Source organism: Ochotona curzoniae, unplaced genomic scaffold (assembly GCF_017591425.1).
Source record: "Ochotona curzoniae isolate NIBS_2020 unplaced genomic scaffold, NIBS_Ocur_1.0 contig_4516, whole genome shotgun sequence".
In the NCBI taxonomy this organism is placed as follows: domain Eukaryota; kingdom Metazoa; phylum Chordata; class Mammalia; order Lagomorpha; family Ochotonidae; genus Ochotona; species Ochotona curzoniae.
Window position 1 is genome coordinate 852,667 of NW_024466313.1, and position 60,948 is coordinate 913,614.

General features: G+C 53.0%; 3 protein-coding genes across 5 annotated transcripts in view; 1 reads left to right on the forward strand and 2 right to left on the reverse strand.

Annotated features, from left to right (window-relative positions):
- Positions 1-1,698, reverse strand: part of HMGN1 (high mobility group nucleosome binding domain 1) — a 4,680-nt gene extending 2,982 nt beyond the window's left edge. Inside the window, exons 1-4 of one of the 2 annotated variants that reach the window (XM_040986634.1) lie at positions 1,518-1,698; positions 1,190-1,222; positions 1,069-1,098; positions 890-940 (exon numbers count right to left, since the gene is read on the reverse strand). In XM_040986634.1, coding sequence (XP_040842568.1) covers positions 890-940; positions 1,069-1,098; positions 1,190-1,222; positions 1,518-1,532 — 129 coding nt within the window. In that variant the 5' untranslated portion in view covers positions 1,533-1,698. The remainder of the gene's footprint in view (positions 1-889; positions 941-1,068; positions 1,099-1,189; positions 1,223-1,517) is intronic. The other variant, XM_040986633.1, reaches the window with a different exon arrangement.
- Positions 1,699-15,650: 13,952 nt separating this feature from the next.
- GET1 (guided entry of tail-anchored proteins factor 1) lies at positions 15,651-31,729 on the forward strand. Of its 2 annotated transcripts, XM_040986639.1 has the most exons (5): positions 15,651-15,786; positions 23,033-23,198; positions 25,033-25,100; positions 26,262-26,376; positions 31,606-31,729. In XM_040986639.1, exons 1-5 carry the CDS (start codon positions 15,685-15,687, stop codon positions 31,677-31,679), a joined length of 525 nt encoding a protein of 174 aa, XP_040842573.1. In that variant the 5' UTR covers positions 15,651-15,684; the 3' UTR covers positions 31,680-31,729. The 2 variants fall into 2 exon arrangements, with proteins under 2 accessions (XP_040842573.1, XP_040842572.1); XM_040986638.1 differs by lacking the exon at positions 31,606-31,729 and having other exon boundaries at positions 26,262-27,104.
- A 10,906-nt stretch (positions 31,730-42,635) lies between these two features.
- LCA5L (lebercilin LCA5 like) lies at positions 42,636-59,660 on the reverse strand. The gene is made up of 7 exons (XM_040986636.1): positions 59,369-59,660; positions 55,100-55,614; positions 53,338-53,475; positions 48,453-48,537; positions 47,085-47,191; positions 46,227-46,344; positions 42,636-43,294 (listed from the first exon to the last, which is right to left on the reverse strand). Exons 2-7 carry the CDS (start codon positions 55,544-55,546, stop codon positions 42,636-42,638), a joined length of 1,554 nt encoding a protein of 517 aa, XP_040842570.1. The 5' UTR covers positions 55,547-55,614; positions 59,369-59,660.
- Between the last annotated feature and the right edge of the window lie 1,288 nt (positions 59,661-60,948).

Here is a 60,948-nt window from a genome sequence, read left to right on the forward strand (position 1 = left end):
TACCCCAGACGCTGCTACCACCACCACTCGGGGAACTCCCAGGAGAACAGCATCCAGCCCCACTGAGGGCTCCTCTGCACCACAGGCGGGAGGCGCCGGGACTCCCTGCAGCATCCACAAAAACTGCCCCAACAGCTGCGGCCTGCCAAGGCTCTCCCCCACCCAGCAAGGCCACGCAGCTGACCGCAGGCCGCGTGCTGTACGGCCAGCTTCCCTATGCTGCTGGCTAACCTCCGGACAGCAGGAGCAGCCACACGGACTGGCGAACTGATCGTTGTCGTGGAGGCCTGACAATCACATGTCAACTTCAACACTTCTGGGTATTAGCATCGCAGTCATTTAACATTGGCTGCCAACGAAAAATGCAGCCATGGCCAACTGCTCCATCACGAGACCCCAAGAGACGTGGAGCAACACCCAGAGGTGCAGGCGGGCCCGGCAGCCTCTGCGCGGGGTCCACGCAAAGACTAGGGGAACTGGTGCTGCGTGGAAACGAAAACATTCCGTGACAGCTGAAGTGACACGCTGGTCCAAACTCCTGCTGCTCTTCACGACAAAAAAAAAAAAAGACCACTGGGGATAAAGTCAGATTGTTCCCGATTGAATAACATATCCTATCAAAAGCAGAAATGATGCTTGTATCTGCTTCAGTATTTTTTTCAAAAAGGACCAGAACAGGAAAGTTTGTGTCGAAAAGGCCCAGAGTTTTAACACGTGCATGAGAAAGGATCTAGTTTGCACCTCCATTCCAGTCAGCTCTTCCTATCGCCGTGCCCACGTGGAGCCCGGCCACGCAGCACTCGCCCCCACGCCCACTACACTGGCAGCCCACCCGCCTCCCGGCCCGGGGCATCCCTTCCCGAAGCCCCACGCCTGCCTGGCACCCTACCTTGCCAGCTGCCTTCTTGGGCTTCGCGTCCACCTTTGCAGGAGTCGGTTTCTAAAACGCAAAAGCAAACACAAAACACCCCAAAAACAAGCAGCCCGCCCCGCAGCCGCAGCTGGCCGCCGCAGGCCTGGCCCCCCACCCCACGCGGGACGAGAGGATTAGGCGCTCGCTCTACTTACAGCCGACAACCTGGCCGATCTCCTCTTGGGCTTGGGGAGAGAGAGAGGGCGCGCAGAGTGACCGAGGCGGCCCGCCACGCGCCCGCCGCCCGCCGCCCGCACGCCCGCGCCCACCACTCACCTCCTCCTTGGCCGCCCCTTCGGCAGAGCTGACCTGCGGGGACAAGCAGAGGCGCCCAGTGGCCGCAGCCCGCCCGCCCGCCAGAACAATGCCCGGCCGCGTGACGTCAGCCCCGCCGCCCCGCTCCGGCGGCCCCCTCGGGGTCCCCGAACGTTCCAGAAGGCCGGCTCCCCGCGCCGCCCCGAGCGCGCGCCGAGCCCCCCGCGGGCCGTGTGCGGGGCCCCGCGCGGCCGCCGTGGGCGCGGCCTGGCCCTCACGCGGGAGCGGCGGGCGCGGGCGGCGGCGCCCGGGCGGGAGGGCGTGTGCGCGCGTGCGGGCCGCCCCTCACCTTCCTCTTGGGCATCGTGGCGGCGGGAAGCGCGCGTGGCGGGGTGCCTGCGGGCCGCGGCGCGCGCCGAGAGCCTTCACGGAGCCGGGCTGGCCTGGCCGCTGCCGCTCCTCCCGCCGCCCGAGCTGCTGGGACCCGCGGCGGGGGCGGTGGGAGAACCGGATGGAACCGGATTGGGAGCCCGCCCCCTCCTCCTCCTCCCTCCCCGGCCGCGGGCTCCCCGCCGCCCGGGCCGCCCCCCGCCCCCCATTGGCTGCGGGGCCCACCCCGCCGCGCGCGCGTGCCGCGGCCCGCGCCCGGAATAGGCGAGGCCGGCCGTCACTCGACCCCGCCGGCCCGCCCCCCGCGCCGGGGCGCCCCCACCCCCTCCCGCCATCTCCCGGGGCCCGCGACCCCGCGCAGGGGTGGCTGGGGAGGCGGGGCGCCCCGAGGCCGCGGGGCCTCACGCTCGTTGGTTTGAAGCGGGGCCGCAAAGTGCGGTCTGCGCGCCCATTGGCGGGGGCGCGTCACGTGGCGCGCCGCGGCGCCGCCCACTAGCCTCCGGTTACCTGGGCGCTCGGCCGGCCCGGCTCAGGTGGCGCCCAGGCCCGGCCGGTCCGGTCGGGAGGCCTCGGCGCGGAGCGGGACCCGAGGCCGGGCTGCGGGGCAGGGACTCGGGCCGGCGGGCGCCCAGGAGGCCGTCTTGAGGCGCATCGCCGCCTCGGCTGCGCAGGCCTGTGGAGACGGGACTCTGCGCAGGCGCCAGAGCAGAGGCCGTGGAAGGCGCGCGGGAGCTCGACCACGCGTGTGCGGGCCCTTTAAAACCAGGCGCTCGCTTCAGCGTCTTTCTTTAAAGTTGACCAAGGCTTCGGGCCTAGAAAGAGAAATCAAAAGGCAGGACCACTTGGGAAAAGTTCTGATTTTCTAGACATGTGTCTTTGAAGAAACAGGGCTCCCCGCCCCGCTCATTCGCACCCAGAAGTCCACAGCCCGTATTTGTCAGTCCAGGTTCAAATTCAATGATTGGCGCTGTGACCACTGCCTCCTCTCGGGAGTGACTGAGCAGGAAGGCGGAACGGGAACCGGGACTCGAGGCTGCTGGTACTGGCCCGGGGCCTGTCTGGTCCAGGGCGTCTTCTTGGCTAGGATGAAGCAGCCATAGCTTCCACAGGCCGTGCTTGCGTCACAGATGGCGGCTTAGCCGGCCGGGCCGTGATGCTGGTGGGAAACTGCAACTCCCTGTTCCTTATCTGCCTCCCCCCACCCCGCCCTGTAGCAGCATCTGCTGTGTCACCTCCGGGAGACCACACACAGATGCAGTACCAGGGGTTACCCCGGGACCAACAACTGGGCAGGGCGGGGATAACGGCTACTGCTCTTATTTAACGTGTGCCCCTCTGCCCCTGCATGCATGCATTTAACATCAGATCTAGCAGCCCTGTTTCCTGTGCCGGGCACCCTGACGGCGTTTGTCAGGAGTGAGAAAGGTCCAGGAGCAGGTGTTAGATTTTAAAAGCACTTGAAGGTCTTACATTCTTATGCACAGCTAATTCCCACAGCCCAATCCTCTTTTCACGTTTAGATTACCACGAGCTGAAATATTAGGAGGTCCTTTATTCCAGCAGGGTAGGAACGGAAGCGGGGGTGGACGGGGAGACCCTGAAGGGACACGAATCCTGGCATGGTGGCAGAATGGGGACTGCCAGGGCAGGGGAAGGGAGCAGGATGGAGGAGGACCGGGAGAGCCAGGTGAGAAGCGAAGGGGCAGAGAAGCGAGAAGGGGAGCACCCATGGAGGCTCCTTTGTACAACCCAGGTGAGCCTGCAAGGTGTGGGGTGCGTGGGAAATCGGGAGGGGCTGCAGGCGTGCCCCAAGGGGCTGGGGAGTGAGGCTGTCCCAGGTGATTGGTAAGTGGGCAGGGACTGGGAAAGGGGCAGCAAGGCATCGGTGGGTGGGGTTCTCAGGTAAGATGCCAGGAGGTTACATTTCATTGGCGGATAACTGGAATGGCGGGAATCTCGCAAGCAGTGGGAAGGGGATGCAGGAATGTGCTCTGGTCCAAGATGGGATGTTTCTCCTCAGAGTTAGGCTGATAGGAAAGAGGAAGTCGTAGCCTGGAGGTAGAGGCAGCCCTCTCCCCGGCCTGCAGACATCGCGGAGGGAGATGCAGACGAAGAGTGGGGTGTAGAGGCAGAAGGAAGGTGTGGACAGGGAGGCCTTTGATCCTTATCCTCTGGATACGACCTTAAGGACTGGCGCACTAAGATTTTAGCTTCCTTCATAAAGCACTCCCATGAGACGTGAAGATGCATTACACAGCAGTTGACCCACAGATGTTTCCTTTGTTCTGTTTCGTGAAGATACAATGCAGTGTGCATCTCTACTTCCAGACCAAAGATGGACTCCCAATGAAACTGCTAAATACAGCTTGACAATGGGATGCTGGATCTGCCACTGTCCATACCTACAACGTCCGGATACGCTTAAAGAGCAGAATGATGGAGTTATGACGGTTTTCTGAAGGACTGTACTATTGTAACATAGGGGTCATCAGTAAAAGAGGGGCTTGGAGAGGGGAAAAGAGAAATTCCAAAGCCTTTGGAACTGTATCATAAAATAATAAGTAAATAGATAAGGTGACTCATGGCCTTGGAACCCTGCATCTGCATTGGACACCCAGAAGAAGCTTCTGGCATTCAATCGGCTCATCTGTGGTGGTTGTACCACTTGTGCAGTGAACCAGCAGGTGGAAGATTTTTGTCTCTCCTTCTCTAAATCTGACTTTCCAATAAAAGAAATCTTTAAGAAAAAAAAAAAAAGGTTGTAACATCAAATATTACAAAGCATGACAGCAAGAAACAAAGGAAAAAGGGAATTATAAAACAGAATAATAAAATTGTTTTAGTTATTATGTATCAAACACTACTCCAAATGTAAATGAGATAAATTGTCCATGAAGAGGACTCTGCACTTGTGGGCATCCAGGCAGCGAACCAGCATCTGGAAGACTTCTTTGAGTGCCTTTCAAGTCAATACGTACAAATTTTAACTGTCCGAAAGACAGAGTGATGACGAATATCTATCTTACACTGTCTATACAAGATCACGTTCAATTTAAGGCACTTGTGGGCCTGGCGCGGTGGCCTAGCGGCTAAAGTCCTCACCTTGCATGCCTGGGATCCCATATGGGTGCTGATTCTAATCCCGGCAGCCCCGCTTCCCATCCAGCTCCCTGCTTGTGGCCTGGGAAAGCAGTCGAGGTCAGTCCAAAGCTTTGGGACCCTGCACCCGTGTGAGAGACCCGGAAGAGGCTCCTGGCTTCAGATAGGCAAAGCATCGGCTGATGCGCTCACTTGGGGAGTGAATCATCGGACGGAAGATCTTCTCTGTCTCTCCTCTCTGTATATCCACATTTCCAATAAAAATAAAAATAAGTCTTTAAAAAAATTTTTAAGGCACTTGTAGGCCAAAACACATCTGTGCAAAGGTAACCAAAGAAGTTAAGAGTGGCTATGATTCTATCAGACAACTCAGACTTAAGCCAACAATTCTTAGAAAACAAACAAGATTGTCATGTGAATAAGGTGTCAGCTCATCAAGAGGATACACAAGAAAGCAGCAACACCAGATTAACTACGGAGGCGGTGCCTCTGAACACATTGAAGCATACTCTAGTCCTGGTGTACTCAACAGGCACACACAAAATTCTATGCAAGAGCGGCACAACACACGCAGAGACTTCAAAATGTTTGTGGGAAGATAGAATAATTTTTTTCAAGTGGATGGAGGACGTGCTGTGATGGCTCAATAGGCAAATCCTCTCCGTGTAGGTACCAGGATCCCATATGAGCACAGATTGCTGTCCCAGCTGCTCTACTTCCCGTCCAGCTCCCTGCTTGTGGCCTGGGAAAGCAGTCGAGGATGGCCCAAAGCCCTGGGACCGTGTACCCGTGTAGGAGACACAGAGGAAGCTCCTGGCACCTGACTTTGAATTGGCTCAACACCAGCCATCATGGTCACTTTTGGAGTGAACCAGCAAATGGAAGAGCTTTCTTTTTGTCTCTCCTTCTTTCTGTATAAGTAGCTTTCTGTCGGAGTCCAGCTGCAGCCGAGTTCGGAGCTCGGGAAGGGTGCATGGAGTCAGTGATAAAGAAAGACACAGACACTGACATTTGGTGCATTCTCACAACAGCCCAGGAAAAAGCTGTCCTTTTTATTTACTCAAAATCCCTCTCAAGCTTCTACACAAGCAACTAATTGTTCTATTTTTTACTTCAAGACTAGGGGGGCATGTATAGACATTTGGTCACCCCGTCTGCACATCAAGACTAAGCAGGTGCCCCTAAAGATAATTCTGCAAAATACTGTATTCATATTCTTCAAAGCAAGCCATTGTTCATTCTTCACAGTAGCCATGGAGCGACAGCCGGGACTCCAAGGCCAAGGCACATGCGATTACCTGCTAATCAGTAGTACTTTCCTATCACATTTCTATTTCTACAATTCACCCATCATTTAATGGGAAAATAGGTTACAAGGGAAAAAATGTAAAATCTAAAACAGAAACTTCAAATGTTAAATCCCCCTACAACTATAGACTCCTACAACCCCATAAACGATAAAGCAATAATCAAAAGCATTTTTCTTTAATAAAAGCATCCTAATTCTTCTAGCTAAAAATTATAAAAGCAGCCAAAACAGTTACATTTTCTATGCTCCAAAAATTTGTAAAGACAAGCTAGCCTTTGAGATAACAATAACTATATTTATTGCCATAGCAGTTTCAGCTCTCACTCCCATAACTTGCATTAATATTTAGGATATTTTCAAGCCCCTCCCAGAAGGTGTGCTATATGTCTGGGCCCAATTTCAGGGCAATGGGTAGGTACATAATAAGGTGTCCAGAAATGGCCTTGGCTTAATTGTGCTCCTGTGTGTAAATTGTCAAAGGCCCACTCACCAAGACATTATCAGTGACATTAACTCTCAAGCTCACATCAGTGGCAAACAACGCCTCAATAGATTACAGAATTCTTAGTGGGGTGCTTGAGTTTCCATGCAAAAAGGTGGTGAGACTGCGTCAAGGTGGTCAAAGAGAAATCCGCCGGGCCCTACCAAATAGCTGGAAACTCCCCCGGGCCTCCCACACAGGGGAGCTGTTCTCTTCACACCTTCGTGCCATCCACACCTACTGCATGGACCCCAGCAGCTTTCCGATCAAAATAAATAAATTCTGAAAAAAAAAAAAAAAGCTCATGCAAAGATGAAATTCAGTGATAAGAACTATATAAACTGGGCCCAGTGGCATGGCCTAGTGGCTAAAGTCCTTGCCTTGAATGTCCCAGGATCCCATATGGGTGCCGGTTCTGATCCCGGCAGCTCAGCTTCCCATCCAGCTCCCTGCTTGTGGCCTGGGAAAGCAGTTGAGGATGGCCCAAAGCTTTGGGACCCTGCGCCAGCGTGGGAGACCCGGAAGAAGTTCCTGGCTCCTGGCTTCATATTGGCATAGCACTGGCCATTGCCATCACTTGGAGTGAATCATCAGACGGAAGATCTTCCTCTCTGTCTCTCCTCTCTGTCTCTCCTCTCTATAAATCTGACTTTCCAATAAAAATAAATCTTAAAAAAAAAGGCACATACAATTATTTCTCATGCATACCCCTTTTTGTTTTATATGGATTTTTAATTTTCTTTTAAAGATTTATTTATTTTATCTCAAAGGCAGAGTTAGAGAGAGAAGGAGAGGTGAAGAAAGATCTTCCATCTACTGGTTCACTTCCCAAATGGCTGCAGTGGCCGTAGCTGAGCTGATTCAAAGCCAGGAGCCAGGAGCTTCTTCCACATCGCCCACATGGGTTCAGGGCCAAGCACTTAGGCCCTCCTCCACTGCTTCCATAGGCAATTAGGAGAGAGCTAGATCAGAAGTGGAGCAGCTGGGATGTGAACCAGCACTCATATGCATGCTGGCATTGCAGAGGAAAGCTTAGCTTACCTTATTGTGTCAGCCCCCATATTTTATTTATTTACTTATTATAATTTATAGATTTTTTTTATTGGAAAGGCAGATATGCAGACAGAATAAGAGAGAGAGAAAGATCTTCCATCTGCTGATTCACTCCCCAAGTGGCCACAATGGCCGGATCTGAAGCCATGAGCTTCTACTGGGTCTCCCATGTGGGTGCAGGGTCCCAAAGCTTTGGACCATCCTCTACTGCTTTCCAAAGCCACAAGCAGGGAGCTGGAAGGGAGGTGAAGCAGCCAAAACATGAACCTGCATGTATATGGGATCCCAGTGCATGCAAGGCAAGGACTTTAGCCACTAGACTACCGCGTTGCAGTCCCTCTATTAAAGAAAAAATTTTTTTATTATTTGAAAGAGTTATAGAGATGTTTGTACACACAAACATACACACACCAAGGGGGGGTGCCAAGCACAACAGCTCACTGGCTAAATCTGCTCCCTGAATGTCATGATCCCACATGGGTGCCACAATCCCATATGGGTGCCAGTTCTTGCCCTGGCTGTTCCACTTCCCATCCGGTTCCCTTCTTGTGGCCTGGGAAAGCATTGGAGATGGTCCAAGTTCTTGGGACCCTGCACCTTTGTGGGAGACCCGGAGGAGGCTCCTGGCTCCTGGCTCCTGGCTTCGGATTGACTCAGCTCCCGTCCTTGTGGTCGCTTGGGGAGTAAACCAGTGGGTAGGAGATCTTTATGCCTTTCCTCTCTGCAAAATCTGCCTTTCAAATAAAAATGAATAAACAAATAAATACATAAAAAGGAGAGAGAAAGAGAGAGAGAGAACTTCCCTTCCCGGATTCACTCCCCAAATGGCGACAATGGCTAGAGCTGGATGAGACAGAAGCCCAGAGCCAGACTTTCTGTCCAGGGTGCTCACATGGGTTCAGCGGTTCAGTGACTTGGGCCATATTCTGCTGCCCTCCAAGCACATTAGCAGGATGCAGGATTGGAAGTGGAGCAGCTGGACTGATATCAGCCCCCACATTGCTGGCTCCTGTTTTATGTTATTTACTTACATCGTAATAAGCACCAATGAATCTATCCTTCAGTTTGGACTCCAAACACAGTCACCTAGATAAACCTAAAACCTATGAGCCATTTTAAAACACTTGGGTTAATGTCACTCGTATTTCGTTAAGCCCAAGGAAAACAAGGAGACATTTGGTTAACCATCGTTCTCGACCGGGCAATTAGCAAAGTATCTGGCACTGAGAAGGCTGTAAGTCTTCTTTTTTCTAAGTTAAGGACCGTGTCTGGCCTAGGGGTTACAATGGCAGGTGGTACAATGTTGTGGGCTAAGGAGTTGATTAGCATTTGTTAAGCTTGGCTCCTGCAGGAAATGGGCTTGGAGGCTAGTGCACCTTGTCTGTCAGACTCATTAGCATCCGATTGTTCTGCTAGAGGCTTGGAGGGAAAAGTATATGTGGCTGAATAAAGGGAGGCAGAGAGAGACCTCTTCCACCACTACTGGTCTCCTGTCGGTGTCTGATTCCCTGTTCATGCTACCGGCTCTGCTGGTTGGGACAGTACAACTATATTCTGTGTCAGACTGCGGGGTTCAAGTTCTGGCTCCGCTCCTGTTTCCTGCGAATGCCGCCCTGGGAGCTGACGATCAGGCTCTTGGGTCTGTGCCAGCCAGACTGGCAATCTGGGCTGAATTCTCAGCTTCTAACTTGGGCTTAGCCCTGTGCTGGCCGCTGGGTGGGGCAGGGGGTCAGCATTTTGAGAATGATGAATCAGTGAATGGGAAACCTCTGTCTCTTCAACAAATAAATTTAAAAATTAGTAAACACGTGAGTAATACTAGTAAAAACAACACGTAAAATGTAACATCATCACTCTTATCAAGTGTACATTTTCAGTGGTATTATGTATGTTAATATTGTTGTACAACACATTTCCAGAACTCTTTTGGCAAAGTTGAAGCTCCATATCAAACACACACACTCCTCCTACCCTGCCCCCAGTCCCTGGGCGTCACCCTCTTATTTTCTCTTTCCTTGAGTTTAATTCTTCTAGATAGTTCATATAAACGGAACTGTTCAGTGTTTGAATGAATGAATGTAATGTGTGTGGAGGGAGGGGGAGGGTGGGGAAGAGGGAAGAATAGGATCTTCCATTGCTGATTCACTCTCTGAATGGCTGCAACAACCAGGGCCAGCAAAGCCAGGAGCCAGGAGTTCCTGCAGGGCCTCCCATTTGGGCAGCAAGTGCCCAACCGCTAAGGCCATTTTCCGTTGCGTTCCAGGTGGTGGAAGGGGAGGGGACTGGAACATGGGGCAGCCGGCACTTCCGCTGGTCCTTGCCCTACAGTATGTGTCTTTTTGTGCCTGGTTTATTTTACTCATCTCCGGGTTCATTCACGTCATAGCATGCATTTGAATTTCCTTCCTTTTAGAGCCTGAATGAGTGCCTAGACAGATGGATCACAGTTTGTTCATCCATTCCCCGCTCACTGGGCACCTGCGTTTGCTTCTCCCACTTCTTGGTGAGGGGGAGTGATGTGGTTATGCATACAGCTGCCCCTCCTTGGAGTTCTTACTTTCAAGGCTTTCTTTTTGAACTCTGTACAGTGTATACCCAGAAGTGGGGTTGTTGGATTGTAGGGTGATTCTGTATTGAGTTGGTTGAGGAATGGCTATACTATTTTCCCTAGCTTTCTGCACAGTTGTTGGCACTAGAGTCCTAACAGATTAAGGCAGGAGGGGCTAGGAGACTCTGTAATGCAATTTTTGAAAAGACTGGGGTAACGGGCCAGCCTCCACTAGCACTGGGTGACACCACTCACTGATACTCCCACTTTGGGTCATCCTAAAGTCACTTTAGTTCACGTGCACAAAGTTACATGCTGAACAAATGATGTGTCCCCCAAAATCCCCACAACCTGTGGAGATGTTCTCTTTCGTAGCAAAATAACTTTGCAGATGTGTCTAAGTTAAAAATTTATTGTTATTATTTAAATATTTATTTATTTTTATTTTATTAGAAGCAGATTTACAGAGAGGAGACAGAGAGAGAGAAAGAGAGAGAGAGAAAGAAGAGAAATCTTTGATCTGCTGGTTTATTCACCCAAATGGTTGCAATGACTTAAGCTGAACCTCCAGAGCCAGAAGCCAGGAGCTTCCTCCAGCTCTCCGATATGGGTGTAGGGGCCCAAGGACCATCCGCTGCTGCTTTCTCAGGCCACAAGCAGGCACCTGGATGGGAAGTGGAGCAGCTGGGATTCAAACCAGCCCTGATATGGATGCTGACACTGGCAGTGGGAGGACTAGCCCATTAAGCCACTATGCCACCCCTAAATTAACTCTTTTCAAGAGAGGAGATTATGCTGGCTTATCTAAGGGGATAAACATAATCATAAAGTTCTTTTTTTCCCCCCTTCTTAAAAAGGATTTGTTCATTTTTATTTGAAAGGCAGATTTATAGAGAGGAGAAGACAAGAGGGAGAGAGAGAAAGAGAGAGAGATCTTTCATCTACTGGTTCACTCCCCAAATGGTTGCAATGGCCTGAGCTGAGCTAATTCAAAAGCAGGAGTCAGGAGTTCTTCTAGGTCTCCAAGTGGGTGCAGGAGGACTAACTTGCTATGCCACATGGACAGCTCCTTATCATGTAGTTCTTAAAGGGCTGTGAGCTCAGGAATACTGGCCATCTCTGGACGTTATGGAGGACAGGGAGTGGATGGCCCTTTGCCACCTCCAGGAGCAAGGCAGCCCTGGCAGCACTTTCACTTTGAGCCCCCTGAGTTGCACTTCGGATTTCTGACCGCTAGACCTATACAATACTGGATCTATGTGACTTGAAGCGAGGCATTTGTGGCTACTGATTATAGCAACATTAGGAAATGAGCTGTGTTTGCTATCTTAGGCTGCACTTGCCCTGGGCTGGTTCACACTCACATGCTCGGCTCTCATGTTTTCTTTCTACATGTTAGTACACTAATTCAGCCTCCAAGTGTTGATGTTGGTTCTAGGATGCCATAGGAGAGCTGAGTTGTTCAAACTGGACAGCTTGTGAACACCAAGTACCCACGGGCCTCTCCCAGCCCCACGAAGAAGCCTAGGACACTCTCCAGCGTCAAATTGTTGTAGGGTTTTTGACCCCGAATACAGCAGCAACCTCAATTCTTGTCTCGCAGGAAAGAAGAATTTTCATGCGCCAGGCCCCACAGTTTAGTTTTAAAGCAAGATTTATTAGAAAAGTTGAGAAGAGAGGCTCCCGTCCTAGTGACGGGAGGGGGCTCTGAGATAGGAAGGACCCTTACCCCCTGCCATAGTGGCGGGAGGAAAAGTGAAAAAGAATGCCCTAGTGCTCTGCCACAGTGACAAGAACACGTATCAATGGTGGGGAAAGCATTTTTTAAAGGTTTACCTAAGATGTTTCTCCATAAACAAAGAAAATTCCTGGTTTCCATGGCACCTGGCCCTGGGACAAAAGGCCAGAAAGGTATCACTGGCCAACTTCCTTGGTCCCTTTGTAATGATGAAGAGGCCAGTGTGAAGCCCTGTGCCCCCCTTGGCACTGGCGGGAGACAGAATGGGGCTGAGGCTCCAGGAGGGGAATTTGTATGTTAATGTTGTCCTTGTCTCTTGGGGAAGCATTCCTGATAAGATATGCACTTGTCTCAGGAGAGATGTGCTCTGGTGAATCCAAGACGTGGTGGGGGAAATACCCCTTTATATTTGAGGAAAAATGACTTGGGGACTCAGAATGCCCTAACTGCCTACTGCCCAGTCCAACTCCTCTCACAAAACTCTTATAGGGACCGGTGTTGTGGCAGTGCGGGCTTGTTAAAATGTGGGTAAATATTAGAATGCTAGAATGCTAGAATGTTAGAATGCTAGAATGGAATGTTTTGGTTGGGCAGTGTGTTGAGAAAACTGCTACTTTTCTGGGCCAGGAGGCGCCTGGACTCTGGGAGGATTCTGCTATAGTGATAAACCTGTTCTTTGCTGCCCTGCAACCTTGTGATCTATCAACTAAGCCAGGTGCAGGAGGGCAGGTCCCTTGAACAGGAGGAAGATCAGGGTGTGAGGATGGGATAAGCCATAAAGATAATGGGTGTGGGAATGGAACAGGCTCCCTGTGCCTGAAGGCCATAAAAAATTAACATGTCTAAAGTTGTTACTTTTGATGTATGTCCGACCTCCAACCTCTGCTTGGCTGGCCTGTGTTCCCCAAGTGTAGTCTGACCCCAGCATGCTGGTGCAAAGAACTCTGTTTGCATTATCAATGGGACTCTGTCATTCTCCCAGGGTTGACTAGCTCGCACCCTGAAGTCCAGGGGCGCTAGCCTGGACCCTCACAGGTCAAGCCTGCAACCCAAATGAGCTCTAGTGTGAGTCCCAGCAGCTCCCCTTCTAATCCGTCTCCCTGCTAATGAGCCTGGGAATGCTAGCCATGTGGAAAACCTGGTGGAATTCCAGGTTCCTGTCTGGGGCCTACCTTAGCCCTGACCTAGTCCTGCCACTGTGTCTCTCCGAGATGTGAACCGAGATGTGAACCAGCAGATTCAAGATCTATCTCCGACTCCTTGTCTTTCTGAAACTTTGTCTTCCAAATAAATAATAATAAGAGCCCTTAAACCTGCTTGCCCCACCAGAAGTCACCTGGTCTGGCCTGGGATCAGCTGGGAGGGGTCTGGCGGGCCCTTTATTTTGGGGCTGAACTGTAGAGCCTGTGGTGCACGAGGGGGTTCAGGATGAATCGCCTCAAGTGTTTCCGGGCAGTTGTAACCCCACCTGCATCTCCAGTGGCTAGTGGAGCCCCGCCTGGCCGTGACCAATGGCTGGTCCAGCCACAGGCACCAGTCCTGGGCTGCATTCTGGCCTGTGCTACAGCCAGCTCCCTGCCATGATGCCCTTTCAGGGGTAAGAGTCATCCCACTGCCATTAAATACCATCACGTGGCATGTTTCCTAGAAACAGAAGTCTGTCGAGCCACACCTCGCATCATTTTAAGCAGGAGTCAGTTTCTGCAATCAGCCGTGTTATTTAAAAAGGGTTAGAGTTCTAGTTCTAGTTCATACGATATTACGATATTTTACGCGCAGCTAATTCCCACAACCTGGTTCTTTACCGTGAGCTGAAAACACCAGAAGCATCGAGGTATCTTAGAGGTTTATTCCAGCGGGGCAGGAAAAGGGGAAGGGGAAGGAGGGAAGGGAGGCCAGAAGGAGGAGAGAGGAGAAGAGCAGAGAGAAAGCCACACCTGGGGGCCTTTTTGTCTGCCAGGTGTGGGGGGTGGGGACTGGGAGGGATTGAGGGCAGGCCCCAGGGGATTGGCAACTGCAGGTGAATGCCTGGGGATGATTGGTGAGGGGCAGGGTTGGGGAAGGGGCTGGGAAGATTGGGGGTGGGATTCTCAGGTGCAATGCCAGGTTATATCTGATGGTTAGACTGGCGTGAATTCCGTGAGCTGTGAGGAAGAAGCAATGGCGCCAGGTCCAGGGTGGGATATTAGAACAACTCCTTACAAGCCATGGCAGAAAAAAACAGAGCAAGCCAGCTTTACTTTACCCACTGCACACAAATGAGTGTTGGGATTCTTTTAAGAAACGTTTTAAATCTGAAAAGCAGTTACAGAAAGAGATCTTGCAGCTGCTGCTGGTTCACTCCCCCAAATGGTCACAATGATGGGATCTGGGCCTGCCAAAGCCAGGAGCCAGGAGCTTCTTCCTGTCCCCCACGTGGGTGCAGGGTCATCTTCCGGTGCTTTCTGGACACGAGCAGGGAGCGGCATCCAAGTGTGTTGGAGTATAGGTAAATGCTATGACAGTATATCAGAATGCTGGGACAGAATGTTTTTGTTGGGCAGTGAGATTCCCTTGTGCTGAAAAAAACCTGCTACTTTGCTGGGCCAGGAAGCGCCTGGACTCTGGGAGGATTCCACTTTAGCGATAAATCTGTTCTTCGCTGCCTTGCAACTTTGTGAATCCAGGTGGGGGGGTTGGGCAAGGGCACAATTCTTCTCCGGTCCCATGAACAGGAAGAAGATAAGGGTGTGAGGATGGGATAAGCCATAAAGATAATGGGTGTGGGAATGGAACAGGCCCCTGTGCCTGAAGGCCATAAAAAAATTAACATGTCTAAGGTTGCTACTTTTGATGTATTTCCCAGCCCCAAAGGGCCTATATGAGCTTCTGTCTTGGGCTGCTTTGGGGTCTGACCTCCAACCTCCGTTTGGCTCTCCTGTGTGCCCCAAGTGAGGCCTGGCCCCAGCATGCTGGCGCAATGCACTCTGTTTGCTGTTTGCATTACCAGTGAGACTCTTTGTCGTTCTCTGGGGGCTGACCAGCTCGCACCCTGAAGTCCACGGGCTTTAGCCCGGACTCTAACAAGTGGAGCAGCTGGGACATGAACCAGCACCCACAAGCGACGCCAGTGAGGCAGGCAGCGGCTTTACTTGCTACACCAAAGTTCTGGGATTCTTAAACTGCTAAAATCTCCAAAATGATCACAGGCAGATTATAACCAGTGCCTGCTGATTAATTAATGCCTATATTTCAGATGTTGGCAGATTTATTTTTTAAGAAACTTTACATAGTTTCTTAGAAAGCCCTTTTGGCTCAAAACGAAAATTTGAGTGGCATGGAGAGGAAGGAATGCCAGAACCCATGTGACAGTCCAGCCCTCAAACTGTCCCCCATGGCTGGGTCTTGGTCAGGTTGGCACCAAGGGGATGCTCCAACCAGAGCCCCCGTGTGGGTGGCAGGGATGTCGGCGCGTGTGAGCAGGCAGCTGGACTGGACAGCGGAACCCAGTGCTCCGGTGTGGCTGCGAGTCCAACACCCGCCTCAGGAAACGTTATTTTTTTTCAGCTATCAGCTGCTATGAGGTCTCCTAGTTCTGGAAAGCTCTAAAACAAAAGCAAGTCAGCCTAAAAAAAATTAATTAAATGATATAACTGGTTCGCAGACAACGAGCAGCTCTACCAAATTACTTTTCAGAAAACCGCGCCGGGGTGGACCACTGCCAGACAGCAGGCCGCTACGGAAGCCCAGAAGGCCAAGAACAGCGAAGCCGCCGCGCCCAAGATGGCTCCGGCCCCGCGCCGGCGCGGGCAGTGCGCAGGCGCGCGCCGCGAGTCCCGGCGCGCAGGCGCGGCCGCCGGCGTGGTCCCCTGGGCGGCGGAGTCTGCAGCGGCGCGGGGCGTCCCCGGGACCGGGCGGGATGAGCGCGGCAGAGGCCGACCGCTGGGCGTGGCTGCTGGTGCTCAGCTTCGTGTTCGGCTGCAATGTCCTTCGGATCCTCCTGCCGTCCTTGTCGTCCTTTGTAAGTGGCTGCCTGGCCTTCCCGAGGCCAGCTTGGGCAGGGGTCTCCCCTGGGCCGCCCCAGGGCCAGCTTCGGACGGCCAGAGGCAGCGGGTTGCAGACGGCAGTCAGCGTCCAGAAGTTGCAGAGTTTTGTCCTCAGTTGCGGCTTGGGGCGGCGGTGCCGGGGTGGGGCAGCGGGCGCACCTGCGCCTTGGCCGCGTGTCCGCTTGCGCGTGGCTTCCCGGTTTCCGTTAGTCCCCGGGGCTCCCAGGCTTTGCGGCGGGTCTGGGTGGGGTGGGTGGGGCGCGATGCCGTCTGGGCTCGGGGAACACCCGCTCTCCTGCACTGCCACGTGTTGAGCTGTCAGCGTTGCTGCACCCGCAGAATGGTGCTGCAAGAGTGTGGCTGCAAAGGGTGGCTCGGGCCCGGCGGGGCTTGGGGTGGCGGGACGCGGGCCATCCGGGGCTGCCTCAGCCAGGGGCGTCCTCTGGGTGCCCACAGTGCCGGTGAGGGGCTGCCTGCGTTGGCACGTTATCCTGTGTCCTCCCGGTGGTGGTGCTGAGCCATCTGTGTGTTGTATTCTTGCACAGCTGTGTTCTAGGGTCCTGGGCTATGGCTAATTTTCTCTCTTTTTTTAAAGTAGGAGCTGGAAACTTGGGGTCCTGTGTGGGTGGTGGGAGCCAGGGGATCCCATGTGGGTGTTGGAAACTCAGGGGATCCTGTGTGAGTGGTGGGAACCCCAGGGGGGTTCCCTGTGGGTGGTGGGAACGGGTCCATGTGAATGGTGGGAACTTGGGGTGTCCCATGTGAGTGGCGGGAACCCCGTGGGTTTCATGTGGGTTGTGGGAACTCAGGGGGGTCCCATGTGAGTGGTGGGAGCCGCGGGGGGGGGGTCCTGTGTGGATGTGGGAACTTGGGGTGTCCCATGTGGGTGGTGGGAACTTGGGTGTCCCGTGTGGTGGTGGGAACCCAGGGACTTGCACCATCATTTGCTGCCTCCCGGGTGTGTGAGCAGGAAGCTGAATCTGAAGCCTTGAGTAGGCAAGGCTCCAGCTTGGCACTCCAGTTTGCTCCCAAGCGGTGCCTTAACTGGCTGTGCCACAGTGCCTGCCCATGCCTGTTAGCTTTAAGGTGATGACCTGGTCCTTAGTACTGCTTTAGGGAACTATAGAGCTGGACTCAGCCTGTCTCTCCTCCCTGTCTTTGTTAATTTTACAGGATCCAGGACAGTTTCTCATGTCCCTTGGGAGTGTGCATGGCGTGTCACACTGTTGTGCCTTTGTCGCCATTCAGAGCATGTTCGTCTGACACTTGGTGCCCTTGGCACGTCCATGCCCCACATGCCCCACTCACCTGAGGGGAGTCGGACCGCCTGCCCTCTCCCTCTGCCCTCTCCCTCTACCCTCTCCCTCTCCCTCTCCCTCTGCCCTCTCCCTCTGTCCTCTGTTTTGCCTCCTGCCTTTTGTTTAGCTGTCTCATGTGGATGGGCACTTGAGTTCTTTTTGCTTTTTAGCTGTTACCAATCATGCTTCTGTAACATTGGACCACAGGCATACACTGCTAAGAATCTGGTTCCAGTGCTTTAGGTATTTACCCAGAGATGGAATTGCTGGATTGTGCACGCTTAATTCTTTTTAAAGATTTATTTATTTGAGACAGGGAATTATCTTCCATCTGCTTGTTCACCGCTTGAATGGCCACAACCGCCAGGGCCAGAGCGAAGCCAGGAGCCAGGAGTTCCATCTGGTCTCCTGCAGCAAGGACCCCAGCGTGTGGGCCTTCCCACGTGAAGCAGTGCTGCGACTCAGCCCCATGGCCAAGAAGCAGCTGGGAGCCGTTGGGACAGCCCGGTCCCCTGCTTAGTCTGTCCTGTGCTGTGGCTGTGGCCTCTTAGCTTCCCGTCGGCACTGCCCAGGGTCGCAGCTGCTCCTCATCCTTAGGGCCATTTTCTGGGCTTGTGGTTTTTGTTTGGTGGCTCTGAGGCACAGTGCGTTAAGCTGCTGCTCCAGGCTACTGAGGTGCCGGTTGGCGTCCTGGCTGCTGTGCCCAGGCGGGAGGGATCAGAAGTGGGCTGAGGGGAAGAGGCCGTGCTGGTGCTTGCGGTCAGGGGGCAAAGCCTGGGAGCCTGGACGTGATTGTGTGAGCACACGGGAGAGATGGGTTCATTTGATCTGTGTGCACTTTGGACAAGTGTCTGGTCAAGTCCCTAGCCACCCTCAACCCCCTTTTAAGCCAGGTGCCTGTTTTGGTGTTGAGTTAGGAGGTCTTTATTCTGGATATTAATCTTTTTTAAGATTATTTGAAAGATAAGGCATGAGAGAAAGAGAGAGAGAATGAGTGGGCCTTCCATCTCTGGGTCATTCCCTGACTCTGGGGTGGACCGGGCCAGGCTGAACCAGGAGCGTGGGACTCCATTCGGGTGTCCCAGCTGGATTACAGGGCCCAGTCACGTGGCTGTTGGCTGCTTTTTCAGGCATACAGCAGGGAGCTGGATTGGAAGTAGAGCAGCTGGGACTCGACGTGGCGCTTGTGTGGGATGCTGGAACTGCAGGCAGTGTCACGGTGTTGGTCCGTGCAGCCTGACTTCTTACAGGCATAAAGCTTTAATACTTTACCATGCTGTAAGCTGTCTTTCTTGGTGCACTGCCCCCATGCTTCTTGCGCCCCTGCAGCCAGCTCACCTCTGAGCTTGTGCCCCTGCAGCCGGCTCACCTCTGAGTTTGCCCCTCTGCAGCTGGTTCACCTCTCAGCTTGCTCCCTTACAGCTGGTTCATCTCTGAGCTTGCGCCCCTGCAGCCGGTTCACCTCTGAGCTTGCGCCCCTCCAGCTGGCTCATCTCTGAGCTTGCGCCCCTGCAGCTGGCTCACCTCTGAGCTGCTCAGAGCCGCTACGTGCTGCTGGCTTGCTTGGAGTCTAATTGCTCAGCTGATAGCGAGGATGGTGTGCTCCGCGTGGCAGTGCTGTAAATAAGGCCTGTCACCTAGGCTTCTTGGCCACGCCTGCTACAAGCGTGTGCTCCGGGCAAGTCCCCTCAGACGTGGGCGGGGCTGGTGCCCCGTGAGGCTGCCCGTTCTCGGCTGGGTGTGGGAGGGCGCACTGGGCTCCGCCTAGGACCGGTGTCTGCACGGTGCGCCTCTAACCTCAGACCACTGAGCGCTGTGAAGCCCATCCCTGATTGTTATGCCGCGCAGAGGTTTAACCTGAGGTCATCCCAGCAGGGCTCACCCCTGTAATTGTTCAAACACCGGGAAGTAATAAAGCGGTGTGGTTTGCCTTGTAGCTGGGTCTGAGAATGCTGCTGGGAACCCGGCTGGCCTTGGCGGGACGAGATGCTGTCCGCATGGTCAGCGACGAAGGTGGACTCGGGGCCGTGCCCATCCGCTGCTGACCGCCTGCTCCAGCTTGCGAGGTCCTATGGGGACCTCAGCCACCTGCTGGGCTGGGCTGGGGGCGTACCAGGGCGCCCGCTCCCTGGCGTTACGGGTTGAAGATCTTCTTTTGTCTAAACTGGCCACAGGGCGCTACATTTTGTGGCAACCCAGGACATTCTCAGGCGGTGGGAGGGGCAGCTGGACAAAGGTCCATTCGGTGGAATCTGAGTTTGTTGGTGCAGGGGAGGTGCACTGCGCAGGCGCCAACCCGGGTCGGCCGGGAGCTGCACCCACTGCGCAGGCGCCAACCTGGTCTGCCGGGAGCTGCACCCACTGCGCAGGCGCCAGGCGCTCCTCCCTCCCAAAGCCAGGGCAGCCCGGTGTGTGCTGGGCCTGGGGTTTGGGGTGACCGCTGGTGTTGGATTTCCCTCACCCTGTACGGGATTGAGGCGAGAGGTGGACAGTGCGGGACCTGCCGCAGGGAGTCCTCCCTGGAGCGCCCATGCCAGCGTGCTTGCCCTGTCTGCGGCCGCCCGGGGCGGGCAGGGCGCCCAGGCATGGCCGGTTGCCCGCTCCCCAGCCCGGCGCTGACCCGATGAGGGCGGTTCCTGGCCTAGAGCTGCCAAGGGACCTGCCTCATTCCCGAGGGTGCGGTCAGCCGCTGCCGAGCCCTGCCCTGGGGGGACCAGGAGTGTGGGCCAGGGCGGGAAGCCGCGGGGATGCCCCGGGCAGGCCACTTCACCAGACCCCAAGGGACCCGCGGGCGGCAGGCCAGGCCTGTACACACGGAGGGAGGACTCTGGCTTCCTCTTGACAGGAGTCTGTTAACTCCTTTCCTGCTGCAAAGTCCTTGGTAGGCCTGACCCGCCTGTGAGCGCGCGTGCCTTCCAGTTCTGAGTGCTCCGTGACCTGTCAGGTAGTTTGGGGGTGTTCCTGCTAAAAAACAGGTGTTTGCATTGCCCTACTTGAATTCAGATGTGGCCCATAAACTCGGGGGCGTTTGGATGGCCACGCGTGGCTCTCCAGTGCTGCTGTTCGCCAAGTCATGAGTGACTGCCCTTTCCGGTTAGGAACTGTATTTTCATAAGGCCGTGTGACGTTTCTGTGCCACTGATCTTGGCAGGTAGCTGTAAGGGGAAGGTGTCTCGGGCCCAGCGCGGTAGCCTAGTCGCTAAGGTGCTCGCCTTGACTGTGCTGGGATCTCATATGGGTGCCAGTTCTAATCCCAGCAGCTCCACTTCCCATCCAGCTCCCTGCTTGTGACCTGGGAAAGCAGTTGAGGACAGTCCAAAGTCTTGGGACCCCACACCCATGTGGGAGACCTGTAAGAGCTCCTGGCTCCTAGCTTCAGATTGGTTCAGCTCTGGCCATTGCCGCGGACTGAGTCAACAGATAGAAAAATCTTCCTCTCTGTCTCTCCTCCTCTCTGTATATCAGACCTGGCAATAAAAATAAAATAAAATAAAATTTTTTTAAGAGGAAGGTTCCTGGAGTTGAGCTTGCGTACGGTGAAGGTGTGACCCGCATACGCCCCTGCGCCTGCTCGGCCCGAGCGCAGCTCGCTCTGGGGGCCCTTGCCAAGGTGAGCCTGACTCTGCAGGTGAGTCAGGGTGGAGAATGCAGCAGGATGTGGCGTGGCGGCCATGCCAGGGCAGAGTGTGCCCCAGAGAGAGCTGCACTTGGGCACCCCGAGTCCTGGGGCCAGCACCTGTTACGGCAGCGTCCACTTTGGAATGCTGGCTTGAGCCCTTCTGACCTGGCTTCCAGCCAGTGCAGTTGCAGGGCAGCTCAAGAGAGACCCGGCTGGAACTCCTGGCTCCTGGCTTCGTCCTGATCCAGCCCCGGCTGTTGTAGCCATCTGGGGAGTGAACCAGTGCATGGGAAGTTTCTCGAATTCTGCCTTTCAAAGAAATGAGAGTGAACAGTGTGTGTGTGTGCACGCACGCGCGTGCGACCTGCTTCTGGTTCAAAGTCTGTGAAAAGCTGTGCCCTCACCAAGACACTGTGCAGGCACCTCAGGGTGGCCGCACCTCAGGGTCCATGTAGAGGGCGTCCCTGCACAGCTGCTTGTGCAAGCTCAGTGTGACCCAGTGCCTGGGGGACAGAGGGGCCCGGCGCTGACCCGGTGCCCTGGGGGATGGAGGGGCCCGGAGCTGACCCGGTGCCCTGGGGGATGGAGGGGCCCGGAGCTGACCCCGTGCCCTGGGGGATGGAGGGGCCCAGCGCTGACCCGGTGCCCTGGGGGATGGAGGGGCCCGGAGCTGCTGACCCGGTGCCCTGGGGACGGAGGGCCCGGCGCTGACCCGTTGCCCTAGCAGACAGGGGGCCCAGCTTGCTGAGCCTGAGTTGGAATTGCCTCACCGTTGGTTGGCAGAGGAGACCTGTGGGCTGTGGGAGAAAAAGTCATTCACTGTGCTTCTGCATTATACCATAGACTTTAGGTACACGCCCCTGGTTTGTTCAGATATTTAAAGAAATTCTTTTTATAATTTTTATTAAGATATTTTTAAAATTTTGAAAAATTTACAGGTGTGCAAAAAAGTGAATTTGTACAGAGAACCAGTTTTGATTCCTGGCCCACCTGAGAGTGAGCCAGCAGCCCAAGTCCTCCCAGGCGTGGTGCTCACAGTGTGCGGGGTCTCCCAGGGCCCCTGGGGTTTTGGTCCCTCGCACTCCCTGGCACAGGGTGCCCTCTGGCGGCCATGCCAGGTATGGACACGTGACGCAGTGCAACAGCGAGGTGACTGGCTTCCTTCCTCCTCAAGGTGTTGCCCTGGTGACGGATCAGGCCTCTGTGCCCACTCTGTCACCCGTGTGCCATCTCACCCCATGTGGCCTCTGCCGTGCTTTGACTGAGTTCCTTTTATTTTTTAAATTTCCTTATTTTCATCTACCTGAAAGACCAAGTAACAACAGCAGCAAAAGACCTTTGCTCCACTGTTTCATTCCTAAAAATGCCCGTTTCCACAGCCAAAGAAACTGGGGCTCCCCTGGGTCCCCCATGTGGGCAGCCGAGATCACATGCTTGGGTCACCATCTGCCTCCCCCAGGGAGCATGAGCAGGAGGTTGGGTCTGGAAGTAGCATCACTGACTGCCGCACGCTGCCCATGGCCGGGTTCCCTGTGCCATTGTCTGCATCCTGCTCTCTCGCCCTGCTCAGCTTCTGGGCTGTGTTGACCCGCGCTTGCTTGGGAGCCCTGTACCCCCTGGCTGGGCCCTGGCACCTGCCTGCCAGGCTGCCTCTCTGCTAGGAGGCCCTGGCGCTTCGCCTAAGCTGTGACACTGCGCTGGCCACCGCTTCCTGACTGGCCTCCTGCTCTCCCACCTTAGTCCGCCCCGTCTAACCTGGGACCGGTTCTTGAGGAAGGGGAAGAGAACTTTTTCCTGTCACCTGACCGACGGGTCATGGACTTGGTTTTTGTTTTATACCTGCAGTGTTACTGCTGTAGTGAAAGACACGTTCCCAAGGAACGCCCCACACTGGAGTGTTGTGGGCTGGACGCCCAGCCAGGAAGTGCTTGGCCACCGGCTGCTGAGTCCAGTGCACTCCCTAAGGGACTTGGAGCCTGCTGTGGGCTAAGGGCTAAGGGATGCCTTATCCAGGCACGTGTGGAGTTTATGTGAGTGGTGAAGGGCTTGCACTCTGAAGCGCGCCTGGATTCTGTGCTGTGAGAAGTCGTGCTAATCGTGGTGTTTTTTTTTTAGCAGGAACCTAGATGGCTTTGTCAGTGTCCATGGGCGTTTATGGCTCCAGCCTGCAGGGAAAGCGTGCAGCTGGGCACAGAGTGGCCAAGATTCTGTGTTGCTGGCTCAGGACCCAAACACAAAGCCAGGAATGTGGGGTCCCTCTGTACCCCACGTGGGGCTTGCTGATCCCACTGTCCGTCCTGCCAGATGTCCAGGGCCCTGCAGAAGGATGCGGAGCAGGAGTCGCAGATGCGAGCCGAGATCCAGGACATGAAGCAGGAGCTGTCCACAGTCAACATGATGGACGAGTTTGCCCGGTACGCCCGGCTGGAGAGGAAGATCAACAAGATGACGGATAAACTCAAAACTCACGGTACGCTGTCAGGCGTGGGGGGCCGACAGGCGTGGGGGTGCCATCAGGCGTGGGGGACCGTCAGGCGTGGGGGTGGCCGTCAGGCGTGGGGTGCCGTCAGGCGTGGGTGGCCGTCAGGCGTGGGTGGCCGTCAGGCGTGGGGGTGCCGTCAGGCGTGGGGGGCCGACAGGCGTGGGGGTGCCGTCAGGCGTGGGGGGCCGACAGGCGTGGGGGTGCCGTCAGGCGTGGGGGACCGTCAGGCGTGGGTGGCCGTCAGGCGTGGGGTGCCGTCAGGCGTGGGTGGCCGTCAGGCGTGGGGGTGCCGTCAGGCGTGGGGGGCCGACAGGCGTGGGGGTGCCGTCAGGCGTGGGGTGCCGTCAGGCGTGGGGTGCCGACAGGCGTGGGTGGCCGTCAGGCGTGGGGTGCCGTCAGGCGTGGGGGGCCGACAGGCGTGGGTGGCCGTCAGGCGTGGGGTGCCGTCAGGCGTGGGGTGCCGTCAGGCGTGGGTGGCCGTCAGGCGTGGGTGCCGTCAGGCGTGGGTGGCCGACAGGCGTGGGTGGCCGTCAGGCGTGGGGTGCCGTCAGGCGTGGGGGGCCGACAGGCGTGGGTGGCCGTCAGGCGTGGGTGGCCGTCAGGCGTGGGGGGCCGACAGGCGTGGGGGTGCCGTCAGGCGTGGGGGTGCCGTCAGGCGTGGGGGGCCGACAGGCGTGGGTGGCCGTCAGGCGTGGGGTGCCGTCAGGCGTGGGGGGCCGACAGGCGTGGGGGGCCGACAGGCGTGGGTGGCCGTCAGGCGTGGGGTGCCGTCAGGCGTGGGGGGCCGACAGGCGTGGGTGGCCGTCAGGCGTGGGGGGCCGTCAGGCGTGGGGGTGCCGTCAGGCGTGGGGCGCTCGGGGCTGGGAGCCCTTAGGAGGGGACACACACTTGCGTCAGTAGCAGTGACCGTCTTTCCTTGGGTTCTGGGAGACTTTGGTTTCCAGGCACGGACGTGTGGGTAGTCCTGTTAGGTTCCTTCAGAGCCAGCTTGGAGTCGGGCTCACGTTCAGCTCCTGTCTGAGAAAAGCCCAGAACAGCCTCTCGCTGAAGGCTTCCGGGGGCTTGGCCAGCCTGGGAAGTGCCGGGCAGTGTCCTCACGGAGCCAGCTGTCAGAGAGCAGGCGTGTTTGCGGGCAGCTGTGCTGTGTAGGCAGGAAGTGAGTCAAAGTGATTGAGGGCCTGAGCTGGACGCCTGTGTAGACGGGAATTCGGTCCTGCTGGCGAGGAGTAACTGCGGTGTAAAAGAGTCTCCAGTGTGTTTTTAAAATTAAAGGATCGCACAATTTGAACTGGATTCTATTTTGAATAATGTAATGAGATGATGGGTGTTTTTAAAAATTCTGTTGTCCATTTTATTTTTAAAAGCTTATTTTATTTAGAAGAAGAAGAAGAAAAGAGAGACAGACAGAGAGAGAGACAGAGACAAAAGCCGGAAACACCCGTCTCCCATCCGTAGTTGTGCCTGCCGCAGCTGGGGCTGGGCCCGCTGAAGCCAGGAGCTGGAGCTGGGTCTCTCTTGTGGGAGGGGACCCGGGGTCTTGGAGGACTGTCGCTGGCTGTGTCCCAGGGTGTGCTTCAGCAGGGAGCTAGGTCGGAAGTGTCAGGGGCGCCGACCCAGGCATCGTCCCGGTGGTTGTGGGTGTCCCAAGCGACAGGCTCACCGCCACACAGAGCGCCTATGCTATTGACATATACCGAATGACTATTCCACTTACACTGAAAAGTACTTTATAAGGACAAATGATAATTCTGTGTACAATACATGCATATCTTCTTGGTTTTGCATGGCTTACCTAATTATTTTGCTCTGTTTTTCTTTTCAGTGAAAGCACGGACAGCTCAGCTAGCCAAGATAAAATGGGTTATCAGCGTTGCTTTCCACATACTGCAGGTAAGCGTGCTGTGGTGTCATCCTGGGCACGGACGTTGGCATGGCCTCCGGTGGCGTGTGCTGCAGGCCGGGTGCTCGGGCTTCTCCCATGGCCCGGTCAGGGTGTGACTGGTCCCCGTGGGCCTGTCTGTCTGTGTGCCCCCTGTCTGAGCAGCTGTGCCCGGGCCTGCGGTGGGCAGCTGGCTGGCCCTTGCGTCTTCTGTGATGGTCTGGAGTCTTGACCGCTGTGTGTCTCCGATGCGCTTAGCAAGCACCTGCAGGGAAGGTCCCAGGTTCTGCTCCCGTCTGGAGACTTTGTAGTGTTGTGCTGCCCCCCGAATTCCTCCCGTTTCTGCTGCTGTCAGCGTTGGCTGTGCCGCTTCATCTGCTGGGCAGTGGCTGCCCGTCCTGACCTGTTTCCATGCCGGGGGTGATCTTCCCTGAGGAAGAATATGTAAGCCACTACCTGCAAAACCCCCAATTTTTAGGTGTGTATTTAAAATCTCATCACGCCCTATGTGGTGTGGCAGCCCAGTGGCTATAGTGCTTGCCTTACATGCGCAGGGATCCTATGTGAGTGCTGGTTCTGATCCTGGCGGCCCTGCTTTCCACCCAGCTCCCTGCTTGTGGCCTGGGAAAGCAGTCAAGGATGGCCCAAAGCCCTGGAACTCTGTACTCATATGGGAGGCCTTGAAGAGGCTCCTGGCTCCTGGCTTTGGATCGGCGCAGCTCCAGCTGTTGTGACCACATAGGGAGTGAATCAATGAATGGAAGATCTTCCTGTCTATCTCTTCTCTTTGTTTATCTTACTGTCTCATAAAAGTGAAATAAATCTTAAAATAAAAATCTCCTCTGCTAACCCATTTGCCCGTAGCAGCCAGGGCTGGGCCAGGCCAAAGCCAGGAGTCCAGAGCTCGTCTCATGGCCCCGTGTGGGGCTTAGAGACCTGAGCGCTTGAGCCGCGAGTCACTGCTTCTCAGTGCCCACACTTGTAGGAGCTGGAGTGAAAGTGGGTGCTGGGACTTGGGCCTGGCGCTCTGCCAGGGCACGTGGGACTGCGGGGTGGCATCTCAGCCAGTGTACTGGAGCTCTGCCTCTTCTGGGGCGTTTGATGAAGTCGGGCCCAAGGCTGCGGGCTGCCTCGGCAGGGACCAGGCCGTCTGCCTCACTCTGTCTTTCCAGGCTGCCCTGATGGTCTCGCTCATTTGGAAGTATTACTCCGTGCCCGTGGCTGTCGTGCCCAGGAAGTGGATAACCCCGCTTGACCGTCTGGTGGCTTTCCCTACCAGGGTGGCAGGTAAGACGGCTCTGAGCGCGCCCAGAGGCTGGAAGGGCTTCTGCGGACAAGTGTGGTGGAGGCCCAGGGGCCTGTGTCCGGCTGTGCTTTGAGGTGGCGCCTCCACGAGGCCTGCTGTGAGGAAACCGGGGCCAGGAGGAGTCCCCTCCTTTGTCCTGTGTCGGCACAGGGCTGGGGGGCACAGCTGTGGCCTAGTCCCTGGTCTGCCCTGGAGCCCAGTGCTTGGAGTCCTCGGCCATGGACTGGCAGTGTGTCTCTCCTGCCCTCGTCCGGTTATAGAGGGCCTCGTCGTGGCATCCTGCTGTTGGCAGGGACACCCCTCTCTCTTTTAGACATTAAGAGTAGTAGCACCTGTTTTTGTAGAATGATTAAAAATAAAAATACAGGCATGATTTTGCGAAAGCCCCAGCAGCTGTGGATAATTCCCCTTAAAGAGGTATTTTTCCTAGCTGTATTCCCCACCTGTTTTAACTACAGTTAAGGCCGGCTGGCACACAGCGTTTTATGCGCGTGCTGAGTGTCACCTTGTGAGCTTTTCCCTGTGCGTCTGTCTGGGTTGCCATAGGACAAAATCCCACCAGTTATCGTGCAAACAGAAGGATTCATTTCTTGCAGAAGTGGAGTCTGGAAGTGCAGGCTGAGGGTGCTGGCAGCTGTCATGTGTGGTGACACGATTCTCGGGCTTCTGGGGAGCAGCTTGCTGTGTTCTGGGGCGCTGGCCTGGGGCCTCTCTCAGGGCATCCATGCCACTCATGGGGCCCCGAAAGGTCCCACCCCCACACATTGCTGTGAGGGTTAAGGCTTCAACATAGAAACTTTTTTTTTTTTTTAGTATATAAAATTTTATTTTGACAATCTTTACATAGTTAATCAGGGTAAGAAGGTTCAAGGGCTACAGGAAAGTGGATAATACTAGTAGTATGTTTTCCATATTGTTTCCTTCATGTTTAAAGGGGGGTGTTAAGGGAGAAGGCCCACCCAATTTACCACCCTCCCCAGGTCCCGGATGTAGGGCATGCTCTGAGGTTCTTGCTCAAGTGGTTTTGATATTTCAACGGTTATGAATTGCTGTCAATCTTGCCACTCCAAGCAGTATGAGGTCTTTGAAAAATCCACTGGTTGACATAGTCCATCATAGCTGAGATGGTTGGTTGACCTGTTCTGTCTTCTCTCTTTTCTTCGTTAGGGTTCTGAGTCCAGCATTTAGATTAGGAAGATCTCCAAAGAAACTTTTTGTATGTGCTAACAAGTACAGGGCCTGGCACCGTCCATCGCTCCAATCAGCTGGTGGTTGCAATTGCTAAGTTGGTTCTGTTTTCACTCCCGACTTCCACTGGAACCAATGGGTGTTGCAGTCCAGCCTGGTTCTGCCCAGCACATACTTGGCCCTCACATAAACCAGTGGGAGCTGCAGCCTAGTTGGAGCGACCACAATAACCCCCACCAGGCCCACCCCCTACCCTGGTTTGCCAGTATGTGTAGCAGTAATTCAGTCTGTCCCACACCCCATTCCACCCCAGCCACTATCTTAGTTTTATGTCCTGCCGTGGAAGTGGTAATCCAAGAGGGATGAGCCCACTATTTCCCTCCCAGGCCTCTCCCACTCCCAGACTCCAGCTGATGCTGTGGCTACGCACAAACAACCCTTGCCCAGTTTAATTTTGTTTGCACCAGTAGGAATAATCCGCCCAGCCTGGCTTTTCCCTGATCTAGTCCACATGGGGCTCAAAGGTGTGATTGCTCTGCCTAGTCTGGTCTGCCCCCATCCCAGCCCATGCTCTCCTGCGGAAGTAGCTGTCCAGCAAAGGAACCCTCCCTTATTCCCCTGCCGGCTCTGCCCCCTTCCTTTCTTGTTCTCACGTGTGCTGGTTGGGCGCTGCGGTCCCTTCTGGTACAGGCAACCTCACCTTGGCATTCCATATTGTGCACTAGTCTTCATTGTGACCGAACGTGGCTCGACCCACACCGGTGCCTGGATTTGCCAGTGGATGACGTGGACAGGTTGAGCCTGGTCTTCCTCCAACCCCTGCCAATTGTATGCCAGTGGGTAGCTTTCCATGGCCTTTTCTGGGCTGTTTCCTATCATGTTTCTTGCGCTCACCTTCCAGGTCTGTGTCCTGCCAGAGGAGTTGCCCAGGCTCCTCCATCAGAACCTCTCCCAATGCCAGGTTTCACACTTACCAGTGGTTCCATGAGCCAGCCCTGCTTAGTCCACCTCCTGTCATAGCAGGAACTGTGGCTTTTCCTGACTGGTCTTCCACCCAATCTGGTTCTTGCTGTTGGATGTTCCAGCCCAGCTATGGTTTGTCCGTACCCACATATGGCTCACACATGGCTCAGTAGGGGTTTGAGACCCTGCCTAGTCCATCCCACATCTGCCTTGGTCCTCCAGGACACCAGGGGGTGTTGGGGTCCGGCCCGGTTTGGTGCATCCAATCCCAGTCCACACTTGTGCCAAGGGAGACTACAACTGTTTCCAGATCAGAACACAGCCCCCCTTCCAGGCCACGTGCCTCTTGGTGGGAACCTCAGCCCAACTAGGGTTGTCCCCTTAGCTCCCCAACCGGGTCTGTTCCCAGCCATAGATCACTTGCATGCCAATGGATGCTCTGACTCAGCTTGGCACAGCCCCTCCCCTGTCCCGAACTCTGCTTTAGACACTGTGGCTTAGCGTCCCTGGCTCCCGCAGACCAGTAGGTACAAGAGCCTAGCTCGGCATGACCTCTGCTCCGTCCTGGTTTCTAGTTTTACTTGTGGGCTAAGGTTTGCTCAGTCGTGCCTGATCTACTCTGTTGCATTACCAGTTGACACATTAGCCAGCTGTTGGAGCTACTTTTGCAGGATAAGCCCCAAGCCATAGCTTCTGCATGGCCTGGTATTTGGTGCTCAGCATTATTAGTGATTACAAGTTTTGCAAAGGAAGAGTCACTGCCTGTTTCAGGTCCGAGAAGCACAATGGGTTCAACCTGGAGCTAATTAAGCAGTGACTCAAAGAACCAAATCCCCAGAGCTCCCGGCCGGGTGTCCAGCAGGCAGAGCTTGGCACCAAATTGTGCACTGACCGCCCAATGAAGGCGGCGGGTGGGTTCTGGACCTGCCCAGTCACGGAGACCTCCCCCCTCAGTCTACTCACCCCGAAGGAAGCAGCCCCTAGAGCCCAGCAGCCCCGGGAACAGCTCACCATGTGCACATGGCGGCTGTCTGGGATCCAGGCATGAGACGCTCCGTCCTGAGTCCTACCCAACATAGAAACTTAAAGCAGTTTTTAAAAAGATTTATTTATTGTTTGTAAGATGGTTTTGCAGAGAGAAGAGGCAGAGAGATGTAGATCTTCCATCTACTGGTTCATTCCCCAAATGGCTGCAGTGGCTGGAGCTGAGCCGGTCTGAAGCCAGGAGCTCCTCTAGGTCTGCCCTGCGTGTGCAGGGGGCAAGGTTTTCCCAGGCCATGAATAGGGAGATGGATCCGCAGTGGATTAGCCAGGACACGAACCAGTTCCCGTATGGGATTCAGGCGCTTGCAGGTGGAAGATTAGCTTGTTGAGCCACTGTGCCAGTCCCAAAACAATTTTTAAGATTTATTTATTTGTAAGGTAGAAACGTATGTGTGTACCGGTGTACACACACACACACACACACACACACACCCCCACCACCCCTCATCCTATCTAACCACACACACACACACACACACACACACACACACACACACACACACACACACCACCCCTCATCCTATCTAACCACACACACACACACACCACCCCTCATCCTATCTAACCACACACTTGGCACACACACACACACACACACACACACACACACACACACACATCCCTCATCCTATCTAACCACACACTTGGCACACACACACCCCGTCCTATCTAGCCACTCTCCTGTATTCTCACGCCCCTTCCCCTCCATCTGTCTACCACTGAGATGCCTGCAGCAGAGGGGCTGGCTGGGCTGCAGCAGGGGTGCTGGGAGCCCGCTGTCAGCTGGCTGGTGGAGACCTGGCTGCTAGGGTCCTGCGTCTGCCCTCCAGGCTGTGTATCCACAGGAGGCGGGGCTTGGGAGCACTCACAGGATGCTGGCGTGTCAGGTGGTGGCTGAACGTGCCGCCCCACAGCATGCTCACGTTTGCTCCTTTCTCATCCGCATTTCTGCTATTGCCCGCTTTGGGAAGCACCACACTGTGGCTCAGCTGCCTGACTTCTGCACTCGCCCCCTGTGGGGGAGACAGCCTGGAGCTCAGGCCCCTGGGAGTTCTGCACCACCACCCGCCCCCGTGGGGGAGACGGACTGCCTGGAGTTGGTTCCTGGCCCAACCACAGCTGTTGCAGGCATTCAGGGTGTGAAGCAGTACACTGAGCATGTCTGTCTCCCTCTCTGTCATTCTACCTTTCAAATAAATAAAATCAATAACTTTCTTTTTAAAGCACCACAGCACTCAGGCTTGTTAGCAGTCTTTGGTTGTAATTAGTAATTACGCTAGAAGCCGATTCCTGTATCAGAAGGCACCGTGGTTTGAAGGCACCAGGCCCTCTGCAGTGGTACCAGGGGAGGCAGGCTACCCTTCCGGGCGCCCGCACAGGCCTGTAGGCCCCTTGCTCGTGCTCCGGGGCGAGGGGTGCTCTGCTCTGTCCATTTTCAGACCAGGACGTCATGGCTGAATGCTTGCTTATTAAACCTTACTTGTGAGAGGAGAGGCCCGTTGTCTTGCAGCACCGTAACGTCACTCGCAGAAACATGTGTCCCCCGTAAGGAAAGGGGCGTGCGGCCTGTGTCTGGTTAGGTGTCGTTCCTGCCTGATAGAGAATGCGGTGCCATGAATCTGTAGACTGGGATGGACCTGAACCTGTGAAACACAAGCCTGGTCTCTCAGCTCATAGCCCTCAGAAAGAAGCTGAAGACTCAGTCGGCCCCCACGGGGGGAGAGGAGGGAGAGAGGGGAGAGGGGGTCGGCCCTGCGGAGGGAGAGGGGGAGAGAGGGGAGAAGGGGTCGGCCCTGCGGGGGGAGAGGAGGGAGAGAGGGGAGAGGGGGTCGGCCCTGCGGAGGGAGAGGGGGAGAGAGGGGGAGGGGAGAGAGGGGGAGAGGGGGTATGGGGGAGAGGGGGTCGGCCCCGCGGAGGGAGAGGGGGAGAGGGGGGAGAGGGGGTCGGCCCCGTGGGGGGAGAGGAGGGAGAGAGGGGAGAGGGGGTCGGCCGCTCACGGGGTTTCTCTGCTTTAGGCGGCGTCGGCATTACCTGCTGGATTTTAGTCTGCAACAAGGTGGTGGCTATTGTCCTGCACCCTTTCAGCTGAACACCAGGAGAGCAAGCAAGCGGGGGCTGCTCAAGGTCACATTGAAGACCTGGTTTACACTATTTTTTCTTTTTAAGTAACAAAAGTGCACAGACTAATTGTTTGTTCCTGTTGAACCTATTTGTTCTTGGACTTCATATGCAAGGTTCTTGTTTGAGAATCTGGGTTTTCTCCACCTGTCACTGAGCCAGAGACTGTTTGTGTAGCACAGGTCCTGGCCGGATCTGGGAGCAGTGTGGAACGCCCCCTGCTCGCTCCCGCCGAGCCTTGTGGCTTGAACCGGACCTGTTGCGGCTGGATTCCTGCCAGGGAGTCCGTGTGACACCCGCAGCACTGCTCCACACTTAGAGGTCTTTGAAATTCAGTTCAGAAAGGAACCTAATTTTAGTATCTCTACTTGAACATATGTTTTTCCATCTTGTGTTGTACAACTGAAGGAATGACACTAACACGCTCCCGTCTGGATGCGTGGGCGGCAGGCGCTCGCCGGGTTCTGCCCTCTATTGGCTGTTGATTTCTCACTGTTACAGTGTTTATAAATGTACTTGTAAGACTGTAATGTGTTGTTTTATGTTCATATTTGTGATTTGTATTTAAAACATTTGAAATGACATGTATTTTATAAGGGTTTAATATTTATGCCCTGTAGAACGGTTTAACAGAAACAAGCTGGAAAGCCTGATTGAATTAATGTGGGCATTGTCTGTTCAGCTCATAAAATGTAATCCTGCTAAATCTACCTTTTAAAATTAAATCTACCATTTAAAATTAAAATCGTTAAGTGCTTGTCTGTGGTCTTCCTTGCAGCCACTCGGTGGCCGTGAGCCGTTTGTAACTGACCTGTGGTGTCAAGGTGTGGGCACACCAGAGCTGAGCCTGTTACCCGTCTCCAGTCTTCAGTGATATCCCGTGCAGTTCTAATGCTCTGTATTCCTTAAACAGCTTGTTTTGGTAGCTGGAAAAGTAAGACTTGAAGCGGCGCCCAGCTTGTTTGCTGCTCTTACTTTTGTCTCAGCTGGTGAAGAGGGTGACGAGGCCAGGCGAGAGGGGCTGGCCCCGGGTGGGGCTGGGCCCCCTGCACCCCGCGGCCCACCTGCCTGCTAAGGACTCCTTTTGCCACCGCCCAGGGGTGGCTCCGGGATGGGCAACCTGGGTGCCAGTGGCACTGGGTGCAACCATCGGGCTGCGCGGCGTGCTCCAGGAACTTGAGCTTCAGGATATGCAGGGTGACTGGGGGATCACACAGGTGAGGGAGGGCAGGGACCTGTGGATTCATGCCCAGCTCAGGACTTACTGCTGAGGGACATCCCTGGAAAAAAAGCCACCAAAAATGCAGGTGAGGAATGACGGCCAAAGGACACCGAAGGACAAGTCCACTGGATTTGCAGGTAAGTGAGAGAATTGAGACCTGGTGGAACTCCAGGTTGCAGGTGGCGGCTTACCTTGCTACACAACACAGCTGCCAAACCGTTGTTACACTGTTAGCTGCAGGAATGGCTTCACTGCTTTTCTTAGGATGTTTCGTTTCTCACAGAAGTTACTCTCTGGTGTCTCATTTCACCCCAGACTCCTCCAGACTCCTCCGAGCATTCCTTGTAGGCCACTTCACATCCCACCTGTGTCCCACCTGTGCTGTCTGACTTCTGGTCCCTCTCATCTTTCAGAACTTCTATGATCTGACTTTCTGGGTAAGCCATCCTCATGAATGTGAAGTGACACCAGATGGAGGCTTTGATCTGGATCTTCCTCATGATAAATGGTTTTGAGCATTTTAAATAGACTTTTAGGACACTTGTATATTTTCTTGGGAGAAATACGTATTTCCCTATTTTTAGATTGGAATACTTTCAGTTAAAAGATGTTTTCTTTTGCATATTCTGGATATGATTTTCTAACTTCCAAGAGTTTTTCTCAATTTGTAGGTTGCCTTTTATTTTTTGTGATAGTATTACAGAAAGCACAGGGTTTTTTTTTTTATTTTTTTTAAAAATTTTAACAGCCTTTGGCTTGGATGGGTTTTTGTTTGCTTGTTGTACTTTTGATGACGTCATATCTAGGAACCCATCGCCACATTCAAGGTCATGAAGTTTTATACCCGTGTTTGCTTCCAAGAGTTTTATAGTTTTAGCTCTTACACATATCTTTGATCCAGTTTGTACTGAATTTTGCACATAGGAGGGGTTAGAACTCAATCTTATTTTTGAAAAAATAAACATCCATTTAATCAGTGTATTATTTATTATTTTAAGGATTTATTTTTATTACAAAGTCAGATATATGTAGAGGAGGATAGAGAGGAAGTGGAGCTGCCGGTTTTAGAACCAGCACCCATATGGGATCCCGGCGTATTCAAGGCGAGGACCTTAGCTGCTAGGCCCTAATCAGTGCATTATTTTTGTATGTATAATACTTTGATTTTGGTTACATAGTTAAAAAGGATGCATGTCCGTGTGGACCGCTGAGTGGGGCGAGGTGGGTCAAGGGGTTGGGGGACACCAGATGAGACAACTGCTTCCAATCTCCTGTCTTCTTCCTGTGTCTGGGGAAAGTGGGGAGAGAAGGGGAGAGGGCTGCTCCCAGCCTTTGCCTCGGTACCCAGGGGTGGGGGTCACCCAGTGTCACCGCAGGGTCCCTGATGTGGCGCATGCTCCGAGGGTACTGCTTAAGTGGTTTGCGTAGTTTGAGAAGCTGTTGATTTTGTTGCTCTAAGGTTGCGGAATTCTTTCCAAGGTGCACTGACTGGCATAGTCTGCCGCGGAGTGTCCACTCCCCCACATGCTGTCAAAGCTTGGCCTGGAGAGCTGTCCAGTTTGTTCTGCCCTCCATGCTACTGGGCGTCGTGTCCTGCGTGTGCACCTGGGGGTGCTGTCCACGGCACAGGCTTCCGCAGCTGAGGGGACCCAGTTCAGTCCCGAGGGTTTTAAACGGAGGTGTAGACGAATCAGTTGTTAGAGAGCCGTCACACGTCTAAGGCAGATCGTCCACTGTTGTAGAACTCAGCTCTCCTGAGGCCGTCAGGACTCGGCACAGACCAGGGACGCAGAGCTTTCCCCGTGGCACACGGCGTCATGAGCATTTACAAAATTAAGAAAAGCCGGAGATAGGTGAGCTGGTAGAACCTGGGCACTCATAAATCAAATGCACAGGCAAAAAGTGTATTGCTTGGAAGGTGAGTAGAAAGAACTTTTTATAGATTGATTTAGTGATTTGACGGAGTTACAGAGAAAACAGGAGAGACAGAAAGAAAGAGCTGCACTCTGTGTGATGGTCCACTTCCTGGATGCTGCAGCAGGTCGGCCAACGGAGCCAGGAACATCATCCAGGTCTCCCATGTGGGTGCAGGGGCCCAAGCAGGTGCGCCGTCCTCTGCTGCTTTCCCAGGCCATGAGCAGGGAGCGGGCTCAGAAGTGGAGGAGCCAGGATTTAAACTGGCACCTGTGTGGCTACATCACCACCCTGGCCCCAAAAGAATTAAAAAATAATGGAATTTGAAATTAAAAGTTGGAAGATTTCTATGAACTGTTAACTGCTTTTTGCTTTAATTTATAGCATCAAATTCTGGCTTCATGTCTGTGTACCTTTGGTACAAACACTCAGGTTTTAGGAACACATATGAATGCTTTCCTTCTAATCTGAAGCTAATCACATACAGAGTTCATGTTCCACAAACTCACAGCATTCTTGTTTTCCTTTAGTTTGGATTTGAGAGGTAGAGAGGGAGGGGCAGCTGAGTGAGCAAGTGCAAGCACTGGACGGGACTCCCCGTTGCTGGACCATTCTGCAGGTGCTTACGATGGTCAGGGCTGGCCCAGACCAAAGGTCAGAGGCAGGAACGGAGTCCGGGTCTCTCCTGGGTGGCAGGAGCCATCATCTTGAGCCATCATCTGCTTCCCAGCGTGTACATTAGCAGGAAGGAGGAATGGGAGGCAGAGGTGGGTGTCTCAACTCGGGCACTCTGCCTGGATCTCGGCATCTTGAGTGGCGTCTTGTGGGAATGTGGCTGTCCGGGCAGCAGGGACTGAAGATGGCCCCGCGTCGAGAGAAGCTGTGTGACCACCAGCTGGCCACGGATACGCTGGTTTCTTGATTCTCATCCTCATGCGGATACCACGGCGTTCTGCTCGCTGCTGCTGGTGAGGTGTGGACCTCCCGACTTGCTTCTCTTCACCTGTCATCCCGACCCTGTGACAGCGAAGCAGGCGATTGCTGTCTCGAGCCACCCCTCCTTATACCTTTGCCCCCAGAAGGATGCTGACCACGCCTGCCAGCCCACCACGGGATTTCGGATAAGTTTGAAAAATAATGTCCCAGAGCTAACTCCTAAAAAATGTTGATAAAGTACTCGTGACATTTGGAACCCCGGCTCTCTTGTGATGTGTAGGAAATGTCATCCCTTCTGCCACTCTACAGAAAAAAACTGCCCCTAGAGCTTTGAGCGCCCGGCACCACCTGTCTCGTAGTCTGGACTCTGGGATGCAGGGTGCCCCATCACCTCGTTGACTCTCCTCCCCGGCTGCCTGTCTCGCCCTGGAATCTCAGCATTACTGCTCAGTTGGCAGAGCGCCATGTGCTGCCCCAGCGTCCAGACCCCGTGCTCAGTCTTGCGTTTCCGTGGAGTCTTGGGTCTCCCTGTTCGTGACCGCAGAGGCTTAGCCGGGGTTCTGGTCGGGGTTGTGCTGGATCTGCTCGCTGGGAGAGTGTTGTCATAAATGTAGGGATGCCATTCTAGTTAAATCTTGTATAATTTCATTCAGCTGTGTCATGTAGTTTTCGGGTTTAAGGTTTGCATTTCTTTTGTTAAATGTATTAAAAAGTATTTTATTCTTTTAGAAGCTATTTTAAGTGGGCCTTAAAAAACTTTGTTAACAAGTACATAGAAATGCAGTGGATTTTTGTATAGTGATCTTGTATTTTGCAAACTTGATAATTTTTATTTGAAAGGCAGACTTAAAGAGAGAAGGAGAGATGGAGAGAAAGATCCTCCATCCACTGATTCACTCCCCAAGTGGCCACGACAGCCAGGAGCTGAGCTGATCTGAAGCCGGGAGCCAGCAGCTTCTTCCAGGGCTCCCATGCAGGTGCAGGGTCCCAAGCTTTGGGCCGTCCTTGACTGCTTTCCCAGGCCACAAGCAGGGAGCCGGATGGGAAGTGGAGCAGCCGGGATTAGAACCAGTGCCTACATGGGATGCTGGCGCTTACAAGGAAAGGATTAGGCAGTTGAGCCGTTGTGCCTGGCTGAGGGTTCACGTCATTTATGAAGAGATTGGACCATTCTGGGAGTCTTATTTTCATTTCTGCCTCTTTGCTCTGACTAGACCCCCAGGGCCAGGTCGGGTTAAGCTGGTGATGGTGGACTTGATTGCCTTTTTCTTCCTCTAGTTTGAGTGTCAAAGTTCTGGAATCCTCACAGAAGGGAGCTGCCCATGTCCCCTCCTCTCCTGGGCCAGGCTGGTTAAAACTGGGAATGGGTTTGCAGCTTACACAGTGCCTCACGCTGTAGCTTGTAAATATAATTTTTTTGTGTTAAATTCTCTTAAAAATATTTTTAAAAAGGAACTTCAATTAAAAAATAAAATTAATATTTCTTCTTTCACTGTGTGATGAACTTGGGGCTAGTCAAAGTGATCTGTGTTCGTCTCTGATTTTTTTTGTAGGGATTTGAATATCTGGTTTCAATTTCCTTGCGTATCTTACATTTACTCAGGGCTTTTTTTTTTTTTTTTTTCCCCCTAAAGATTTATTTGAAAGGCAGAATTGCAGAGAGAGAAAGCGAGCGAGCAAGCTTCCATGTGCTGGCTCCCTTTTCAGATGGCTGCAATGGCTGGTGCTGGCCAGGCCACGCCAGGAGTGGATGGGTCTCCCACGTGAGAGGAGGGAGCCATTTTTTGTTGTTTTCCTGGGCGCACTAGCATGGAACTGAATAGGAAGTGGAGCAGCTAAGACTCAGCCTGTGGTCCTATGGGATGCTGGCGTCACAGACAGTGGCCTAACCCACTGTGCCCCTATTAGCCCCTTTCTCAGGTTTTATATTTGTTCTGGAGTCAGTGTTTGTATATTACTATGATTTATCTGCTTCTTGGTTTTCAGTATCCCTGGGTGAAATTTTGGTACATGTTCTGTGTATGATGGACAGGACATTTACTGGACGTTTGCATATTTCCCCTAGGAACCTTCCTTGACTTCCATAGAGGTCAAACTTACGCCAATGGTAGCATTTTTCCTGTGTGTGGTTTTAAATAAAATTGTGTTTTCGTCATAACTTTTTTTTTTTCCTAATTAGGCATTATTCTATATTCTATTGAGGCATTTTTTTCCCATATTGTTTCCTTCATGTTTAAAGGGGGGTATTAAGGGAGAAGGCCCACCCAATTTCCCACCCTCCCCAGGTCCCGGATGTAGGGCATGCTCTGAGGTTTTTGCTCCAGTGGTTTTGATATTTCAACGGTTATGAATTGCTGTCAATCTTGCCACTCCAAGCAGTATGAGGTCTTTGAAAAATCCACTGGTTGACATAGTCCATCATAGCTGAGATGGTTGGTTGAGCTGTTCTGTCTTCTCTCTTTTCTTCGTTAGGGTTCTGAGTCCAGCATTTAGATTAGGAAGATCTCCAAAGAAACTTCTTGTATGTGCTAACAAGTACAGGGCCTGGCACCGTCCATCGCTCCAATCAGCTGGTGGTTGCAATTGCTGGGTTGGTTCTGTTTTCACTCCCGACTTCCACTGGAACCACTGGGTGTTGCAGTCCAGCCTGGTTCTGCCCAGCACATACTTGGCCCTCACATAAACCAGTGGGAGCTGCAGCCTAGTTGGAGCGACCTGCAATAACCCTCACCAGGCCCGCCTCCTACCCTGGTTTGCCAGTATGTGTAGCAGTAATCCAGTCTGTCCCACACCCCATTCCACCCCAGCCACTATCTTAGTTTTATGCCCTCCGTAGAAGTGGTAACCCAAGAGGGATGAGCCCACTATTTCCCTCCCAGGCCTCTCCCACTCCCAGATTATGCACTCTCCAGGTAGTTCTGTGGTTGACTTGACAGAACTAGCCCCCAGTGCCAGCTTTTGCCAGCTGATGCTGTGGCTAAGCCCAAATAACCCTCGCCCACCCTACTTTTATTTGCACCAGTAGGAATAATCCGCCCAGCCCGGCTTTTCCCTGATCTAGTCCACATGGGGCTCAAAGGTGTGGTAGCTCTGCCTAGTCTGGTCTGCCCCCATCCCAGCCCATGCTCTCCAGCGGGAGTAGCTGTCCAGCAAAGGAACCCTCCCTTATTCCCCTGCCAGCTCTGCCCCCTCCGTTCCTTGTTCTCACGTGTGCTGGTTGGGTGCTGCGGTCCCTTCTGGTACAGGCAACCTCACCTTGGCATTCCATATTGTGCACTAGTCTTCATTGTGACCGAACCTGGCTCGACCCACACTGTTCTGGTGCTTGGATTTGCCAGTGGATGATGTGGACATATTCAGCCTGGTCTTGCCCCCACGTCTGCCAATTGTATGCCAGTGGGTAACTTTCCATGGCCTGTTCTGGGCTGTTTCCTATCATGTTTCTTGCACTTACCTGTAGGGTCTGTGTCCTGCCAGAGGAGTTGCCCAGGCTCCTCCATCAGAACCTCTCCCAATGCCAGGTTTCACACTTACCAGTGGTTCCATGAGCCAGCCCTGCTTAGTCCACCTCCTGTCATAGCAGGAACAGTGGCTTTTCCTGACTGGTCTTCAATCCAAACTGGTCCTTGCTGTTGGATGTTTCAGCCCAGCCATGGTTTGTCCATACCCACATATGGCTCACACATGGCTCAGTAGGGGTTTGAGACCTTGCCTAGTCCATTGCACATCCTCCTTGGTCCTCCAGGACACCAGAGGGTGTTGGGGTCTGGCCCGGTTTGGTGCATCCAATCCCAGTCCACACTTGTGCCAAGGGAGACTACAACTGTTTCCCAATCAGAACGCAGCCCCCGTTCCAGGTCACACACCCCTTGGTGAGAACCTCAACCCAGCCAGGGTTGTCCCCTTAGCTCCCCAACCCGGCCTGTTGCCAGCCATAGATCACTTGCATGCCAGTGGTTTCTCTGACTCAGCTTGGCACAGCCCCTCACCTGTCCTGACCTCTGCCTTAGACACTGTGGCTTAGCATTCTTGGCTCCCGCAGACCAGTAGGTACAAGAGCCTAGCTCGGCATGACCTGTGCTCTGTCCTGGTTTCTAGTTTTACTTGTGGGCTAAGGTTTGCTCAGTCCTGCCTGATCTACCCTGTTGCATTACCAGTTGACACTTTTGCCAGTTGTTGGAGCTACTTTTCCCAGCTTGTCCGGCCCCCAGGTCTGGACCACATGTTCAGCAGCTGGAGCTATGACTCGCCAAGGGAGTTTCCTAAGTTCCTCAACTTGATCCCCTCCCAGACCCAGTTCTCATACATGCCATTGGGTTTAGGCCAGTGCCCGGCGCAGTCTGGCCTTCCATTTGGCCTTGTATGAGCTGGTGAGCGTTGCAGCCCAGCCCACCCCACACCCTAATCAGGATGCACAATTGGGTGCTGCTGCCCTGACCAGTCCAGACTATTGGGGGTTCCTTTACCTGTGATTGATGGCAGGCTCCTTGGTCACACCTAGCGTAGTCCATCACCACCCCTACTCTTGAGATAACCAGTGGGGCTAGAATTTTCACAGGATGTGGCCCATACATCCCTCACAGAATTTACCCCAAGTTACGGTTTTTGAGTGCTAGTTAATGTAATGGCTTGCTCAGTGTGACCCTTCTGACCCATCATCATGTCAGGTAACATGATATAATTCTGCAGGACAAGCCCGAAGCCATAGCTTCTGCATGGACTGGTATTTGGTGGTCAGCATTGTTCAGTGATTACAAGTTTTACAAAGGAAGAGTTACTGCCAATGGGAATCTTTATGAATGCTTCATGTCCTAGAAGCACAATGGGTTCAACCTGGAGCTAACTAAGCAGCGACTCAAAGAACCAAAACCCCAGAACTCCCTGCCCAGGGACAGCTCACCACATGCACATGGTGGCTATTGTCTGGGATCCAGGCATGAGACGCCCCGTCCTGAGATCCACCAGCAGCCAGGAGTGCTGGAAGTTTAAACTCCCAGGCCCAATTTTGCGCCCCTCCCCAATCCCATTCACCGCCCAATGAAGGCAGTGGGTGGGTCCTGGACCTGCCCAGTCACGGAGACCTCCCCCCTCGGTGCACTCACCTGGAAGGGAGCAGTCCCGGAGCCCAGGCAGTCCCGGGGACAGCTCACCACATGCACATAGTGGCTGTCGTCTGGGATCCAGGCATGAGACGCCCCATCCCAAGACCCTCGTCATAACTTTTTAACTTTAAAAAGTATGTCAGTGTTCACCATCTGTGACATCTTGGGTGTCTAGGTTATGAAGAAGTTACCCTTTAAGAAAATAAATTCGGGAAGATGGTCTGGACATCCAGCTGCTTTTATATGATCCTGTTAGAATATTCTAAGTGAGATGGATGTGTTAATTAGGACGGAGCGGCTGGCTTGAGTGGGCATTAATTACACTGCTGTACTTTTATTTCTTTAGAACAGATTAGCAGAAGACAGGCCGGATCTCAGGTGTATGTGAGGGAAGCACGGAGGGGCAGGGTGTTGGAGCCCCACTTTGCCCAGAGAACACCAAATCACCATGCCCCTCTTAAAATGGGCTCTGGGATACTATTGCTCCTTGTCAAAGCGGCTACCATGTATAGAAGTTACAATAAACCCTAAGACTGATAAACATGTTAAAATTAATTACAGAAGCAGAGAGAGGGAGAGGAGAGAGAACCCAGACCCCCCGTCTGTAGGGTCACTCCTCTGTGGTCCTGAAGGGCCAGGGGTCTGTCTGGCTCTCCCACGTGGGCGGCAGGAATGCTGGCACCACTCTGCTGTCTCGGCAGTGCCAGCTAGCAATGAGCTGGGATCAGGGGCTGGGCGTGGGGGACCCGGCCCTCTGCTGTGGAAGTCGAGCATGCTAACTGGCACCTTAACCTCGAGACTTGTCCCTGACAACACTCTTCCTGGGAGTGACACCCGTCTAATCCGTATCATAAATGAATCTTGTAGGAGGTCTTGACATGTCTCACTTGACAGTAAAAAAAGTAAATTTGTACTTCAAATATTACCTTTGCATGCTGTTACAGAGGGCCGCTCAGCAGGGCGAAGTGAGCGTGCAACTGGCAAAGTCTTACTGGCCAACTGAGCTGTGGCTCCCAGGGTGGGCAGCAGGGAGTGTGTGCCCAGCCATGGCCGCCTCGGGCGGGCGGGCAGCGGGCAGTGTGTGTCTAGCCATGGCCGCCTCGGGCGGGCAGTGGGGAGTGTGTGCCCAGCCATGGCCGCCTCGGGCGGGTGGACAGCGGGCAGTGTGTGCCAGGCCATGGCCTCCTCGGGCGGGCGGGCAGCGGGCAGTGTGTGCCAGGCCATGGCCTCCTCGGGCGGGTGGGCAGCGGGCAGTGTGTGCCCAGCCATGGCCGCCTCGGGCAGGCAGCGGGGAGTGTATGCCCAGCCATGGCCGCCTTGGGTGGGCAGTGGGGAGCGTGTGTCTTTCTGGGACCTGAGGTGCAGGTGGCTGTGCCGGAGCCAGCTGTGCCAAGGCTGAGGGTGAGCCCATGGGTGCTTGGGTGTCCACAGTCCCTCTGCATGCTGGTGGCAGGAGAAGGGCAAGCCAGAGCTGAATCCACTCCTGAGCAGCCCTTATGTCAGAAATAAGCATGTGACATTTCTCAAGAGAGAATTCTACACTGTTCTCCAAAATTATACACAAAATATCATGCAGTGGGGTTTTTTTTTTTTTAAATCAGATTCGCAATAAAATAAAACGTTAGTTATCCAAAGTCCATTTAAATTCCAACACGCGCACACACACACGCACACCAGCACCACCTCCATCTCTCACGCATAAAGGCACGGTCGCAGTACATCAAACCAGACTGTACTGGGATAGTGATTATATTTAAATAAGTATCTTTCTCGTTTCTTCTGTGGGTGAAGACGACGCCGTCACAGAGTTCACGACCGTTACCTTAGAATCCCCGAAAGCGTTGCTGGCCGACGCCTGGCTGGGCGGCAGCCGGGCCATCGCCTTGGGCTTGGGTGTCTCACACGCGCCCGGGACGCCGCTGCTCGCCTGGCCGTGCTGGAAGACCTGGCCCGATCCGAAGAGTTCCTCCATGAGACTGCTCTTCTTATCTCGGAAGGCCGCGTCTCTGGCCTTGGTTCTGGAAGACTTCCCGAAGGAGGGCTCGTAGGCGCCGGCGCAGGGCTCCAGCCTCGCGTCCCCCGGGTGGCTGTGGCGTGCGCCGGGGCCGTGGTGGCATCTCGTGGCGCCCGACGTGGGCAGGCCGTGGTGCAGGTTCTCGATGGTTTCGGTGAAGGAGTAGCGCTTCCTGGGCCTCCAGGGCCCCGCGGCGCTGGCAGCCTCTGCCTGGCCTGGCTCCTCGCGCTGCTCACCTGCTCCCTCCTGGCCCTCCTCACTTCTCCGTGCTGGCGGGCTCTCTGGCTTTTCTTTCCCTGAAGCGGTGTTCTTCTCCAGGTCTTCCTTCTTCTCTCTCTGCCTTCCGGTATTCTCCAGAGGTGCCTGCGCTTCCAGATGTTTCTCTTCCTTCGGTATAGCTACGGGAGAGAAGCAGGCAGGTTTGTGGTCTTGACAATGAATGGGTTTCTCGCCAAGGTGGCATTCCAGGCACACTTACCGCCACCTTCTGAAAAGCACTTAAAATGCACACCAGCTTGGAACGTTACACCCCGAGTCAGCAGGAACTAGGAAACCTGGAGGAAAGCAATCTTCATACGGGAAGAAATCATTTTGCCAATGCAGATTACTAATAGGTAATAGGTGTTTAACATCATGAACTGGGTACGGTGTCAGGTAAAACAGTGAAGACGTGCTTCACCCAAACCAGTTCTCAGATAATTTTTTTTCAAAGATCTATTTTATTTTTTTATTGCAAAGTCAGATATACAGAGAGGAGGAGAGACAGGAAGATCTTTCATCTGATAATTCACTCCCCAAGTGAGCACAATGGCTGGTGCTACACCGATCTGGAGCCAGGAGCCAGGAGCCTCTTCCAGGCCTCCCACATGGATGCAGGGTCCCAAGGCTTTGGGCCGTCTTCAACTGCTTTCCCAGGCCACAGGCAGGGAGCTGGATGGGAAGCGGGGCCGCTTGGATTAGAACCAGCACCCATATGGGATCCCAGGGCACGTTCAAAGCGAGGACTTTAGCTGCTAGGCAACTGCACTGGGCCCTCAAATAATTTCTAGAGTTGATGAGAATATAAAGAAACTAGAATTTTCTTTTTAAAGGACTTATTCAGGGACTGGCATGTTGGCTCAACAGACTAGTCTTCCGTCTTCCAGCACTAGCATCCCATATGGGTGCCGGTTCATGCATGAGGTGCCACACATTCCTGTCCAGCTCCCTGCTCATGGCCTGGGAAAGCAGCAGAGCATGGCCCGGGGCCTTGGGGTCCTGCGCCCTGGCTCCTGGTTCAGCTCTGGCTGTTGGCAGCTGTTGTGGCAGTGACCTGGGGATGGAAGATCTTTCTCTGTCCCTCCTCCTCTCTATAAATCTGTCTTTCAAATAAAAAAAAAATCCTTGGGCTCGGCACAATACCTTCATTTGGCTGATTCTCCCCTTGCAAAATGCCATGATCTCATACGGGCACCAGTTTGTGTCCTGGCTGCTCCACTTCCCATCCAGCTCCCTGCTTGTGGCCTGGGAAGGCAGTGGAGGATGGCCCAAAGCCTTGGGACCCTGCACCCACGTGGGAGACTCAGAGGAGGTTCCTGCGTCCGGATTGGTCAGAGAGAGAGCGCAAGTGAGCTTCCATCTGCTGTTGACTCCCCTCATGGGACTCTACCCCTCCCCCCGCCCCCTGGTGCCCAATGCCCATGAGCCAGCGTGCCCTGCCTGAGGCCTGGTCAGGTGTGGGGCTTCCTGTCAAGCCTGCAGCCTGGATGGGCTAAGAAGGCGCCCTGCGGAGACCTGCGCCCTGCGGAGACCTGCGCCCTGCGGAGACCTGCCCCTCCGTGCTGGAAATGTGCTCTGTTCATCTTAGACATCCTGAGCAACCCCTGCCCTCTGACCCCGCACCTCCTGCACCTGCTAGAGGAGCTCTGCCTGCTGGTGGCACTGATGGCTACTCTGTCTCCCAGACAGCTGGAGGCCCCACCCACTGGGCCTACGACCTTCAGGGAAGGAAACCTGCAATCTGTTAGCTGAGCTCCTGCTGGGAGTGTTCTGGGTTTGACCCTGTTATCGGGATCTGCAGACCTGGACCTGCTGTTTAAGGACTCTGGTTCGGACTTGGCAGGTTGCGTCCCCCCCCAGCTTGCGACAGAGCCTTTCACGTCACAGGAGCGGGGGGCCCTGGTGATGGCATTGCTGTCCCTAGCAGAGTGGTGCTGCTCTTGCCTGTTACCCTCTTCCTGGGACTCCAGCCCAAGCAGAGGCCGTCTACAGACTGGAAAGAGGTCTCATCAGGAACCAAGGGGCCAGAGCCCGGAGCCTGGAGCCCTGAACCTGGAGCCCGGAGCCTAGAGCCTGGAGCCTGGAGCCCTGAACCTGGAGCCCGGAGCCCAGAGCCTGGAGCCCGGAGCCCTGAACCTGGAGCCCGGAGCCCGGAGCCTGGAGCCTGGAGCCTGGAGCCCTGAACCTGGAGCCTGGAGCCTGGAGCCCTGAACCTGGAGCCCGGAGCCCGGAGCCTGGAGCCCGGAGCCCTGAACCTGGAGCCTGGAGCCTGGAGCCCAGAGTCCAGAGCCTGGAAACTGGAGCCCAGAGCCCAGAGCTTGGCCTTCCAAGCATCCAGACTGTAAGAAAATAAATGTCTGCTGGTATTTTCATTGCGGCAGCTCAAGCCGACTCATGCAGACACCAGGACAGGATGGGGAGCTGTGGGAGGAAGCAAAGGTGTGGTGGGCCTGACATTCTAGAAGCTCCGCTTAGTGGTGGGCAGGGAGAGTAGGTGGCTGAGGGAAGTTCTGAGGGTCACTGATGTTCCAGCTCTGCTTCTTCAAATGGTTTATTCATTTTTACTTGAAAGTCAGAATTTATGAAGAGAGGGACACAGAGAGAGAGGGAGAGAAAGGAGAGAGAGAGAAATTGATTTTCTGTCTACTGGTTTACTCCCCAAGTAGCCACAATGGCTGGAGCTGAGCTGATCCAAAGCCAGGAGCCAGGAACTTCTGAGTCTCCCATGTGGGTGCAGGGTCCCAAGGACTTGGACCATGCTCTGATGCTTTGCAGGCTACAAGCAGGGCGTTGGTTTAGAACTGAAGCAGCCAGGACATGAACCTGTGCCCAAGGGGATGCTGACACTGCAGGCAGAGGATTAGCCTACACAGCACCATGCCAGGCCCTGATGGTTAGGTTTCTCAAGCAATATGCTGGGTGTGTAATGCCTCTATTGTTTTTAGGAAGTTTTCTTTTTTTTTTTAAACTTAGGCTCCTATTATTAACATTTCATAAACTTTTGAGTGTTTTTATGCTCATATATACTAATTTATAATTTAAAGCAAAGAATAAAGGAAACAAAAATATTACCTTCATGTTTTCTCTTAGAATCTTCTTTGTTTGGTAGTTTACTGATACAATGAGGAATTTCATAATTAATTTCAATTATTTTTTCTTTCTGGCCAATGTTTCTTGTTGCTTTTTTATCCTGTAATTTAGAAAACCAGCAAAAACATATTTTTAGGGGATCTAGATAATTTTTTTGAAAGATTTATTTGTATTTGAAAGGCAAAGTGACAGAAAGAAGGAAAAACATGGAGAGAGGTCTTCCATCCATTGGTCCACTGTCCAGATGGCCACGACGGCTGGAGCTGGGCCTGTCTGAAGCCAGGAGCCAGGAGCATCTTCCAGGTCTCCCGTGTGGGTGCGGGAGCCCGCGGGCCTGAGCCATCCTCCGCTGCTTGCCCAGGCTGTATGTAGGGAGCAGCCGGACTTGAGCAAGTTCTCATGTGGGATGCTGGGGCCACAGATGCAGACTTAGCCTGCTATGCTAAGGTGCCGACCTGATGGGTCTAGAGCATTTTAAAAATTATTTATTTGAGAGAGAGAGGTAGAGAGAGAGTAAACAAGTAAGCTTCCCTCTATTAATTCACTGCCAAAGTGAATGCCAGGCCCTTTGGGGCAGATGAAAGCTGGGAGCAAGGAGTGGGAAGTGGGTGCAGGAGCGCAGTTGCCGAAGCCTGCTTGACAGGGTGCTGGGGCACGGAATTGAACCTGGGGAATCTGCCAAGGGCACATGGACGCCTCGACTGCTGGGCTACATGCTGGGAAGTGTCACTTTTACTCTAATGAGGCGAACATACTTTCTGTATGGACTAGTGGACCTGGCTGATGCGTCTCTGCTGAGACATATTTGGCGAAGCATCGCCAGGTCCCGGCTTGCCGTACCTTCGCGCTCAGGCCCGAGAGCTCTGCCGACTTCTGCGTCTCTTGGTGTCGCACACTGACGGACGGCAAGCTTTTTTTGTCTGCTTGTACCGATTTGGTTGAAACGGCTGCAGAACAGGTAGATTTGTATGTAGGAAATATTTTTACTGTTGAAAGCAACACAGATTCAAATAAATGCTAAAGTATGCAATGTAATAATAAAGCAGAAATGTACTGAATATTCAACATGTGTGTCCTATTTGCCGGTTTTCTTTCTCTCCTCCCCTCCTGTCCCCACTACCTGTCTCCTGGCTCATCTTCCTTCTGGGCCCAGGGTGTCACTGGCTCCACCGCGGTCGGTGAACACAGCGGGCAGTGCTGTTCTCTGGGGACAAGGCTGTCCCCTGCAGGCGGGCTCACCAGAGACACAGTGGTGAGGCAAGTGGCCAGACTGTGTCTGGCGCGCACAGCCTGGATGGCAGCTGCCCCGAATGAGGATCTCTGTAAAGCGCCCCTGTTTGGTTCAGCTTTTTTTCCCTTTCCTGGTGGCTGTTATTCTGTATTAGATGCCCCAAGCCAGGAGAGATGAGGAATTGGGGGTTGCTGCCTTCCTTCGCTTCCCAGGCTAGAGGAAGTGCTCCTATGGGTCCTCCTCTGAGAGCTGGTGGGGGACAGCAAGGACCCCCTGCTTTGAAGGGAGGAATGGCACTTAGCAATAAAAGGGCCCAAACTTGTGATAGCCACCCTGACACACGTGAATCAGAGAACATGACACAAACAGAAGTCGCCAGACACAGGAGCGCGTGTGATTTATGATTCCTTGAGGAGGTTTAGCAGCGGGTAGGCGAAGCTGCTGTGAGAGCAGGCAAGCCTTTGGCCGCCTGGGCCAGGGCTCAGCACAGGGCACGAGGGGGCTGGGGAGGAGGTTAGGACCGGATCTGGATTGGGGTGGTGCTTTTCAGGGGCATACAGTTTGTCAAAATCGACACTGAGAAGTATTAAATATACCTTAAGGACCTTTGTTTTCAAAAGTCATACATTGGTTAACCGAAAGATTGAGTTCAGTTGAACCTGGGGAAGGTTAAACAAAGTCTAGTTTTTGTCAATCATTTAGAACTTTGTTATTCTTTGTTATTCTTTGTTCCATCAGGAAAAAAAGATGTAAGGGAACAAACCAAAAATGGAGAAGCAGGAAGTCATTTTAATTTTTTTCTAGCTATTTTTTTTTTTTTTGCCAGATCACAGTTTAATTGATGTCATCTTCTAGAATCATAGAATGTATCTCAGGGCCTGATGATTTTTCCAAACGATCCATTAGTTTGGCTCCACACTAAGGAGATGTGACCAGACACTTCCAACTGGATTTGAAACAAAGTAATTCAAACCCACCTTTTGGATACTCATCTTTCTCAAGCAGATTTTTAAGAATTCTGTTAGTATAGATGTTTTTAATTTCAAGCTCACGGTCCTTCTCCTAAAAAGAAACATAATATCCAATTTCCCATAAATATTTGCTTTTCTCAACATCGAGTTCTTCATTTGGAAAAGCAATTTAAGTGAACTCAGTATCTTTTGAATAAAAATCAGTGGATTCAAGAAGAAAGCAGGAATCGTTCGTACATTGTATACCACAAAGAACTTTGGAAAGTTCTAAACTTTTTTTTTTTTTTAACTCTTTCAAGGCACATTCGCGGGAAGCTGGGGCGACTGGGACTCAGCTGTGATGTGCGATTCTGATGTCACGAGCTGTGGCTGACCCCGGCGCACCGCAGTGCTGGCTTGACGACAGCACAGCTCAGTAACCTTGCGGACACACCTCTTCCACTGTCGCCTTGGTTAGGAGGCGGGCCTAGACGAGCTGAGGCTGCTTCCCGCTGTCTGGATGTGAGGCTGTGACAGGCGTGTGTAACTCACACTCACTCACACACATCCCACGTCTCGTGGATTAGAGTCAAATCTGTGGGCCAAGGGATGTTTGTGGGGGAGGAAGCATCTCTGAGGTTTAGAAAGCTCAGAGAAGGAGGCCTTGGGACAACCTGGAGGAACTGCGAGTCCCACTGTTTATGGAGACAGGCTAGGCAGCGCGTTAGAGGACTGGACACAGTGTCTGTGCAAGGGGCCCCGTGATGCTCCTTTTCTGCCATACTCATGGAGACCCCTGCGGGGCAGCTGTGAGTGGGGCTGGCAGCGTACGCTGGCGTCTTTGGGGTCACAGGTGCAGACAAGGGCGCACAGCGTGGCATTTGGCAGAGGCTGGCTCTTCCAGCATTTGCTATCTGTCAGTGAGGGAAGACGGCCAAGGTTTGACCTTGCTTTTGATGGTCCAGGGATCCACCGGCTGTATCCGGGGCACGCCAGGCAGGGTCCCGGGGACCGGGTAGGGGTAGAGACCAGCCACTGCTCAGTGGAACCAGGTCTGGAAAGGGGCCTGGGGAAGGAGGTGAGGGCTCAAGGGCAGCAGCAGGCACTCTGCCTCAGGCTCCAAGTGCTGTCACGGGGGTGGAGGGCGTTTCTGCAAGGGTTGAAGACAACCTCAAAGACAGATGCACCTCCTCCTGCTCCCCGCGTGCTGCCCGGGATCAGCTACAGAGAGCAGAGGAGACGGGAGGATTCTGCAGGTGAGCAGGACAGGGCAGGGCTCGGCCCAGGGTGGTCGGAGTCCCCGGGAGTCTCCGCTCCTTTCTTTCCTCTGGGTCACATTGAGTCAAAAGAACCGCCATGATGACAGCTCATCACCAGCTCATCATCCAGGAGGAGGGCTCTTCACAAAGTTAAATTGATTGGAAGCCCCGAATTTTGAAATCCACTCCTAGTTTTTTTTTTTCCCCCATAAAACCTTCTAACCTGAAAACTGCCTCATATGGATGGCTACAGAATAAATGTACCTTTTAGCTTCATTTTTCCATAAACTTTTTTAAGTACCCTGGTATGATCTGGATATTATTTTTAAGAATATTTGAAGAATGGTCTTTTCATCTGGTTAAGACAGGGGTTTTGATGTTAGAGTGGCATATTGTTTTTTAGATTAAAGTTTTTTTTTTTTTTTGTAAAAATTTGTTTGAAAGAAAGAGACAGAGATCCTCCATCTGCTGGCTCACTTCCCCAGGAGCCGGGCTGGCTGAGCAGGAGCCAGCGCCAGCACTTCAGCTCCCGAGGGGCGGCAGTACTCGGCTGCTTGAGCTGTCACCTGTTGGACCGAAGCAAGAGGATGGCATGGAGAGCTGAGCTGGGACTTGAACCCAGGAACTCTGAGGTGGGAGGCAGGCACTGTAAGCAATGGTTTAACCCTTGCATCAAATGCCTACTGCCTCAGGAGTATCTTGATGACACGGAAAATGATATGTGTTAATTTGAATGCTCGAGGGTTTTGCAATAGAGAGTGGCGAAGGAGGGGACCAACAACTGTGGACCAGCAAGTGTCCAGTGTGGACATGGCTGGCTCAAAAGGAAACACAGCAGGACAGTCCTCCCAGGCCTCGGAGAGAAGCCTGGTCTCCAGACTTCTAGGCCAGAGGATGGGAATGCAGTGCAGGAGATTCAGCTGATGGATCGGGGGGAACGTGCCGTGGCTCAGTTGGCTAATCCTCCACCTCCAAGCCCAGCATCACAAATGGGCTGGCTGCTGCCCTTCCCATCCAGCTCCCTGCCTGTGGTCTGGGAAAGCACAGGACAACCCACGCTCTGGGACCCTGCACCCACACGGGAAACCTGGAGAAGCTCCTGGCTTCGGATTGGCACAGCTCCGGCTGTTGCGGCCATTTGGGGAGTAAATCACTGGATGGAAGAATTTTCTCTTTGTCTTTCCTTCTCTCTGTATAAATCTGCCTTTCAAATAAAAAAATTTTTGAAAAGATTTTACTTTATTTGAAAGGCAGAGCGATAAGGAGGAAGGGAGGAGTGTGAGAGAAAGAGAATGAATGTCTTGGGCCACCCTCCACCGCCTTTCCAGCTGTATCAGCTGGTCAGAAACGCAGTGTCCGGGATTCGAGCCAGCCCTGCAGAATGGGATGCTAATGTTGTGGGCGGAAGCTTAGCCCGCTCTGCCACGAGGCCAGCCCCAGAAGCAATGCCTTAATGGGACTCTCCAACACCCACCCTTAACTTCAAAATCAATTTGAGTCACACTGTATATACTATCTTGGACCTTTTAATTTTTATTGGGCATTTCTCCTGTCAGAAGGGGCTTCTTAAATGGATAAATACTTTTTATATTTTGAAGTTTGCACAAGGAAAAGCAAAATTTACCTTATTAGCCCACTGATGTAGGGACGGACACCCCTTGGCACAGGATTGGGAGCTGCTGGCGTCTGGGAGGGCCTGGGTTTGAGTCCTGGCTCAAGTGACAGCTCCACCCACACCTGGGGGAGGCCCAGATGGAGCTGTGGCTGAGCCTGGCCAGGACTGTGTGGGCGTCTGGGGAGTGAGCTAGTGGATGGAGGCTCTCTCTCTCTCTTTCTTTCTGGGTTTTTTTTTTTCCTTTCAAATAAGTAGCATTAATTAAAGAAAAAAATCCCTGCTTTGTCTCTGTGGATCTTGAAGATTTTTCTGTTAGGTTTCTGACAAGGTTGCTATGGCACGGTCATTTTCTGGAATAGTCTTTCTTAAATTTCCTGCAACTCCAGAGAAGACAGTATGAGAGCAACTCTTCCCTGCTTTACAAAATAATCTGTGAGCCCTCCCCACGTGGTCACAGCCCTCCCCACGCTGTCACAGCCCTCCCCTTCCTCAGAGACACCTCATAGCTCCTGGGTGGTCTCCTGGGTACGAACTCCATGGCTGTCATAAGAAAATGTTATAGTTGCTTGTCGTACAGTTTAAGACTTGTTAGTTAAGGGACCAGGTTGCAGTACCACAGGCTAAGCTGCTGCTTGCAAGGCTGGCACACCTTATCGGAGTATCTGTTCAAGTGGCCGCAGCACTGCTCCTGATGGACTCCCTGCTAATGTGCCTGGATGCCAGAGTCGGTGCTCCGAGTACGTGGGCCTTGCCACTCGTGTGGGAGAACAGGAGAGCATTCTAGGCTCTCTGCTTCAGCCTCACCACGAGGTACTTATTTATTTACGTTTATTTGAGAGGCAAATTTTACAGAGAGGGAAGGAGACACAGAGATTTCCATCTGTTGGTTCACTCCCCAAATAACTACAACGGCTTGAACTGGGCCAGTCTGGAGCCAGGAGCCTGGAGCCTGCAGCTTTTTCCAGGTCTCCATCATTGGTACAGCAGCCCAAGCGCTTGAGCCATCTTCTGCTGCTTTCCGAGGCCATACACAGGGAGCAGGATCAGAAATGGTACAACTGGAAACTGAACTGACACCCATCTGGGATGCTGGCACCGCAGGTGGAAGAGTAATCCGACAGGCCACCTTGCCAGCCCAGCTACGATCATCTGGGGAGTAAGTCAGCAGACGGAGGGGCTGTTTCTTACTCTTTCTCTCACTCTCTAGTAGCCCACGTTTAAAATAATACGTAAATAAATCTTTCGAAAATAATTTGCTAGTTTTTGAAATAACTTATTATTTACATATCTCAAATAGCTTCGTCAATCTGTTGAACATTTCAGAAATCTTGAAGGCAAAAAGACAGCAGTCTAAAAATATTTACAAATTCTTTTCAAGCAGTGTGCCCGCCTGGCAGAGTAACCAAGTCCTCGCCTAGCATGTGCCGGCATCCATACAGGCATCAGTTCTAATCCCGGCAGCTCCACTTCCCATCCACCTCCCTGCTCGTGGCCTGGGAAAGCAGTCGAGGATGGCCCAAAGCTTTGGGACCCTGCACCTGTGTGGGAGACCTGGAAGAAGTTCCTGGCTCCTGACTTTGTTGGGGAGCAAACCATTGGACGGAAGATCTTCCTCTCTGTCTCTTCTCTCTGTATATCCGACTTTGCAATAAAAAAAAAAAAAATCTTAAAGTCTTGCAAAACTGTATGTGCACTACTTTTTTTTTTTCAAAGGTTTTTTTTTTTTTTTTTTTAATTGGAAAGTCAGATATATGGAGAGGTAGAGAGACAGTGAGAAAGATCTTCTGTCTGCTGCTTCATTCTCAAATGGGGATGGGGTCCAGGGCCTTGAGCCACAAGCAGGAAGCAGAGGCAGAAGTGGAGCAGCTGAGACGTGAACCTGTGCCCACATGGGATGCCGGTGAAGCAGGGGATGGCTTTGGCAGCTGCACCACACTGCCAGCTCTGAAGTTAAATAACGCAAAGATAGGGTATGCATGAGCAGTTCCGACACACAGCTCTTCACCCTGTGTCTCCTGTCTTGTGTTGCAAGTGCTACCTTAAGCTTCTGTTGGAGGCGCCTCACTTCCATCTGCAGGCTCTTGGTGGCTGTCTGGGCTGTCAGGGTCTTGCGGTTTTCGGTGGCCAGCTGCCGGCTAAAGGCTCTGTTGTTGAGCCTTAGCTGCTTCTCCAGGCTCTGCGAACGGCATACAGTTCGACCATTCTGTAACCAATTCAGTGCTAACAGAAACTAGACCATTAGTCATTACAGCGGTAGGGGCGGGTTTGCGCTGTGGTTTTGAAGTGACTGGCTTGTCAAGGGACGTTTACTAGGACTGAGTACAGCCCTCACCCCAACCCCTCCCCCACCGAAAACCCAAGAATCCGCAGTATCACACGTGTCAAGCACGTGGGGCTTTTTGCTTGCTTGCTTATCTGTTTTTCTTTGATTTTGGTATTTGTAAACACTGCCTGACTTAAAAATGGAACCGGATTTCTGTCCAAACGAATGAATCTTCTGTTTTTGTACAGGTTTCTGTCAACTCTGGGCAGGCCTCTCCCCATCGGAGCCTCTGCCTCCTTGTAGGCCAACGTGGAGGGACGGGGACTTCTGGGGGACACAGACAAGCAGGGGTCACCTGGCATCGGTGCGCCCCTTGCTGGACTGTGCCAGCCCATGTGGTGCCCACTGTGAGCTGCAGCCGACGGCACACACACACACACACACACACACATACCCCGCTGTTTGCTCCGATGACAGCTCTTATCAAAAGAGCTTAAATCTTTTTTCTTTGTATAATCTTTTTTCTTCCCACTAACACTGACACTTTCCCCTCTATGGCCAAGTGGAAAACTATGATGACGAAATCATTACTAAAGATGCCTTTGTCAAACAAACTACACGATCCCTCCTCCGAAAAACAAAAGGACACGCTTAGCTCTTTCGTTCATTTTGGGCTTGTTGTAGGTACGTAAACGTGGACAGATGGATCCAGTATGAATTAAAAGAGCAAATAACGTGGCTGTGGGTCACAAAGATGCAGAGTGACATCAGTCACCGTGTTCTGCATCATGCACATGGAGGAGAAAACTTTCTTTGAAAATAGAGGATTTTACCAATGCAAGAAGTAATTAAGATAAGGCTGAGGATGAAATGCAACTGGCATTTACTTAATTCAAGGCTGTAGGAAATACCTGCCTTACCACTGAGTATCGAGGGATTGCATAGCAAGTTGCATTTATGTTCATGCCTGTGGAGATCAAAGCCATCTCCAGTGGCAAATGGGCAAGGGACTTCTGGGTGAGCAGTGCCCCCTCTCGGGCCGCCCCTTCTGGTGTAACCCTTGGCCTCTGGCAGCCGCGTACTGTTGTCATTCATCTCGCACTTGCTGTCATTCCTTTCTTGCCTAGTTCTCGGGACCCTGACCTGGAAGAATTCTCATTTGTGAAAGAAGTAGGGATGTGCTTGCGGTAGTGACTGGCCAGGTTGCAGAGGGAGAATACGAGCGAGGATGCAGACCGGCAGACAAGTTGTCAACAGGGCAACAGTGGCGAACAGAGGATTCCAGTCTAAGCTTTCACACCACACAGCACACACAGAAGCTTCAGGAACACGCAAGCCTCACTCGCAGACAGAGCAGCCTGGCTCGCTTTCGCTGGATCGGCAGCGGCATGCCCAGCTCCGTCTGTCCCCCTCGCCCGCCCATCGGCCCTGGCACCTGCCAACGGGAGCCTGCCAACAGGAGCCGTGCTCGAGAGGGAGCCAGGTGCGCTCAGCACGCACTGGGATCTCGGGGTGCGCCGGCCTCTGGCATACAGACCTGTATCTTCTTGTCGTTGGCCTCCATTTTGGATGTCAGGATTGACAGTCTGTGTGTCAGTTCCTCCCTCTCCGCCAGGTTTTTATCCTCCGACAGTTTCTGCAGAGCCTGCAGCGCGTCCTTGGTCTTCAGTAACTCGCTGTCAGTCTCTCTGAGCTTCCTGGAAATGACTCTTTCCTTTTCCTGGGATTTCCTAAGTAGCTGCCTTAGATTTCTTACCTCATTCTGATGTTTAACCATAATCTGAGGTAGGTTATTCTGGGAATTCTCGTATTTTCCTATAGCTTTCAAGTGTCTGAGCTGAAGTTGTTTTAAAAACTGGTTCTCTATGACGATGGCCTCTAGCTTCCGGTGTATGTCAGCCAGTTCGTTCTTCAGTTCTTTGATCTTGCGGATCCGTGCTGACAGTATGCGTTGAGCCATTGCATCTCTTCTCTGGGTAATCATATTGATTTGGGAATTTAAAAATGATGTGTTCCAGGTGTGCTTTTTTTCAAATGAGACTTCCTTCCGGCCTGTGTAAGCAGATAATCCACTTTATTACAAATTCATATAGAGATAGCTATAGCTCCCCTCCTCCCGCCCCACCTTGTACACATATACACAAATATAAGTGTAAATGAGAGTTCCCTAGCATTTAACCAGCGTTTAATGACAGCTGTGGTGTAGGCCCGGACACCTGCTTCAATACAGTGTTTGTTCTGTTTTATGAAGGATTTGAGTCGTGTGTCCAAGGTTGCATCGCCGCGGAGTGCGCAGAATCATGCGAAACCAAGTCCTCTCTGCCCTGCGGGGCCGGAGCTTCAGTCCTTGCATAAAGCTGCGCTGAAAGCCACGGCCCTGGCATAGCTGACACCGAGTGCTTGTCAGAGGTTAGGCATTGAGCTAAATGCTGCACCTGGACCCCTATGCTAATTCCAGCAGTGTGTCAGCAGGTAATGAGAGTCTGATAGGAGAGGCCAATGTGAGATGTCATGTATTCAAAATGACCCTTAAGAAACATTAAACTGTGTGACTGGGAAAGCAGCAGAGGGCGGCCGGAATCATGCGAGAGGCCCACATGGAGCTCTGGGTGCTTGGCAGTGGCACGTACCAAAGGCACAGACAAAGCATGTTGTTTCTCCTTCTCGCCCTCTTTGGGGTTCTCTCTGTTGCAGGGGGATGATGTTTGAAAATGGGAAGTGTTGGCTTTTAAAGAGTAAATGGCCTAGGGCCTGGCACAATAGCCTAGTGGCTAAAGTCCTCTCCTTGCATGTGCCAGGATCCCAAATGGGCACCAGTATGTGTTCCAGCTGCTCCCCTTCCCGTCTAGCTCCCTGCTTGTGGCCTGGGAAAGCAGTGGAGGACGGCCCAAAGCTTTGGGACCCTGCACCCATGTGGGAGACCTGGAAAGAAGCTCCTGGCTCCTGGCTTTGGATCAGCTCAGCTCTGGCTGTTGCCGCCACTTGGGGAGTGAACCAGGAAGATTTTTCTCTCTGTCTCTCTGTGAATCTGCCTTTCCAATACAAATAAATAAATCTTAAAAAGAAAAAAAGACACACATGACCGTGGACAGGGAACATGTAAGTGATGGAAACGTGGGGGCTGTAATCATCCCAAGAGCTTTTGTGTGCAGGCCAGCCCTCCGTGCGCCCTGCACTCCGCTCAACACGCCTCCATGCAATTTCCTATCTATGCAAGTGAGCTTGGACGGGAAGGGTTGAGGCTCAGGAAGGTAAATACAGGGCTAGATTTGACTGGCACACAACCGGTTTATACTGCATACGTTATTCATACTGTGCAGCTAGAAAAGTTAGAGAAAATGGAAATGAGTTTAATCTTTAATGACTTTAATATCTCTTGATCCTAACCTATGCATCCTATGCGTACTCTAGCTTATCATTTGATTTCATTTCACACAATAAGAAATTCAACTGCCCTTAATAAGACATCTCATTTTACAACCACTGAGCTCAGGCACACTAATGAACTCAGATCGCCGACACACAGTTCAGTCTGTGGTTAGCCAAGATGCGCAGCTGACGTAGCTAACGCTAAGCTGTGTCCTTGGCCCGCCTCCCTGAGTGCACCTGCGCAGTTACTCATCGAGAGCATTCGCCCTGTCTGGGCCCTCTTCCCTCCAGGCCTTCCCGGGTTCATCGACCCCTGTGATACAGCTTAATCTTGCTATGAATGTCCCGAGTACATCACACACCGGCCAGGGTCATCGGTGACAATTGTAATTAAAGATGCATGCAAATTTATTTAAAATAATGGCAGAGGAGTAATGCACAGAAGGGCCTTTGAGGAAGCCTAAACCTCTCCCACTCTCCTGAAAAATGGAATTCTGGATTCTAGTCTCCTAGAGGTGAGGGAATTGATTGAAGTGGATGCTGATTTGTGAATAGGATTGCTGGCTAAATGAGGCTCAGTATTCACAGGAGACAGAAACAAGAAGTCACTGCTAACGAGCAATGTGAGGAGACACTTAGAACTCAAAATGTAGTGCTTGTTTTTTTTTTTGTAGAAATATGTACACAGATGCTAACTGCTTTCTCACACAATCTCATCAAAATTTAGACTCAGTTTGAAACATAGTCGGGGGGGCCCAGTGCTGTGGCATAGTGGGCCAAGCCTCTGCCTGTGGCACCATCTTCCTGTGTAGGCGCTGGTCCCAGTCCTGGCTGTTCTACTTCTGATCGAGCTCCCAGCTAAAGGCCTGGCTTTATGTGGCTCATGTGGGAGATCCGAAGGAAGCTCCTGGCTCCTGGCTCGAGAGTGACTCAGCTTGGGCCACTGGGGCCATTCGGGAGGTGAGCCAGTTCATGGAAGATCTTTTTTCTATGTTTCTTTCTATAACTCTGCATCTCAAATAATAAATCAATCTTTACAAAAATGCAGAGCCTGCTGGGTAGTCATGACCCTGTGGTGTGAACCCGTGGGGCCAGAGCTGTTTAGAGAATTTGGAGTCCCATCATTTTTCTTAGCTGATTGCATGTACGGTATTTTCTGCAGACAGCACCCTTCAACCAAAGCATTGTTTTAAACGAAAATAAATGATTATTAATACACCCTAGGCAACAGACTGTTCAGTCTCAGATCAGTTCAAATCAGGTTTTTGCTGCCAAATCTTATTTTGGAGTCAAAAGCTGGTTTTCAGAGATTTGTGAATGTCAAATGTGGTTAAGGGCGGTGGTGGCTGTGGGGACCTAACCGCCGTGAGGTTCCACCGCCACAGCCTCTCCCGATGCCTGCCCCAGCTGGCTCTCTCTCTGGTTTCCTTTCTGTGGAGCGTTGCTGTTGGGAGGAACTGGGTCATCCGTCTTCTATCCTGGACCTCGCCACTGGGCGGAGGGGTCCCTTCCCTAGGCTCCCTCTTGGGACTCGGGAGATCCAGGGGTCCTACCCTCCACAACAGTTCACAAACACAGACGGACAACAAAGAAGCGAAACAAAAGCCCAGGGTTTTAGGAGTTTCACAGACAGTGACCTCAGCTGAGTCCCCAGCTAGCAGAAGGGGGGACCTGAAGATTCTGGATGCTCCACACGCGGTTGTCACTGGTTCACAGGCGGGGTGGGGGGAGCTCTAGGAGGCGAACCTGGCGTACTGCACTGCCGAGACCCGCAGGCTCCTCCACCTGTGGCAGCCCTTGACTGAGGATGCTGCAGTGGCCAAAGGGGCGAGGACTTCCGGCTACTTGCTCTCAACAGTGTTGCACGTGGGAGCAGGGAACCACACGGTGGGGCAGCCCGGGCGGAGGTCAGCACATGCCGCTTCCTCTCTGGACAGCTGGGAGCTGGCCGGCCTGGGGGTTTCACAGCCCCCCAGGGAGGGACGTTACGGATGGCCCATTGAACAGCTGTTTCGAAAGGCCGTCTGCCAAGATGCCTCACCCAAGTTGCAGACCACCCTCCTGGGGTGCTGCGACACGCATGTACCTTTTATTGTCCGTTCAAAACTGGATTCTTCAGCTGAGATGAAGGGCAAGAAGCCAGTGAGCTCCGGGGACTGTGGAAGTCTGTTACAAGGCCACCTGTTGGCTAGAAATGGAACTAACCTCACCAGCCGGCTCCGGGAGGTGCAGCTGCGGGAGGAGGGCTAGGCTTCATGGCAAACATTTCTGCTATTCTGGGATTGCTCTTAATTTCTGTTTCCTAATTCCTTCTCTCAAAGCTTGCTGAAATGCACATTTACACTATATTTAAAAAAACACAACTCCATAAAAGGGCACGGTCACCCAGCTACTAGTGCATTAAACAGCAAAACCGCATCCACACCCCATGTCCTACCTTTCTGTGTGGGGATGTTGCATCTTTTCTTCTCCCCCTTTCCTTTGCCCGCGGGCTGCTCCGAGCAGTTTCTCCTCTTGGTCTCAGAACACTCGGAGAGGAAGTCTTCCGAGTAGTCGCAGCGGGAGCTGAGGCTGCTGCAGGAGCACTGTGACCTGCTGTAGTCCACGCTCTTGTCGGACGCCAGGCTGTCCCTGGACAGGCTGCCCGGCCGCGCCGTGGGCGCCCCGCTGGGCTCCAGCACCACGCTGGGGAAGTGCTCGTCCAGAGCTGGCTTTGTGGGATCGACCACAGACAGGGTAGACATCCTGGCAGAGAAGGGTGTGTTTTGAATTTATTGCTCTTGACAGCAAGACAGCCAGAGCTGCACTGTAACTGTATGTGGCTAACTGGTGTGTGTGAGAAAAGCAGGTTATTTTGAAATACTTTCTGGAATTCTATTTTTTTGTACTTCTGCATAAAGTAGAAGATACCAGAGACCCACTTTGATAATATTCACAGGTAGTTTAAGATAAAGTCCATGTAAGATCACACCAGTGACAACAATGTTTCAATTTGTAATGTTTTAAAGATTTATGCGAAGCGCAGGGTTACAAGAGAGATCTTCCCTTTACTGGTATGCTCCCCGAATGGCCACAGCAGTCCGGATCGGGCCAGGCTGAAGCCAGGAGCTTGTCTGGCTCTTTGCCACACAGAGGGATCAGGGAGCAGCTGCAGGGACTGACTGGTGCAACCTGCCAAGCGGCGGCAGACAGAAGCAGAGGCACCATTTGTGAATCTTGGCGTCTGGACTCACAAGACTCCAAGATGCAGGCCCAGGAGACCCGGAAGGCCTCAACATGCTGCACGGCCACCTTCAGAGCTTTGCAGGTCCTCCAAGCCATCACCCTCCCTCGGGACCGCAGCCCCTTCTTGTACCACACAAATGCAAACGCCCAAACAATGGTTGCGAATCCACAAGAAGTTGGATGTTGGCCAGCTGTTGCTGACATGAGCTAGGCTTCTGTTGAGTTCTTCTTGTAAACCCTATAAACATTTCCCACCTAGAATACTCCTTGGAGAAGATGAATTCCACCATTTAGGGATAGAGGCTCAGTCACCAGGTTCCCCCTTCTGTTTCGCCTCTCAATGTTGCCTTCACAAGTAAGCCAACAGCTGCTACGGTGGAAGAATGCGATGGGATGCAAGAGGAGAACCCGGAGGTCGGCAGGCCTGGATCTGGATCTCCAAGTTTCCTAATCGCTCTTGGCCCTCTGTAAACTGTGAACTGCAGCGCTGACCCCGGAGGGTCACTCAAGCAGGAAATGTTACTGTTTGGCAACATGGTGAGCATTTAACAGGTGCTACCTTGCCTTCTTGGAAGAGCAGTTCCAACACAAATGTAAAGCCTGCCACGGGCACTGCTGGTGTCTATGTGTTAAGAATACGACCAAGATTCAGGGCCGATGTGGTAGCTCAATAGGCAAATCCTCCACCTGCAGCGCCAGCATCCCATATGGGCACTGGTTCTGGTCCCAGCTGCTCCACTTCCCATCCAGCTCCCTGCTAATGCACCTGGGAAAGCAGCAGAGGACAGCTCA

Bases quoted from the DNA above. Each gene is read 5' to 3' on its own strand.
- GET1 (XM_040986638.1), top strand. From the start codon at position 15,685: ATGAGCGCGGCAGAGGCCGACCGCTGGGCGTGGCTGCTGGTGCTCAGC. The intron at 15,787-23,032 runs GTAAGTGGCTGC...CCGTCCTGCCAG, and splicing joins TGCCGTCCTTGTCGTCCTTT to ATGTCCAGGGCCCTGCAGAA. The intron at 23,199-25,032 runs GTACGCTGTCAG...TTTTCTTTTCAG, and splicing joins GGATAAACTCAAAACTCACG to TGAAAGCACGGACAGCTCAG.
- LCA5L (XM_040986636.1), bottom strand. From the start codon at position 55,546: ATGATTACCCAGAGAAGAGATGCAATGGCTCAACGCATACTGTCAGCA. The intron at 53,476-55,099 runs GTCTGTATGCCA...TGCCGTTCGCAG, and splicing joins CCAACGACAAGAAGATACAG to AGCCTGGAGAAGCAGCTAAG. The intron at 48,538-53,337 runs GTAGCACTTGCA...GTTTCTTTTTAG, and splicing joins GCCTCCAACAGAAGCTTAAG to GAGAAGGACCGTGAGCTTGA.